The sequence below is a fragment of the Antechinus flavipes genome, chromosome 4, assembly GCF_016432865.1.
Source record: "Antechinus flavipes isolate AdamAnt ecotype Samford, QLD, Australia chromosome 4, AdamAnt_v2, whole genome shotgun sequence".
Classification (NCBI taxonomy): Eukaryota; Metazoa; Chordata; class Mammalia; order Dasyuromorphia; family Dasyuridae; genus Antechinus; species Antechinus flavipes.
In genome coordinates, this window is record NC_067401.1 from 333,333,813 (window position 1) to 333,405,901 (window position 72,089).

At 33.3% G+C, this 72,089-nt stretch overlaps 1 protein-coding gene across 1 annotated transcript; it reads right to left on the minus strand.

The window, feature by feature from the left end:
- Positions 1-6,309: 6,309 nt before the first annotated feature.
- On the minus strand, positions 6,310-26,777 carry FBXO30 (F-box protein 30). The gene is made up of 3 exons (XM_051997906.1): positions 26,585-26,777; positions 10,714-12,772; positions 6,310-8,583 (listed from the first exon to the last, which is right to left on the minus strand). Exons 2-3 carry the CDS (start codon positions 12,757-12,759, stop codon positions 8,380-8,382), a joined length of 2,250 nt encoding a protein of 749 aa, XP_051853866.1. The 5' UTR covers positions 12,760-12,772; positions 26,585-26,777; the 3' UTR covers positions 6,310-8,379.
- Positions 26,778-72,089: the final 45,312 nt, after the last annotated feature.

A 72,089-nucleotide genomic window follows, 5' to 3' on the forward strand; every position in this document is an offset into this window, starting at 1 on the left:
TCTGTGGTCTTTTCTTATAACCACTAATAGATTTTGTGTAATTCTAACTCCAACACATCTAAATTGTATTTGCTGCTGTTGTTGCTTGTCAACATTTTCTCTTTGATCTGGGGGTTTTGAAATTTACTAATGATGTTCCTGTATGTTTTTTCTTCCAGGATTGTTATGACATGATTATCAGTGAGGTTTTTTTTTTTTTTGTTTGTTTTTTTTTTTAATTTCTACTTTTCCTCCTTATTCTATCATGTCAGGACAATTTTCTTTAGTTCTTGTATTATTGTGTCAAGGTTCTTTTTTTTTTTTTTTGATCATAGCTTTCAAGTAGACCAATTATTCTTATGTTTTCTTTTGAGTGTTCTTTTTCCTATGAGTTGTCTCACTAGAATTCTATTTTTTCATTTTTTAAAATTTTGTTTTATTACTTCTTGGTCTCTTTTAGCTTCACAGGCTTTCTCTTATCCAATTCTGATTTTCAAAGAGTCACTTTCTTTAAGACTCTGGGTCTTTTCTAATTGGCTGCCTTTCTTGCCAGCAGCATCTCTGACCTACTACTTCTGTACTCACCTGATGTGTGTAGGTTAGGTTCCTTGTTGTCCAGGGCTGTTGTGTCTCAGCAGCACAGCTGAGCCTGATGTTTCTTCTCAGCAGAGATTTCCTCAATCTTCCTGGACTCAAATTCCAGGCTCTCAGTATTCAGGAAATGAAAGTTCAGGTGGCTAGGGAATGAGGCTGAACCCAGCCAGCCTCCAGGGCTCCCTGCTTGCTATTTCCAGAGGCAGCCTGGACCTGTTTACAATTCATAGGGGGCAAATCTAGCTTTTGATCTTCTTCAGTGGACCAGGAGGACCTCTGCCCCAATTCTTATTTTTCTTTGATCTGTTCCCCTTGGGGAAAACTTTGTTTTGTTTGTTGGGGAGTGGGAATCTGGAGATCCTGGAATTCTTACCTATTTCACTCTCTTCCCAGATTCTTCCAGAACCTGCCTTTTCAATCTACATTGGCTGAAGTATTTCTCAAGGAACATTTATTTGTAAGCTCTCTTTTCTCTCTACATTCTTCCTTGATAACTAAAATCAAAAGACTCATAAGATCATCTCTATTTCCATGACTCCTAGATCTGCATATACATTCCTAATCTCTTCCCTGAGCTCTAGTTACAAATCAAATTGCCTGTTGGTTATCTCCAACTGGATATCCCATAGGCCTTTGTCTCAAACATAACTTCTTTCAAAGAGAACCCACAATCTCTAGTCCCTCACCCTTAGCCAATTATACTTCTCAAACCCTTTTCCCATACGTCAAGGACATCATCCTTCTAATTACCTAGAATCAGATCATGTCATCATTATAACATCATAATCATGCTTATCATTCCTCTCACCCAATCATACCCAATTTTTTGTGTCTTAGAAATTTTTTTATCTTTAATATCCACCTCCTTTTCTCTATTCATATGGCCACCAATCTAGTTCAGGCCCTCCCTCCTCATCTGTCTTGGATTACAATATTCTCCTAATTAGACACCTGCCTGTTAATTTCCTCTTTTCTCTTTTATGTAGTTGCCAAAATAATCTCCCTAAAGCTCTAGTCAGAACACATCACTTGCCTATTCAGTAACCATCAATTGTTCCTTATTGCCTTTAAAATAAAATCTTCACTCACCTTGGATTTTAAAATCTTATACAATATGGCTCTGCATCATCTTGGTAAGGGCTAAATTGATCTATTTTCTATATCTCCCTAATGTTATTTCAACCCCAAATCTTAACAAATATATGATTATAATTTATTTTGTATTCTCAGGGCATGATGATTGTTCTTTGGAGTTTTCTACTTTTGTTGGACACAAATAGTTCACACAGATCGCAGTATATTAAGAAAATACAAAAGAATAAAAAGGTATACATTAAATTCAATTTATTAAACCGATCCTACCCTATAACATTTGAATTTGCTACTTTAAAAAGAACACAAAAGTACAAAACTGTAAAACTCTGAAAATTACATTTTTTAAAAAAGCATTTTAAAAAATCAGTTTTTTAAGTTTGATCGAGAGATGTAGCATAAGAAAAATTAACATGCAAAAAAAGGTGGAAAATGAGCATTGATAAAAACAAGCTATTAACTACCAGCTACATGAAATGTAGAGAAACTGAATTATCTCATCTAATGCTGTCCATAGCAATATTTTTGTGGAGTAGTAGAACTAAAAGAAAAAATATATAACATATATAAATCAAGTTGTCAAGTTACTATCTAAACAAATTCTAAACTTTGACTTGAATAATGTTGTAAGCTTCAATTTAAATTTTTAAAAAATAACTAGGAATATTGCACCTTTGTCATACTACCTTTTCATATCAAGAAATAAAAAGATGAATAAATAAGCTGAATAGAGTAATGCAGTGCATTGTTTTTTGTAACTCAATTCAAACACTCAAATACTCATTAGATTCCTAACCATCATGTAATGTAACTTCCACAAATTTTGAAAACTGCATTTAATAAAGCCATGAGCGAATTTTCAAGTTCTTAACCATTTAAGTATACATCATATGTGAATATGCCATTACAATCATAACAAAACCATAGGCATGTTCTAAGAAAATAAGATTCTTTCATTAGTTTCCCCTTTAACTCTTTTCTTCTATATAGCAAAACTAACAAAATAATTATAAATTAGCACCTCATTTGGCAAATGTCAAAAGAAATCTGCTTAAGCTTAGTGTCTAATGTGGTTTACATAATAAAACGTGACTTTTCAACAGTAGGCAAATGTTTTTTCAAATTGTTTTGCTATATCAGCTTTCTAAATTTACTGTTTTCTTTTTTAATGGATCTGGGCATGAATTCTGATTTAAGAGGACATAAAGATAACTTAAGCAAAACTAAAACTGAATCAGTGCCAGATATGCCTATGTATTCCTTATAAAGTTTGAAAAGTCCTATTAAACTCCAGAGAGAAATTTTAGTCAGGCCAGCACTAGAAAATCAGGACTGAGAGTTTAATTGCCAAAGGTCCCTGCTGCTATCATGTAGAGTTTTTGATCATATTATCAAGTAGTTGATAGGCAAAAATGATGTAAAGACCTCAGTTCCATAAGGTAACCTTTAGACAAATGGAGATTAGAAGAGGGGTAACACAGAAAAGAGGGGGAGGGGCGCAGAAAAAAACTATTCTAGTAGTTACTACTTTGAGAAAAGTTAGTAAAAAGTGACTGCTAATAGTTTTAAGTTGACACCTCTGTAAATAAGAAATTATACTTCATTTATACTATCCTAATTGTTTGCTAAAAAAAAAAAAAAAGGTAGGTGAATTCTAAATCCATCTTATTAGTCCTCTGTGGTCTTAAGACCAACTTCCTCTTCTCCTCCTTTCCCCCTTCTTCCCCCCACCTTTCCCTAATTACTCTGTTTTAAAGGATTTCTTGAAAAGACTCCAGGTATTTATGCATACAGTAAAACCTTACAGTATGTTGCCTTCAGTGGGGCTGGCTTGGATCAACACTATTAAAAGGTTGAGTTATGGAACTTAAATCATAAAATGACATTTTTCTTAAAATATATGGAGAACTGCAACCCTGTTTTAGATAATTTTTGGTATATATAGGTGAGAATAATTTGCATTCATTCTTTACAAACACATATGATGAAAGTAGTTTATGAACAGGTTCTACATTTTTCCTCCTTTACATCCATATCAACTTTTGTAGAAAACACCTAATTAGCAAAAAAACAAAATAAAAACACCTCCACCTAGCATGTAGAAAACGTAACAAATTCCAATTTAATGAGGGTTTTACACATAAAACAGATATTTACTAGCTTTCCCTAATAACCTATTCCTTGGTTCATTACTCTATTAATAAAAAATCATCTTCCATAGCAAACATATAAAGCTATACAAATGCTTATTCACTTTGAAACATCTCAGTAACTAATGATGTAGAGTTTTTCTGAAAACTTATTTATATTAAAAAAAGGATTGGGGGGAAGAAGGGATAAAAAGCATAATTTTACACTTTCTTTTGTGTACCTGAAAGGTAAATGAATATAAAAACAAAGGAAGAAACTAATAACAGGAATAAACAAATTAAGATTTGTGAGGCAGTCTTGGCCCATACAACATGAGGTCATATATAGCAGTTTATAAAGTTTTTCACGACTACATTTAGGATATGTAATAAAGTGGCTGAAAAAAACCTGTCAAATGACCAAAAGCTTATAATGAATACATAAGGATTTCAGTAACCAGCATGTCACACTTACCATAAACCACCTTTTTTTCCAATAGCAAGAAAGCAATCTGCTTTCTTAACTTTTCTTCTCTATCTATTGGTTCTTGAGACCAAATTAAAGCAAAAAACATACCATTGCCAACAATTTCCCCACACCTGTAACTAATTCTCCCGGGTCTAACTGTACCATAAAACAGAAATGAGCCACTTGTCAGGTTGCATATTACTTTCTAATCTGTTTACTCAAATTCCAACCATCTTTGGGAACTATTTTCACATCTATAAAAACTGCAATATTTATAAAGAATCTATAAACTATTTGGAGTTTCTAAATACCTGAATATCACTACAATCAACTGAATGGTGACTCAAAAAGGAAAATTATCATTATGTAAATTGCTCATATTTTAAACGAATCAATGATTTTGTCTTTACAAAGACAGCTTGCATTCACATTTAAATCAAGCTGTAAATGTATAACATTCTAAGAAGTAACCATAACTATTACTAATTTTGCACACAATTTTTCTAATATGCTAGAACATGTTCAAAACTAATTAATATTCCATTATGTTCTAGGTCTAGATAACAAGTGGTGAAAATCAGGTTTTATTGTCAGAGATCAGCATCCAAATACAAAGGTAGTCAATCACAGCTATACTTGAGTTTGGTATCATGGCATTAGAATTTTCATTCACTTAATTTTAGCTATTTTAATTTAATTTAATTTTAATATTAATTTAATTAAATTTAATTCAATTTGTTTACAAATTGTTTTGTGTACTCATATGTCTTATTCATTTTGTATTGTATTTCAAAGGAACAGAAAACTTCATATAAGTCTTTGATATTTGAAAATTAGTGATCCCTTCTAGTTTCAAATTTAATTAAAACAGAAAAAAAGAACCAGTTGTGCAAAAGGCCCAAGATATATAAAAAGTCTATCTTACTAAAAATGTCAATAAAGTCTCAATTTTTATAAAGTCCCTCACATTAAGTCTCTAGGTTAGTAAAATACTAAGAATCTTTTTCTTTAATTCACATGGTCATTTTTGCTCTTTTTTAAGGACTATTAATCCAATCTCTTGGTAATTTTTGGTAATTCTGATTTATGCTAAAATTTTGAGAGGTGGAATCTCCATACTAGAAACAAATAGCAAGTAAAATTTTAGGTGATACAACATTCACAGAGCATCAACAAATTAGAAAAATTACACAGCAATTTATTTCCTCCAAAGGAGAAATTAATAAGTGAAATATACACTAAAGTCAAAATACATTTTAATTTGTGTCATGGAAATAATTTCATTTTAATTAAATAGGGTTATTAGCTACAAAAATGCACAGGAATATAATTCACTGTCACATGGGCTTAAACTGCTGAGGCAATTACATGAGGCTGTCCTGCACTATACTGTTTTTTGACTTTCTTATTTTAGTCTAACAAAGCCCTAACATATTAACTTGCAATTACCTATGCTAGTAGGAAAAAAGTATTACCAGTAGTATTTATTGCAAAATAGTGGATAGTCAGACCCAAGTTTTCACAGTATCTCTGGTAGGTAGTAGGATAAATAGTAAGATAGGACAAAAGGAAGCAGCCTTTAAAAAGAACACAAGCAGATAATGAATTTTGAATTTAAAAGACTTTTGATAAGCCTCCTTTTAAAAGATACTTTTCAAATCAACAAAATTAAAAAAAAAAAAAAAAAGGTATTAGGTCAAACAACAGTTACAAAAAGGTTTTGCATAGAATAAGGCTAGGTCCCTTATTATCATCAGAATTGGGGAAAATAATCTTGCCACTAGCTCTCTACCCTCTGCATACCCAAATCTAGAAATGTGGGGGGGAGGGGGGGAGGGGAAAGAGGAGGGAGCCGGAGGGAGGGAAAGAAATACAAAAAAGGCTTTTGCATAGACCAATCCAGGAAGCCTAGGAAAAGTGAAATAAGTTGGACAGCATGTAGATGATGTACAGCACAGTACATGATGCTTAATTATGATAAATTCCAAATTGCCTCAAATAAAAATTTATATTGTTCTGATTTCTGAAAAGTTATTGAGCCACATAAAGGGGAAACAAACATTAATTTTATTAGAATTTCAACAATATAACAAAACCAAATTATATAACATGGAAATACGATGTATCACACAAACAAACAAAAAAGCTACTAGAGATATGTGACAATGGAGATGTTATGATAGAAAACGTACCTTGGGAATCTACATCAATTCGTACCATGACAAAATCAAAGGAAAATGAATGCTTCTGTTATCCTAATTACATACACACTTTTCCACATCTACAATATTTTACATGGCAGAATTTTATTATCTGTTATTTTCATTTCTGATTTCCCATGAAAACTTAATATTTGTTTATGCAACTTAACATCTCACATATGACAAATCAGGTATAGGCAATGAGAAATGAATGTACTACTTTAAAATTACTGGCAAAGAAAGAGTTGATTGTTCTTCAGTTCTATGATATTATCAACTGCAATAAGGGCCTGATTCAGTAAAAACAATTCTTAACTGTTACAGAACTCCTTTCCAGTGGCCAAGGAATGCTTCTACCCAGCCTGATTGCCATACATGGAAACAAAGAAAGAACTTAGTAATAATATAGCTCACCCAGGATCTGACATAGGAAAGGAGACGAAAAAGGACCCGTGTTTCAGAATTTATAGGTGTAAAGATGGCAAATTACCACTATTAATAAAATGCCAGAAATTTGTGTCCTCCCATCTCCTCTTCCCCCCAAATTTAAGAGTAAATGTGTCACCTTCTTTCCTGTTTAATGCTCTCAAATGCTTATTCACTCATTCTCATTCTAAATAGTGGCATTAGTCATCAACCACAATCCACAGAAAGCTGATATAATGAAATACTCCAAGTGTGATGTTCATGGGATATATTACTTAACACTACTTGATTTGTATCCAAAAATATCATTCTCATTTCCCGTTATGGAAGACTGTATGGAAATTGTCTGGTAGTGTTTTTAAAGGTGGGTGAGAATGGCTTAAGATGAATTTATGTAGTTAATGGGCTGTCATCTTATGAAGACAATATACCATTTATTGATAGTTCAAGATGCCCCTTAGAACATACAGTGGCATTTTTTGACCAAAGTAAAAAACAGAATGCTTTTTAAGGCCCATAAAAATGTATAAGTTAAGCCCTTTGAATATTTAAAATTTGTGCATTTGATAGTTCTAGTTCACACCTAAAATGAGGTATATATTTCCCCACCTCTCTTCACTTGATCTTAGCCCAAAAAGGCTGAGAAGCAATATACCCACCTCTCTTAAAACTATATCAATATCTAGCAAAATAAGTAACATCACAAACAGATCTGAGTTAAAGTAAATGCATATGCAAAGATTTTTAAGCATTCATCTTTTATGATTTTACTTTAACTTGTTACTATTACATATTTCCATGAAGTTTGGTGTTAGCTATAACAAAAATAGGTAAAAATAGTTTTGCTTTCTGTGCAACTCTCAAAAATACACAAAAGTAATTAACCTTTGAGTATTTTAAAGAAACAATAAATGTTTCAATCACACTGCTTAACACACACTGCTTTTTAAACTATACATTCTAGGTCACCTATATGTCAACAATTTGTAAAAGGAAAGTACTTAGAACAAGAATGCCGCAGTTTTTAATGGCAGTACTAAAATAGCTTAGTTATTTTAAAATCTAAAATATATATTGCAAACTTAATTGTTTCAGTTTTTGAATGCAAAGAGTCACACCTTGCAGAAAACAAGTACAAAATCATTTGGTCAGGATCCTGTTAGTATATCAAACTCAAAAAATTTGTGATCGAAATATGCACACATTAAAAATACTAATTCTAAATATCAATTCAACAAAAATATGACCAACATAAGTTAGAAAAAACTATCCTGTCCAGCAAGTTTCAAAAGTTTTAAACATTAAGGCAAATTGTTTCAACTAAATTGTACTTAGATTTTATAAAAAATAAATGTCACTTCAAAACATTATATACATAGTGACAGAAGATTTTGCTAGACATTATCTTTAGTACATTAATAAAGTGTCACATATTACACAGAGGTGATAATGGGTGTGATTGTATGTGCGCAAAAGGAGTAACTATCATTTAAAGTACAGGTTTCAAGACTGAGCGTAGTGATCGTCCTTCTTTAGTGAGTTCCCGTGTTACACACATACATGGTAATGGAATAGCTTCTTCCCTTCTCTCTACAATATTATAACTGCATTTCTTCAAGTGGTCGGCCATGCTAAGGATGTCAGCAAATTTCCACTCATTCACAGAACAAAATGCAGTACTGAATCGCCATACCTGAAAGAAAACTGGACTTCAGATTCAATTTGATTATAAGGATTCATAATACATATATTACCCTAAATATACACATTTCTACTTTGATGGGAGACTTTGCAATTAATGACTCCCCCCCCCTCCAAAAAAAAATTTATTTTTTGAATTTAATTCACAACTAATTTATAGTCGCTGCTTTGACTCTACTGGAATGCAAACTTTATGACTGTAGTGGTTATGTCCCCAAGCAATTAAAAGAACTATTAATACTAATAAAACTAGGTACAATCTAATTACTTTAATAAACATTTATGATATTAGATAATTTAGTAAGCCATATCACTTCTTGGCTTGGAATTAAGACCAGATAGCTCATTTAAAAATTGAACCACTCCAATATGATTTCTGACCTGGGTCTGAATTCTCAGTAACTATGTAACCCTGGATGGCACATAACCACCTAAGCCTATTTTCACCATCTGTAAAAAAGGGGATATTTTCATCATCTATAAAAAAAAAAAAAAAACTATATAATTTACCTCCTATGGTATTATAATGATCAAATGAGAATATATATGAAGGGTTTTAAAAACCTCAAAAAAATGTTGTATTATCTCATTAAGTTGATTTTTCTTGTTAGCTATTTATTATACTATTATTTTCTTTCCCACTAGCATTCTTCTTTAAATATTAAATATGGATTTTTCCAGGATTTTCTCCTAACTCTCATTATTTTATTAGGCACAAATTCATTCATGTTACACGGATATCTCATTAGAGCTGGCAAGTGGGCCTAAACACTCACATTATGGTAGCAAAGCTCTGGCATGTTCAGAACTAAAATCTTCCAATTCTGATATCATTACTTCTAACTCCCCAAACCAGTGAGAGGTATTCCATATTATCAATTACTTCAGCTATGATCTCTTACATAACTATGTATCAACAAACTGCTGATTCTATAATGGCAAGCTTTTCCAATTTAGCCTGGCCAAATCATGAAAAAATATTAGACTGCTACTAAGCAATGACAGAACTAGGAAGACCCAAGCAGAGAATAAAGGTAAGAGAAGGATCTAGACACAGGGGTCCTGTCCTTCAGACTGTTGGAGGGCTGAACTATAGTAAAAACAAAAACTTTGTTTTGTGGGCCTTTAAATAAAGAAACTTCATAGCCTGGTTGAGGGGGGATAAACGTCCTCAGCTGCAGCATCTGGCCCTCAGGCTGTAGTTTGAGGATAGGTGAAGCAATCAAAAATGGAAACATAAGCAAGGGAACTTCTAAAGTACTTAAAAGTTCACTTTCTATTATGATCTCTTATTTATGATAAACAAGGTAAAAGCAGACATGTCTCTTGCATGTTCCTTTCTTTTTTACATGCAATCAGGCACCTCAATCTCTATATTGTATGAAAATGTTTTTTAAAATATTAAATTGGACTATGACTTTCTATAAAAAGTAGCAAATGGTGCCATTCTGATAATTAGCAGAAATTAAGAGTAACAGAATTTATTAAAATTCCAAATGAAATCTCACCAACCTTTCAAGATATAACCTTAACCCACTCTTATCTTTTATACAAAATTTAAATTCTTAGGTGTCACATACTTACAATGCAATAATCTAAGAGAATGCCCTATATACCTTTCCTTTACTCCATTCCAAAATATACATTCTTATGAAAATATGATTAGCAGAGATATCTATAAAACTGTGAAAAGCTCCATCTTTGTATAACTTCCTTCTATCCAGGTTACAGCTTAATTAACTCCTTGAGATTAACATGGAAACCTATTTTAAGTGTAAGATAATTTTCACCTAGTCTTCTAAAAGATAGCAAATCATAACTGCATTTATTTAAATGGAACCAAGGCTAGAGAGCAAGTGAAAAAGTGATATGGTCACAATAAGTAGTTGTGGCAAACTAATGAAGAAGGATGGAAGTGCTTACAGCACAGCAATTCTAAGAAATCTGATATAAATCCATGATTGTGGAAAATAACCACCTCAATAAATTCATCTCTTCTAATTGTCTCATTTGTCACTTCAAAGAAATTCTGAGTGAACAGTCATCCTGAATGAAAGCCATTAATTTTATTAATGGTGGTGGTGAGGAAAAGAGTCAAACTTAAGCAAAGAATAAAACTAACCTTTTCTCGTATCTGCCATGATGAATGTCCATTAGGATATTTCCTTTTTTCCCAGAGAAGTATGACCATTCCACGGGACTGAAGCAGACTGCCACACACATCCCTCATTAGCCGTGATACACATGAAAACTGGCATAAACTAAAACCATCTAAAAATCCAGCAATATGTTGTAGGACCTCAAAAGGAAGACTACTTAGATGGTCACTATGTAAACCAAGTAAGCAGTTTCTAGCAGGCTCTACTAATACTGTAGAAACACATGGCTGAACCCCAAATGATCTCAAATGACGATCATGTATAATCTTTGCCCCTTGTGTTGAAGGACAAAACCTACGCTGAGAATATGTACACCCATAATAAGCTAAAGGACATCTCTGTTCCATCCAGCCATTGAGTCCAGCATGAATGTCACCATGAACATTCTTAAAATGAGAAGAAAATTCTTTTCTTCTAAATAATTGTCCACAAACAAATGTAAACATTGAACGTTGCTTGATTTGGTATCTTGCCACACATTCCAATACTAAATCCAGTCCAAGTGTTTGAAAAGGACTTGGATTTGACAGCTGTGGGTTGGCATGATCACAAGCTGAAGCTGAAGCTATTTCCCCAACCATTGTATTTGTGGCTAAAATTGCAGAAGGAAGTGAAAAAGTTTGAGTCCCAAAGTCAACATGACAGACATCAACAAAACGACTATCAGATATACCTCTTCCACCAGGAGAATCTCCTAGACAAAACAGCAAAGCAGCTGTGATTAAATCTATTCCTTGAAGGCCCATTGGGTCCTCAGTAACTTCCAAGTCTGCGGTATCTACTGCTTTATCTTCCTTTGCTTTGAACCAACAGGAACCAGAAAAAAATTTAAATGACTGGGGCCGAATTAAAGAAAGGACATCCACATTCCTCAATCCTTCTTGTTCTGCTTTATTTTCTAGTACTTCCCCTCCACTGGAGTCATCTGGTAAGAGGATATGCTGAACTGTTCCATTCGGCAAAGTACTGGATTGCATTCCTTCTTCAAATTGTGCTGCTACTGAAAGTGAGTTGGTTGGCAAAGCTTCCTCAGAAGGTGCACATTCACCATTTGTTAAATTACAAAGATCTGATTCACTAGTAAAATCCTCATTATGGTCCATCACCTCTGTATTCATATTATCCAAATGAAAGCCATTACAGAAAGCAGAAGTGCTATCAAAACTATCATTCAAGTCACAACAGAAATCATTTGAGCCATTTTGTTCAGACTGAGAATTCTGACCAGACACATTTTGGTCAAATCCACCAACTGCTCCCATCTCATCTTCATTTGGATATTCAGAGTCTTTTGAAGTCTTAATCTTCAAGCTTTCTGCAGAATTTTGTTCTTCTTCCATTTCACTTGGAGAAGCACACAGCCTCGTATTTAACATACTAATGTCTCGTGTAGCGGTATTTAGGATATCTAATGCAGCAGCCAAACTTCTAGTTGTTTCTACTGTAGCTTGGTAGAGTGCACCGTAAGACTCTCCATCAACAGACACCAAACCATTAGTGTGTGGTACATCAGGGACACTTGATTTAACTGGAATTTGTTCTCTGGATTCTGATATTTTATCAGTTGCTTTTGACATCATAGTGGCAACTTTGAGAGATTCCAAGAGCATCCTTTGGTCCTGAAGGGCCAATGCCATGTCTAATTGTTCCACTTCATCTACATCTCTGCTTAGATTTTCATAAGATTTTCGGTCTGCATAACTAACCGGCCATCTATTCCATTCCATGGTACAGCATACCACACTTGCAGGACATATTTCTAGATGTTCAGCAATTTTACTTCGGGTAACTGTAAAAGGACACCCAAAGCCACTATTTAAACAAGGCACTCGTTCAAGTGGACACAATACTCGATGTTCATCAGCTTTGCATGAGTGGAAAACTGCTCCACAAACCAATGGACAGCCAATCAAATCACAGGAAATTCCAGTTTCTGGTCGAGCCATGCATCGTCTACTGATACAATTCACACAGTGTGAATGTTGCTTCTGCTGCTCCTCTTCCATCATGGCAAATCGGGCTCTATTTGTAGAAATGAATCAAGAAGATAAAAAATAAAGTAACTGGTCAGTTTATGAATATTTTAAAGGTTTTGTGAAATAGTTTATTATTCAAATTATGAACTTTTTTGGAGCTGAAATACACTGGCATATATAAAAATAAAATATTGTAATGAAACATATGCTAGAAACAAATAATCAACACATCCAGACCCTGATTAGTTCAATAATGAATAGAGTGAACAACGAATCCCTGAAATGGTTGCACTATTTTAATGCTTATTTCCATTGGGCTGGAACTAATTAACATATTTTACAAAATTATAGCATCAAATAGTACAAATCCAAATATAGGCAATCACTTTGGGGGTTTCATTAATCACAGTGACTAGAACCTCCTTGTATTTTTTTAAAAAGCATTTGAGATTCTCATTCATAGTCTCAAAGAATATTAGAGCTGGCAAGGGATCTTAAAGAGCATTTATATTTCAATTAGCTCAAAAATAATTGATACTCTCATGCTGTCTTTTTGGATTTCTAAGTTATCCCACTCCAAGTCAACATTTCTTCTTCCAACTCATCAGTTAGAACTCCATTACTTTGAGTACTGATATTAGTTAAAGAGTTAGAACTAAATTAACTCTAAGGCCCAGTTTCTTCAACTGTGGTGCGTGACCCCACATATCGTTTTCTATTTGAACGTGAATGTTGTAAAATTATGATTTATCATCATCAAATGTTTGATTTATATGTATATACATAAATACCCAGAATCATGTAAAAATTTCTTGAGTAAAAAAGAGCTGCAAGTAGAAAAAAGTTTTAAGAACCCCTGCTCTAAGGTATGAATGATATTGTAACAATTCACTTGCAGTTTAAGAGTTGGGTAATCCAAATTATAAAATATTTTTAAAGAAAGGGGCCTTCTTATGATGCTTCCCTATTCCCAATTACCATTTTCCTTATGCAGTATTTCCAATTCCTTCTACCTAATCTAAAAGAAAGTACAATGGCATGTTCTGCATTGTAGTCTCAAACATAGAGCTGGAATTCTTAACTTGAAGTCCATAAACTTAAAAAAATCTTGATAAATTCTATTTTAATTTGACTCCTTTGTTATCCTATGTATCTTACTGCATTGTGACATTATTTTGAGATGGGTCTCTTAGGCTTCACCAGACTGCCACAAAATGTTAAACCCTTGTCCTAGATATTAGATTCTCTCTGGTTCTCCCACCCAATATATAATCACCTCTACAATGAGTCTGATTAAAACAAAGAGTTATAGTTTAGGGGTTACAACAGTGCCTGGAAAAAATATGTGATTAAAAAGTGCTTGCCAGACAGAACAGTACTGATATTTCAGAAACAAAGAGTTCTGACCCCTCAAATGAAGTTGGTTTCCTCTAAACATAAAACTAAATCTAATCTACAGCAGAAACATGGAATGAATAAATACAGAACACCAAAAATGATTACTGAAAGAATACTCTTTGTGAACAAAATATAAATGCAACCTAATTTGCCAAAGTTATCCCTATCAGTCTATATAATTTAGTGCTTACAACTTAGGCAATTTAATACTTGCATGTAACGAAATACTTTCTATCTACTGTCTTCAACATCTTTCTATCATCATTCTACCATATAAAAATAAAGTTTAGTCAAAAATAAAAATAGGACAATTTTATAACAATGCCAACAGCTTTTAGAGGAACCATATATTAATTGAGACTATGTTAAGGCCACATAGTTCAATAGATACTTAAAAGACCTGCTAGTGGATCATTTGGACTTCCCTTAAATGTTATATCCTTTAAAGAGCTTCAATACAACATAATTAGGATTGTCTAGGTCAGGGCGCAACACTGTACATACAAATCTATACTTAAAAATGTAAAAACTATTCTTAGCTCTCAGTTGTACAAAAATAACCAGTTTAGTATTAAATAGTTTGCCAACTCCTGATTTAGGCTTTTGAAAACATTTCAGAAATTTCCATTCTAGAACGTTCAAAGACTAATATGATTCTTCATTTAATACTTATGCCCTACTTAGTGATGTTCATAAAAACATTTATTTTATATATATATATATATATATATATATATATATATATATACATACACACACACATACACACACACACACACACACACACCTTAAAAATTATATTAAAGCATTTTATATGTACTGAATGTGAAATCCATACCCTCTCCTCACAAGTAACTTAACATGTTTGTGACCTATATTCAAAGAATTTCTTATAAAATGATATATTTTTCTTTGGTTATTTTGCAATGAAAAATCACTCGGGGATAGAATAAATGTTTGTTCATTCAGACATTGATCCACCCCACTCTACTTGAACACTAAACAGATCAAGAATTTTAAAATAAACAAGTTTTGTATCATAAATAAATGACAGAAAAAGGTAAGAGTTAAATCAAGACAGCCTTATCTTAAAAAGGTTCTGATATAGTAGATACAATATTGAATTGAGAGTCAGATGACTTGGGTTCTAATTTCCTTTCCAACTAACTTACTATACGAACCTTGGAACATTATTTTCTTCTCCAGTTCTCAGTTTACTCTTTAAATGAGATGACTAGAGCCTCTAATGCTGAGCATAATTATAAAGATTAACTATTTCAAACATTTAATTTTACAAAGAGACTGAGACCAAGTGAAATGACAAAGAACAAAGCAAAGTCAAAATCTGAGGTTTGATTCTCTCATCTCAGATTCAGTGCCCTAATATATCAAAATATTTCTCTAAATCACATCAAAGTCCTCCCTAGCTCCAAAATTCAAAGTAAATAAAGTTGAACAAGAAAAAATGAGATTAGAATAGGAACTTAAAGATTAACTATTTTATAATTAGCAAAATATCAATGTGCTAATACTTATTCATTCACCATATATCTATTCAATACCTAGAGAACAAATAAGAATACACTATTATTTTATTCATGTCCAACTCTTTGTGACCCAACACGGACTTTTCTCAGCAAAAAATCTAGAATGGTTTGTTCTTTCCTTCTCCAGCTCATTTTACAAATAGGGAAACAGAGGCAAACAGGATTAAGTGATTTGTCCAGAGTCACATAGCTAGTAGTCTGAGGCTAGATTTGAATTCTGGAAGATGAGTCTTTTTGACCTTAAACCCAGAGTTCTATCCACTGAATCACCTAAGAGTAAACACAAAAATGCTTTATAAAACTTCATCACAATACAAAAACATAAGTTATTAATTTTACTCTGTGCTTCTTCAGGTCTGGGATCACAAATGTATTACTTTCCAGAATCTTGTACATCAGCAGTGTGTGATTTTTTCATAAATAGTAGTGATAAATTATAACAAATCACAACTAAAAAATAAATTGTACATCAACAGCAAATGTTAGCACTCAAACTTCTGGGCAAAAAATTGTTTCTCTCTTTTAGGTGCTTCAGTATATAGAGCACTGAGCCTAGAATCAGGAAGACTTAACAACACAATGTCCGGAACATAGAAAATACCATACTTGTTTGCGGTTTTCAGACAAAGAAATTAAAGCCATTCATAGTCATATGAAAAAAAAAGTGCTCTAAATCATTATTGATGAGAGAAATACATATTAAAACAACTCTGATCTATTACCTCGTATCTAAAAGACTGGCTAAAATGATAGGAACAGAAAACAATAAATATTGGCAAGGATATGGAAAAACTTGAGACATCAATGCACTATTGGTAGAGTTGTGAACCCATCCAACCATTCTGGAGAGCAATTTTGAACGCTGCCCAAAGCATAAGCATTACCATTACCATTACAAGGACTGCATCCCAAAGAGATCATAAGAAAGGGGGAAAGGATCCACATGTGGAAAAACATTTATGACAACTCTTTTTGTAGTGGGAAAGAACTGGAAATTGAGGGGATGTCCATCAATTGTGCAATATGAATGCAATGGAATACTATTGTTTTATAAAGAAATGATTATCAAACACGATTTCAAAAACGCCTAGAAAGACTTACATGAACTAATGCAAAGTGAAGTCAGCAGAACAGGAACACTCTACATAGTAACAGTAACACTGTGTGATAACTAATTATGACCAAATTAAATCTTCTCAGTAATACAGCAATCTAAGACAATTCCAAAACATTTGAGATGGAAAAAGCCATTCATATCTAGACAGAAATATGGAGTTTGAATGCAGATCAAAGCATACTATTTTCATCTATTAAAAAATTATTGTGATTTTTCCCTTTCTCATGGTTTTCCCTTTTGTTTTGATCCTTCTTTCACAGTATGACTAACATGGAAATGCCTAAAATGATTGTATATGTATAGCCTGTATCAGACTGCCTGCTGTCTTGGGAAGGGGAGAAGGAAGGAAGAGGAAGAAAAATTTGGAACTCAAAATCTTAAAAAAGTAAATGTTGAAAACTTTCTTTACATGTAATTGGGGAAAAAAAGAAGATGTTTAAAAAACAAAACAAAACATGAAACACGCACACAAAAAAATCCTTGTTTACTTCTCCTTGCTTCCTCTCTCGGACTTTTAGATCTTAGTGAACATAAAACATCCAATTCTTCCAAGCCTCTATTCTCAAAGAACATTTTAGTTCTGGGAAACCAACTAAAACTACTGAGATCAATCCATTTTTGCAAAAACTCTCAATGATATTAATTATTATATTTGTTTACAAAGCATTTTACATATCTCCTTTGAGTAACAACCCAATGATAGGACAAGTATAACTATTCCTTTTCATTTCTGAAGAAACTTAAGGCTCATAGAGATAGAGCCTAAAGTCCTCAGAAGTAAAAAGGAATAGTGAATAGGAATATCCCATAGAGATAAGAATTTGCCTTAGGTTATAATAGTAAAATGTCAGAAAAGGATCTGAACTCAGGTATTGCTGAAAGTATTTCTTTATACTACCTTCCTTGTAGTTCCTTCAAAAGTTATTAATCGATACAGATTTTTCTCACGCAAAAATTTTCATCCAAAATATAACTGGCACAGCTTTGCTTGATTCAGTAGTACAGTTTCCAGATGATATATATGGTATGCAATAGTGCCAAGGGAATGACAGAGCTTAAGTTTCACATTAAAGTAATATTAAAGAACTGAATAAGTAAACTGCTATAGGCAGAATATGTAAACACAACTTAGTTAATAAGCATAATATAAATAATAGCTAAATATATTTTGAAAATTTTCAAGGATAAAAAAAACACATATAATTATGAGATTGCTGAGTTAAAGATTATAAAACAGTTAACAGATTAATAACTATCTTAAGTTTAGTTAGGTATTTAAAACTTTAGTAAAAAAGAAAAAAAGAAACTACATGATGACACCAGGAAAACAGCTGTAAGTGTTCTTGTTTTAAAATGTCAACAAGGCTGAGTTCATTTGACAAGCTGAAGTTTTATAAGCTTGACTGTTACTAAGAGAGAAACCTAAAAATACATTCAGTTCCAAAGAAGTGACCATAGCTCCTAGAATTTGTAGGGATATTTGATGTCATTATACACACTTGTCAGCTGACCAAACTTGTCAGAACACAACATAAAGACTAACTAAATTCAAAAGGTTTAAAATTAGTGGCTAAACAGCCCTATACCTTACAACTGTTACAAAAAAGTTTGTTTTCAAAAATAATGGGCAAGTGAACAGAATTCAAACTTTGACACATCAAAAATTCTTGTAATTTAATTTCTACTTTGAAAAATACTAAAGACACGAGGAAATAATTATTGGGCACACACACAGTAAATAATTGACAATATTAATCATTTATTTTAGTACAAAAGTTTACTTATAAATAACTTCAATAAGTTAAGCAGTGATATATTAACTAATTGTCCAATTTTAAGATTGCTAGAAAACTACACAACCTTCCTTGGGAGTCTGCTCCAATGATTAATCACCCTACTGAGGCTTTAAAAACTTTCATAAATTTCAATATATTTTAACAAAAAACCCTGCAAATTAATGCTGTGTCTGAAAATCACTATAGAAAACAGTTTTAAGATGATCTGAGAATCCTACAAACTTCTCATTTTTATTCCTTTAACACTGGCACTATTATAACTATTATATCACCAAGGTCAATCCAAAACTTAAGAAGACATCACTAATAAACCAACCTATTTTAAAAGTATAAAAAAAGAGAAAAATCAGTAATAAGTGACATTAACAACAAAAATCTGTCCTGTACACGTGCCACGTTCAAGTCATTTCAGTTGTGTCCAACTCTTTATGACCCTAATTTCAAGGTCTCCTTGGCAGAAATACTAGAGAGGTTTGGCATGTCCTTCTCTAGCTCATTTTACAGATGAAGAACTGAGGCAAAAAGGATTAAGTGACTTGCACAGGATCACACAGCAAGTGAATGTCTCAGGCCACATTTGAGTCTTCCTGACTCCAGTCATGGCACTCTATTCATTGTGCTACCGCCTGCCCAAAATTTAGCCATATATTTTACCAAAAGTTATTTTGAAAATTTAACGAGGAAAAGGTATATGCATCAAGACAGAAATCATGTACTACCAAATATGCAATCAGGCATAATTGTTTTTCTTTTTCCAGTGTCAGAAAAACAATATGCTTTGGAAAAACCAATGCTATTTGAAATTATTCTCCTTACACTACCCTAAACAGAATAAATGATATAGTAACATATTTCTTTTGCCCACTTGAGTAAAAAAAAAAAAATGAATCTAAAAAAAGGGGAAAAGAGATTTCCAATTCCAACTTTTCACTACAGCCAAATCTCTCACAGGCAGTACACATCAAACTATAAATGTACAATTATACTATGTGCTAACTTAAAATTTCAGATGTTTTCAGATGGTCAACCACTTCTTTGAAAGTTAGATGCAAATTTTGTTAAAGATTTCACTTACTAATTAATATAACACATTTCTATCTAAGGAATCATTAAGGGAAATCTGGCATACATTCTTAGTTCCTGTCATTTTTAAAAAGAGAAATCCACAACCTATTCAAAGTCTATCTTGGCAGTAAATTAGGAGCTGCTACATATGGCAAATTTGTCTAATCTGTTCAACCACAGAAACACATTAAGTAGTGTCACTGAAATCAAGTAAACTATGGTGAAATCTCAGTGAAACAATCTCTACTACTTTTTGCCTTGTAAAAGAGCCAATGAAATTAGGAAATTCAAGTTCAAACAAACCTTCAGCATTCCTATCTAGGTCCCCCAACCAGGCTAACTGCACAAAATTTTTATTAACAGAAATTCCAACAATCTATTAATTACTTTTAAATAAATTAGTCATCTATAAGTAACATTAATTTCTAGTAAGCATGTTCTTTTAAAAGAAATTCTAAGAAAGACAAACAAAATCAAATTTTAAAAATACTACCATATTTTTAAGCTAAATTAAAGAGTTACTACAAAACATTTATTTAGAAAACAAGATTCAAAGGTTATATAAATTCCTTACCAAAGTCTCCTGAACTTTCCAAAACACCATTATTTCAGTGTCACTAAGTGAAAGTAATATGAGATTTAAAAATTATACTATGAAAAATGAGAATTTTGATAGTTTAGAGCGTTGGGATGGAAGATAAGATTGGCAAAAGAATTTAGGAAGAGAAGCAATTTTATGTATTGGAAAGACCATTCAAATTGGAATTCTGAAATCCCAAGCCAAAGACTAGAGCTGGAAAAGGAATTGAGATTATTTAGTCCATGAAAGTTCTTAACCTTGAATATAATTATTTCTTTAAAAAATCTTAATAAGTATGTTCCAAGAAAATTAAGTACTTTATAATAATATATATTTTATGCATCTAAAAACATTATTTTGATAAGGCTTTCACCATACTATCTTCACTCTGATATTAAAAAAAAAAAAATCAAGAGCCCCAATCAAGTCTAACTCCCTCATTTTAGAGATGAGTAAACTGAGGTCCAAAGGGGTGAAGTGACTCAAGTCCAAGTTACAAAGCCGGTTACAGGTAAAACCCAAACTAGGATTCCAGTCTCCTAACTATTTGTACAATAATGTTTTCAAAATATCAACTATCAAAACTGCAAAATCTAAATAACAACCCCTTTCCCACAAAAATAACCTGCCATAAATTTCTCTAAGAATTTCAATGTTTTACTTTTAAAAGACACTGAGAACAATATTTAAAATTCCTTATTAATGCTGAGTTTGAGAATCCTATGAAAGTGTGTGTGTGTGTGTGTGTGTGTGTGTGTATATATATATACGTATATATATATTATATATATAAAACATTCACAATCTCTTTAAAAAGATTTCATAGTCTAATGAAATTAAATTAGATATTTTACATTTTTAAACTTTAATTTTTTTCATGTGATGATCACTATCTCCCTTTGACAGCCTGGTCAAGCCTAAGGAACTCTTCTAAGAATATTTTTAAACTCATAAAATACATAGGATTTGAAAAGAAACCAATTATATTTCAATAGTTATCAAAATACTAAATTCTAAATTCAGAGACATCCTCCCAAATCCTTCCCAAAGCATGGACTCCATCCAGCTATTTTAATAACTCCTGCCTGCAGAACAAACTATTAAGTTCCCTTGAGTGCAAAGATTTTCATTTTTGCCTGCATCTGATGCCTGGCATTCAATGGATGCCTGTTGATTAATATTCATATACAGTCATATACTAAAGAAATAAAAACAAGGTGATTACAAGGAGTGAAAAAGCACTAAAAATTAAAGGAGGAGATAGAAGTGCATAAAAGTGCAGGAGTTTTTGAACATAAAAAAATATGAGATCTTGGGGCCAGATGGTTTGAAATGTCTACCAGGCAGCTGTAGATGAGGGAAACTGGGGCTAGATATATAAATATTTGAGCCATCTATACAGAGAAAATTAAACTTACTGGAACTGATGAGGGCAGCATGAAAGAGTATAGAAGACATTTCAGAACCAAGCACTGGGATGTACATCCACAGTTAGAAATTTAAATATGAATGATGTTAAGTTTTAGATAATAATGATAACGATTATAGGTAACATCAAAAGTTGTGTTTAACATGTTCTCAGGCACTGTGTTAAGTGCTTCATAATTATTATTTCATTTGATCTTCATAACAACCATGAAAGGTAGGTGCTATTATTATCCCCATTTTACACATGAGGAAATTGAGGCAAAGAGATTAAGTCCAGGGTTACAAAGCTTATCAACTATCAGAGACCAGATTTAAATTCAGGTTTTCCTGATTACAGGACTCTATTCACGATAACCATAGAACATATAATTCAAAATGATGTGAGAATAAATCTCAGGAAAGAGTCAAGAGCTGGATATATATTTAACCAAGAGCAGCAAGGAATTAAGAAATTTAATGGAGTGGAAAGTACCTCTTTTTGTAGGTATCAAGTTCCTCATGTAATTTAAGGATTAGAAGGTTAAAAAAAGCAAGAAGTGTTAGATTCAAGATAAAAAGATATATGTGTTTAGAGAAAAGTGAGTATATAGGAAGGGGAAAAATGAATAAAGACAAGACAATCACTTCTCCAAATGCATCCAATTTATAAACGCCAACTTACTTGTTATAATAAGAGGTGGGATGAGAGCTTTCTTTGCAATTTTTTTTTCATTTATTTCGATCTCCCATTCAACATTGCATGAGGAAGACTGAAGAAGAAGCACTTAATATAATGTTCATAAGATTAACAGATTTAGAAGTTGAAATTCTCCATTCAACAGCCAAAATAATTGAAGGAAAAAGTATTTCTACAATGATAGTTTGATTATAATTTTGCAGACTCATCTGATCCCAAGGACAAGTTTACAATTGTGAACCCTATAGTGAAAACTGTTTGGAAAGTCTTAAAGTCACACTCATTTTCTTTGTATGTAGACTTTAAGGTATGATACAGTATATGATAGCTGTTGAAGAAACAGTTAATTGAACTTAATTCTAAAAAAACCCATTCGGTACCTTAATAGTTGAAAATGTGTAATTTTGGTCACAAATGGAAATGGACATACTTATATTAAGAACTTTTAAAATAACATTAAAAACCTAAAAGCATATTATTAGTAGAAAAGTTTAAGATGCAGCAAATCATGACTTTATAAATTGCAACAGAATAGCCTAATTATTACACAAAAGAAATTCAAAAGGTTATTCTTTTCTCCCTTCCCCTCTTACACTTATGATATATTCCTTATATGTATAGCTTCCTTAATCAATTATGGTGATCAGTAATTTATTCTATACTTGCAAAACCCCAAAGTTATAACTACTTGTAATTTTCACAAGGAGCAAGTATATTATTGTAAATTCATTAGGATTGTAGATTTAGAGCTGGAATGAACCTTAGAGGCCATCAAAAGTTCAATCCCCTCCTCCTTTTTAGAAATGAAGAAACTGAGGCTCACAGAAGTTAAGCAACTTGCCCAAAGTCAGAGAGATATAAGCAGCAAAATCAGGATTTGAACCAGTCCCTCCACGCCCCACTCCAAATCTAGCACTACATCATTTCCTAAGAGAAGGATTAAAAAGTAGTAGATATAAATGAAGCCTCAGGTTTACAAGGCTTAAAAACCCAGCTCATACACAAACTAGCTAGACTTCAAGTAAACAAATCACTTAATCTCTTAGTATCTCTAATCAACTTTCAAACCATAAATTGCTGCAGATTTTAATTAGTAGACAGTATCCCTTAATAGGAGTTACCTACACCAACTAAAACACAAATCTGGGCCAAAAACAATTTCTATTAAGAAAAAGAAGAAAACTTCAAATCAGATGTTAAAACAGAAACATACTGAATAACAAAAAATTAGGTCTTTAAATTGTCAGAATATGGGGAAGTGCTATTCAAAGAATATAATGAGGGGTAGCCAGATGGTGCAATGGATAGAGTAGAAGCTGTGTGACCCTGAGCAAGTCACTTAATTCCAATTGCCTTGAAAAAAAAAAGAAAAAAAGAATTATAAAGAAGTCTTCATTTCACAAAAATCAAGTTTTTATATTATATTCTAATTAATCTAATAACTTCATCTAATTTTGTTCAAGCTTATTTCAAAACTAGATAACACTCTGCATAATATGCTTAAAATAAAAGTTCTACTTTTAAGGAAGCTAACACAAAGTAGTAATAGTATTGTCTAGTTGGGAAATTGAAGGTTCAGCCACATAGGCTTAAAGCAACTTAAGAAACATTAACCCCAAAGCTATTCCATACTGCCCTCAGGTAGTTCTCAACCATGCTGCCTCCAGGCAACTCTTAAACCCACCAAACCTCCCAGACAATACTTTAGACCACAAATTGCAGAGGAGTTAAAAACTGCCCAACAGCAATAGAGGTAAAGGGAGCAGTCACTCTAGGACATACTAAAAGTCAAAAAAAATACAGGTTTGGAAAAGAAAAAATACCCATCATAAAAGTTGCTAAGAGAATCAACTGAAGTAACACAACTTCAAACACCTTGCAAATTTTAAAACTTTATATTATTAGCCATTAGTATTTGTCAAATATTGCCTAATATTTAATTCACTCAATAAATGCAAGGGGTGAAAAAAGAAATTGGAATTGGGATACAAAGAAAGTCACTGAACTTCTGTGGGGCAATACAAGTACCTACAAGTCAATAAAAACATATGCAAAATAAATATATAGTAAATTGGGGGGACCAGGAGATTTCTGATCCCCAAACATTGAGAAATCAGGAAAGATTTCTTTCAGAACGGAACCTTGAAAAAAGCTAAGAAGTTATAGGAGTTTGCAGGTAAGAAAGCAAAGAAGACAAAATACATGCATCAAGTTTAAGAAGAATTAAAGTGAGGTAAACTAAAGAGTCAGAAAAAGCATTATAAAAAAATAAGCACTTCTAGAAAAAACAAAGCAGCTAAAGAAAATCATCATCTCCAGAAAATAGAAGCTTCCAAACAAAACACTCCCAAATCAGTAAATCAGGTAGGGGTAAAAAAAAAAACCCAAACCCTGATGCACAAAGAATAAATTTTCCTGGTTTCAAGCACCGGATTATAACCAAAATCATGAAGGAGAGGTGGGGAGAAACTAATAAAATATTCAGAGTTACCAATTTCAGTTCTAAGCATTAAGAAACAGTGACTAAGCTTAAAGTGACTCAGCTAAAATAAAGTTGAAAATTCACCACCCTCTTTTGCAAATCCAAATTTTTACAACTTAACCACTAACTTGTTGATTTTCATTTTTGCAGTGTCATTAACCATGCAGTCATTAATTAATATCTTTAAAAAATTACAAGCAAGAAAAGATCAGTGTTCATTTCTAGATAGGTCCCTAGCCTGTATTTCTGAAAGTTGATTGCATCTTTAAATAGGGAGGGAGAGGGGGAAAGGGGGGGAAGGGAGGAGGAGAATAAGGTTGAAAAAACTTTTGGTTCTAATCCATGCATTTATAAAGATAGTATAGTAGCCAGAGGTACTCCTATATATAAAAGCCCCTAAACAACTTCATTTTCAATACATTGAATTGTATTGGCATAAGAAAGATAAATTCTATTCTAAGTAGGACTTTGGGGACTTTTAAAATAGAACATACTAAATTGGTAAAAAGCTCATGCAAAAAGTTTCAATACAAAGCCATTTAAACATCCAGGATTAGAACCATGATAAGAAAAAATATTCTAGCTGGGATACTCTCTGTTCTATGCGTGTATATTCATACACACAAAGAAGGATGGATGCCTTTAACTCCACCCATGTAGTAGGCTCTCAAAGTAATAATGTGAAAAACAAGAACAAGAGAAGAGAAAAAAGAGGAAAGGGAAGGAAAGGGAAAAAAAGAAAAGAAGAGAAAAGAAAAGAGAAAGAAAAGACATGCCCTTTTCTGGGTCAGGAGAATCTCTCGTTATCAGACTGAACCAAAGAACCAGAATCCTTCACAACCACCGGTAGAAACAAAGTTACTAATTTGTTTCCTAGACCAGAGCAGCAGGTTAAGTGATGCCCTACGACCCTGAACTTCTCCTTCACCCGACTATCTTGAAAGGAAAGAATAGCCTTATCCTAGAGCTTGTTACAATATATTTGACCCTCCCCCACAACAAAAATTTGGGCGGGGGGGAGTGATGTGAGCAAGGCAGAGGTGATGAGAAAGAAGGGAAGAGTTAAGTCTCTGGGGTCCCGGGCGCCATTTGGTGCCTGAGTCAGCGTCCAGAACAGCTGGTGCAGCGAGTGGCGATCAGTTCAAACCGTGAAAGATGAAAAAGACAGCTTTTCTCGGGGAGAATACGGAGGCAGGGGATACCCGAAGCGCGACTCGCGGATGCCACCTTCACCCATACAAATACACATATACATACATACACACACGTTCGTTGGAGAGCCCCCCAGAGGAAGGTTTCGGCCCTAGGGAAGCGGGGCAGTCGGTGTTTACATCCTCGATTTGGGCTGGGGCCGAGCGAGCGCCCGGGGAGGCGGCACTCACACACACGAAGCTCAACCCAAACATTGCTGGAGTCCCGGCAAGCCGGGGTGGTGACATACACGCACCTCGCGTCCAGGGGTGGGATACCCACAGCTCGACCCAAACATCCCAGGAGTCCTGGCAGCCCGGGTGGGTGACACAGACACACACACAGGCCCCGGAACGGAGGGGACCAAAGACTGGGTTCTCCATTGTCCGGCGGGCACACAGAGCCCGGCTCCCTTCCGGACCTTGACCGGCACTGACCTCGGTCACTACCAGTCCCCGGCACCCTCCCCCAGCCCGGCCGACCTTGCGATTCCCTTCTCCCCGGGGGCCTCTGGTGGCCTCCCCGGCTCCCGCCCAACACGGGCCGGCTCTCTCCTCACGCCCCCCTTGGTAACTCACCGTCGGGCGCTGCCTCGGCTGTGGGCCCCGTGCCCCTCGGCCTCGGCCCACTCGCCCCTGCCTGCCCCAGCCGAGGTGCCCTGACTTCGCCGGCTTCTGCACACACCCCTCCTTCTTTTCCTTCCCTCACTCAGTCCCTCAGAAACCACTGCCGCCACCGCCTCCGCCTCCTTTTCTCTCCGCCTCCTCCTCCGCCTCCTTCCCCTCCCCTTATCTCTCCTCCCACTGGCCGCTAGGGAGGCGGTGGCGGCGCCAAACTCAGACGGAGACGCGCACGCACGTACGCATTCACGCACGCTGGCCCTCTGACTCCATCTACGTAAGGAGGCGGGGGGAGGGGTCAGGGAAAGGAGCCCGTTCTCGCGCTTACGCCCCCTGGGGCTGTTGTTTTGGCTTTTACATCTTGCCCTGTTTGCTAAGCCTGAAAGTAGTCAAACATACATTTATTTATTAAGTGCAATACTTAGTTACCTTGCTGTGTTCTTTCCTCTCTTATTTCTAAAGTCATAGTCATTAAATAGTTGTGGCAGAAGCATGAGATCTGGATTCAGAAGTCCTGAGTTCTAATCCATAAAAACCCCATTTCCCTTTATGGTAGCTTCTAAGCCACTGCAAGATGATAATTTGTGTGACTTTAGGCAAGTCCCTTTTTGCCATTAACTATTTAGGCGAAACGGTGACCGTTTGGAGTTTGTAGCCTTATTTATAAAATAAAAAGCTTAGATTTTATAATTCCCCACTGCTATAACTAGCAATTCTGGCTTCTGGAGGTAAATTCAAGGTTCCTTCGAATCAACTTTAAACTCTGATGCTAATTCCAACTGCTGAAGGAGTCCAAGCGTTTTTTGGTTTTTTTTTTCTGTATCCTAGCTCAAAAGACTATTGTTCTACTCCAGTGAAGAGTCTCATCATCTCATTCCTTCCAGCTTTAAATGCTAAATCACTCGGTCATTCATCAAAAATTAATATTTTACGATGTCTCACACAGGAGTTGATAGCTGAAGATAGGAAGTCTCTCTTAAATTGAAGATGTGAAGGTATAGGAAGATTAAATACTTCAACCAAGGTTCCTTAGGTAGTATTAGAGGTAGAATTCAAATCCAGGCCCTTTGACTTCAGAGTCAGGGATCTTTGCATTGTGCCATATTTTAGATTTTAAACTCCTTGAGGGCAGGAACTATATCAGTTGTATCCCCAGTACCTAGCAACGAGCTTTATAATTGTGTGTGTGTGTGTGTGTGTGTGTGTGTGTGTGTACATATATATGGAATATGGAGAAAGAAACAGAGTAAGATATGTAGGTATGTGGATATATATATATATATATATATGGAGAGAGAGAAAGAGAGGGGGGAAAAGTGGGGGGAGAGAGAAGGAAAGTGGAGGCTAAAGAAGTTTTGAGTGTTGAAGTGGTGTGGGAATAAGGCACAGGATCCGGAGTCAAGAAAATTCCTTTTCCTGAATTCAAATGTTAATATCAAACATTTACTAGCTCTATGACCCTGGGCAAGTCTTTGTTTGCCTCAGTTTCCTCATATACTTATAGTTTACTGTCAGAGTTATGCATTTTGGCATAACTTTTAATAGCAGAAGGAAATCTCTCTTTGAATCCAAAGATCTATCTAAACCCCAGTTTTAATTCTACTTGCATAACTTTGAGCAAATGATGTAGATTCAACTTTAATGGTCATCAAGTCTTTAATTCAACTCAATTCAGCAAAAGTCTCCTAAATCCTAGGATCACTCAATTATATATTTCTGTGCCTCAGTTTCCTCCTCAGCAAAAAAAAAAAAGGGCTAAGTAAAATTATCTCTTTTAAAGCTCTATCTACAAATACTATGTCCTCTACTTTTTTTTTTTTTTTGCATTCCCTTTTCCACTCTTTATGGTACTGCATACAAGGATTCAAATGAGATAACTTGTAAATGCGCATTATCACTATACTATATACTTAACATGGGAAGTGTTTTGCAAGCTTTAAAGAGTTATATAAATGTCAGTTCTGATGATGATGATAATGATTTATGTTCTATTATTTGCTAAATGGACATTCTGATCTTTTCTCTCTTTGATCCATCTTTTCAAGCTCACCTTTTAAGGTGTCCCATCCTCTGAGGTCCCCTGTTCTCTATTTATAAGATTGTGGAGAAGAGTAAATCCAAAGAAAGTTCAGTCTCATGATTCTCCTCTCACTTGTGAAAATAATCCAAATATTGAATGCAACTTATCAATAAAACAGACAGGAGCATCCTCAAAGATAAGAAACCTAATATTAATAATGGTCATTTATAAAAGCCTAATTAATGTCTTGCATGAAAACAGCTTGTGATAATTTTTTATAATTTCAATAATATTTTATTTTTCCAAATAAGTACATGTAAAAATAGTTTTCAATATTGATTTTTGTAAAGACTGTATTTCAAATTTTTTTCCCTTTTTTACCTTCTCTCCACTTTCTCCTATATCAGATAGCAAGCAATCTGATATAGGTTAAATATGTGCAACTATCTTTGCATGTATTTCAGAAAATAATTTTTTTCAGAGAAGGAAGAGTTTTATTTATATGGCTTATAAGGGTGAGAAGCTAGGATTCAAACTCAGCTCTTAGATAATTCTTATCAATTTAAATGTAAATAGTTTTTAGTTTAACTACCAAAAACCAAATTCAGAAAAGATCAGAGACCATCTACATGTAGGTAACTGTATTCTCCTAACTTTAATAAATCAATAATGAATCTCCTTATATAAGCATGCTATTTTCCAAAACAGACTGACCTATTGTTTCAGAAGCAATACATGGGTCAGAACCAAGATTTTTCAGGTATGCTGAGAAATATTGTTGACCAGAAACTAAGGTGACTGGATAAAAGCTAATAAACAGCTATGAGGTACAGAATAATTAGAGAATTAGCTAAATAGGTCTGCAGTAGAAAGTCCTATTCCTTTTTCTGATATGCTTCTAAGGAATGGTAAGATAATATGGGAAGGAAAATCATGAATTAAAGAATTGGCAGAGTCTAAAGTTCTGTAGCTCTAAATTTTCTATAAGGTGTAATTGCATTACAACTGCCTTATGAAAGGAGCAAGAAGATGAAAATGAAATTACAACACAAACAAAAAATGGAAATTAACTTGAGAATGGAGATTGATAATGGTTACAAAGTCAAGCCAATTTTTCAAGTGCATACAAAAAGTTAAAAGCTCCACCACAGGAGCCCCCAGGTAATAGTGGAAAGAAGACCCATCCAGGAGCTCACGTTCAGTCCCAGTCTATCAGTGCTAGAAATTGATGTTTGTGTTTCAGTTAAATCATAAATTCAGGTTTTATTTAAGTTTCTAGTAAGGTTTGGGATTGTGAGGCAGCTTGATGCAATGGAAAAAAAGCTGGATCAGTAAAACTGAGACCAGTATTCTAGTCCTATCTCTGTCATTAACAAGGAACATGACCCTTCTCTCTGTACCTCAGTTTCCTGACCTGTACAATGAAAGAGTAATCTCTAAGGTGCATTGTAACTCTAAACACTATAAATTCAAATATATCTATGAACTTACCAGTTAGTCAAAAAAACTTTATTAAATATCTATTATGTGCCAAGACCTGTGCTATGGCAGCATAATCACTTAGACTAGAATGCTCGTCTCTCTGTATCTGTCCAATCTTCAGTGATTTTTATCCATATTCTCAAATAAATTTATTTTTTGAGCACACAGCAAGAGGGACCCACCCAATATATTAGGGACTTTCCTTTAATTATCCTGACATCCTAGGGTGTCAGTGGAGCATATATACAACTAGTTAGGACTAGGCCATCCTTTGGGGGGATAATATGAGGTCCACCTCCATAGAGGTCATGGGTGGCTCCCCTTTGCTGTGTCCAGTTCGAAATCCAAGTTATGTCAAACCCTGAGGTTAAATTCCCCCTATAAATCTGTCCAAGGCCTCCACCATCTTTACTGAAGGTTTTCTGCCTCATGATGTTTTTCTCCTTTTTATAGCTAAATTTTTTAGGTTGCTAAACTTCCCTGTGGAAGGAGTACTACTTCATGATGTATTCCCTTTCTCCTGTTTAATTGTGAGTTCCACTAGGAACCTTGGCTTTTCCATTGTTAATTGTTAAAAACCACTTTCCTTTCTAACTACATGCTCTCCCAAATCTATTTCACATTTACCATTCCTGGTATCTATTGTATCTGTTCATTTTGTCTGTAACTTCATCAATCTTTTATACTACTTTTCCTTTATTTAAAATGGGTTACAACCTCCCCATATCTATCATTCACCTCTCAGTGGCCCTTTGGGAGATCCTCAACTTTAGTTTTTTGAAGACATCATGTTCTGTGATATGCAAAAATAATAAGGAATCTTGTTATTAAAAAGGAGGGCCTTTGTATCAAGGAAAACCATGGAGTCAATTAAAACACTACACCTTTGTAATTTCCTCAAGGAAATCCACCTTGTTTTCCTCTTCTAGTTCAAGGAAAATATTTTCCATTTGTGACCCCTTTTTGTCAGAAAAATCTTTACAAGACACCTGATATATTGAAATATAAAATAGATATAAAAATCAGTAACTAATATTAAATCATAAATTTATTTTAAAACAATTATTTGGTATATATAATTTTTATCATTTATTAAAGATGAAAGCAAATTTGCATACTAATAAGATGGATTTGCTTGTTTATTTTTTACATAAAGAATTAAATCTTGGCAGAATATGTGATACTGCAGGATATAGAGCATTCAGAAACCTTTTAATGTCAAATTTTTCACAACGTCCACATTCATTTATGCAGTTCCATCCCACAGTTCAAGAAGCTTTGTTTTAGATCAATTCTTAGTCCTCTAATTTTCTGTTTGCTGTGTCTTCCTAAGATGAGGGAAAAGGAAGGAATTTATATAACTCTGTTTATGTATATTTATATAAATTTACATAGACTTTTTTTTTACGTAGATAAGTGTGATTTTTGGTTGTCCAAACAACTACATATCATAATCTAGATATTAATTGTTAAACTCAAATAGAAAGTGATAAATTCCTCAGTTCCACATGACCACTGCTGGATCAAAAGGTATTTTTAAATTTATTTTATATAATATATATTTTTATATTTGAATATATAGTATTACATAATATAAAATATTATATATTTTAAATATAAATTATAATATTTAAAATATTAAATTAATATTATCTATGTTTTATTATGTGAAGGGCAGCTAGATAATAAAGTGGATAGAATTCCAGGATTGGAATCAGAAAGTCTCACCTTGAGTTCAAATCTAACCTTAGATACTCACTAGCTGTGTGACCCTGAGCAAGTCATTTAACCCTGTTTGCCTCAGATTCTTTATCTATATATAAAAAGAACTGAAGAAGGAAATATCGAATTGAGGTCACAAAGAAGATACAATGATTGAATGTTTTATTGTATTTTTAAAATTTATTTAATTAAATATTTCTTAATTATATATGTATAATTAAGTGTCTGAGTTTTGAACTTAGGTTCTCCTGGCTTTAGGTCTGGTATTCATTCCAGTGAATCACTTAGCACCCCTCCCAATTATGGTTTAATTTAGTTCCCCAACCTCTTTTAAGAGTTTGGCAGTTTGTGACGATCAATTGTGATAGACTTGGCTCTTTTCAACAGTGATTCAGGCCAATTGCAATAGATTTGTGATGGACAGAGCCATATGCATCCAGAGAGAATTCTATGGGGACTGCATGTGGATCATAGCATAGTATTTTCACCTTTTTGTGTGGTTGTTGTTTGCTTGCTTGTGCTTTTCTTTCTCATTTTTTTCTTTTTGATCTGATTTTTCTTGTGCAGCATGATACATGTGGAAATTTGTTTATAAGAATTGCAAAGAAAAAAAAAGTTTGGCAGCTGACTAGCAGATGTGTTTGACCCCTTTGTCAAACTCAAATAGAAAAGAAGATACATAAGGATTCATGTTGGAACATGTTGACTTAGATAACCACATATTGATATTTTGGTTAATTATAATTTTATTTATATTGTTAACTATTCCTCAATTACCTTTTAATCTGATTCAGCTAGTTAAGTATTGCTAGAGATGCATTTAGCATCTCTGGTTCAGACCAAAGGCATTCTTCATTCATCTGGGTTTATTTCCTTAAACAAACAAACAAAAAAAATCCTAAAAACCTTTTTCAAATTCTTTAAAATTTAAGGATTTGTTTTCTGCTCCTTTTAATCCTCCCTCCATGACGGGTGGAAAGAAAAACAAAATCCTTGTAACAAATATGCATAATGAAGCAAAAAAAATTCCTTCATTGGATATGTCCAAAATATTTTTCTCAAGTCTCTCTTCTCTTTATCAGAAGGTGAATAGTATATTCCCTAATTGATCCTCTGGAATCAAGCACGATAATTGTATTGATCAGAGTTCATGTAGCTTGAGTTGTTTTTCCAAGGTGGTGGTTATTGTACAAATTTTTCTGGTTCTACTCATTTTCATTTTCATCATTTCATATAATTTTCTCCGAGGCTCTTGGAAATCATCCCATTGCCCTCTTCTTCTAATATGTCTAAAAAAATTCTTTTCTTTAATATCCAGATTCTTTTTTGGTCATGGATTTCAGTTATTTATATGAGACATCTTACATTTTTCTTTATTTGCTCAATCTTTTGACTTTGTTCTAATTTTTTTTTTGTCTTTAGGAGTCACTAACTTCTATTTGGTCTATTTCATTTTTAGGTAGCTTTTTACTAGAATAAGGTTTATCTTATATTAAGCTGTTGAATTTTTATTGTTCTTTGAGTTTCTCCTCCTTAGGATTCATTTATTTTATATTATATTTTCCCTTTCCTTTGAATTCTTGTGTCATTTCTCTAGGAATTCTAATTATTCTTGGGCGCACACGCTGTTTCCTCTTTTGGTGTATTGATTATAGATGTTTTTGAATGATTCTTTTCTTTTGAATTTGTGTTTTGTTCTTGGTTTTTCTATGTGATTGATTAGGCCAAACTTTTAAGTGATTTTTTATTTCATTTAGAAGGTTCTGCAGAGCTTCTAGGTTTGATTCAAACAGCATAATGTCATTTGCACACAAAAGCATCTGTGTCATGGGATTTTTCTTGAACTTGTATACTCTTCATAACCTATACATGCTGCTTAGACCTACTAGGGTGCTGTGCTTTTCCTCTAGTACTATCAGTTTTATATATTTAGGTTCATACAGGCTTTATAGGGAAGTAACATGATGTAACAGATAGAATGTTGGACTTGGAGTTATAAGTATTTGGGTCTGAATCCTCCATCAGGCAATTACAAGATTTGTAAATCACTTAACTTCAATTTGCCTCAGTTTCTTCACCTATAAAATTGGAATAAAATGCACACAGCTTACAAAGTAAGAGGTGAGAATCAAATAATATTTATAAAGTAGCTATCACAATGCCTGGCATATAGTAAGTGCTTTATACATGTTTATGCCTGCTAAGACTCCATTTCCTAATCTGTAAAAGGAGATAATAATAATAATAATAATAATAATAATAATAGCATTTACCTCACAGGTTTATTGTAAGACTCAAATAAGAAAATATTTGTGAAGTGATTTGCAAAATCTAAAAGTACTATGTAAATGTTAGCTTTAATGTGTTAGATGGTAATGATATTTCAGAGGTATTTCAGAGTTAGTTAGATGATGCAATGGATTAGGAAGATTCATTTCTGTGAGTTCAAATCTGGCCTTATACATTTTGTAGCAGTGTGATTGCAGGGAAATTACTTAACCCTGTTACGCTCAATTCCTCATCTATAAAATGAGCTGGAGAAGGAAATGACAATTCCGCTATTTTTGCCAAGAAAGGCCCAAATGGGATCACAAAGAATCAGACCTGACTGAAAAATGACTGAACAACCACCATGATGTTTCATATTAGTACTTTCTTCAGACAATACTGGGAGATAAAGTGATTAATGTTATTTTACATATAAGGATAATGGAGTTAAAACAGTCTAAATAACCTTTTCAAGGTCACATCTTATAAATAGCAGCAGTGGATTCACTCTGCATCTTGGAATCCCTGTAATTCCTTCAGGTATTGGCTCAGGTACCACCTCCCATGGGAAGCCTTCCTCAGTCTTAACCTTGATTACAATTTTCTTCTTTCTCAAAGCATCTTGTTGTCCTTACTTATTTGTGTACGTGGGTATCTGTAGTCTGATTTATCCATCTTGGTTTTTCAGTCTGACAAACATTTATCGTTTACCTTTTGCAGACTTTTTTCCTCCTACACCAGGCTCCTTCTAGGAGAGAGCAGAACACACACACAAAAAAGTAATTCAAATTATTGTACTTTTAGATCTAACTTTTGCCTAAATATATCCACATTGTCAGTTATAAAAAAGGTCAGACTTTTAACATCACAACAGTGAGATTATTACTGTGAATTTTACAACATGGACAATAAATACAGCTCAGCAACAATTCAATAATCTATGCAGAAAGGTCAAATAGAAGTTTGTGAATATTGTCTCTCTAGGAACAATTAAAGACAGAGTTAAGATTTCCCAGGGGAAGATGCCCTTGCTTCCTTTTTGTTTTTTAGTGCCAGAGGACACAGAATTGACTCTACTTGACCTGCTTTTTAGATGTTCAGCATCCCTGAAGTATAACTTGAATGGATCTTATGACACTCTTTTGAAGTTGAAAGCAAGTGCAGCAATCCCCATTTTCTTCCACAAAGCTAGAGAATTTGCCTGTTAATTTTGTTGTTGAGTTGTTTTACAGATATGTCTGATTCTTTTTCACCCCACTTTGAGTTTTCTGGCAAAGATACTGAAATTGTTCTCCATTTCCTTCTCCAGACTATTTTACAGATAAGAAAATTGAGGCAAATAAGGTTAAGTGGTCTGCCTAGGGTTGGTTACACAGCTAGTAAGTGTTTGAGGCCAGATTTGAACTCAGGAAGATGGGTCTTCCTGATTCTAAGTGTGGCATTCTATCCACTGGGCTCCATAGTTACATAAGTTAATAAAAAAGGCTAGATACTCTCAGTGATGGACAGAATCTAGATTGTCTATTCTTTAAAAATGCATTTTAACATGCAATAATGTACAAAAAATGTAATGAAAGACAACATAATATAATGGATATATGGTCAGGTTTGAAATCCTAGGAAAATTTGGATTTAAACTCTTACTCTGATACAAACCAGCTTCATGACCATAAAGACTATAAATGAAAAATTAGCTGGCCAGCTCATTAAAAGAAGGTGTTTTCATTCTGGAAGCTCCCCACACCAAAGAAATCCTAAATCTGGACCAATATGTTTCTTTCCCATTCCCACCCTGAAATTTTTTTTCTGGACAAAAAATTATTTTTTCCATACACAGCTTTCAAGTATTCTATAGAATTAAGGGATTTGTTTATTGATTGCTATTAATTTTGTCAGCATGATCTGGCTCACCTTTCTCACAACCATTCAGTGCCTAGGCAATTTGCTGCTTTCCCCAAAATATATCCTGAAAAATTTGTCATTTTTTCCAGTATAGAATCAAAGATCAAAAGCAAGGCCACAGAAGTTATTTTTTAAAACTTATGACATCAAAATCATATTGTTCTTAGAGTTCTTGATCTGTTATATCTTTCTCTATATTTTATTATTGTTCTATGCAGGTAACATCCCCTCTGTATCTGCTTTCCCACTTCTCAGCATATTTTATGAAAAAACTGGCTATCAACATCTTGGGCTTCAAATTTTATTCCTCCTTTGTGAAGGAATATGGAATATTTCTCTTGGATATAGGCAAATAAATAGCACAATATAACTTTGAGTTATTTTCCACATTTGTTTAGATGAAACAAATATTTATGAAACTGAAGGGAGAAGTTGTAAAAAGAATCAGCCATCAAATATCATCTTATTGAACAAGACTTTCGGTAAAGTGAGTTGAAGCAAATGACCTAGACCATTTGCTAGACTATGTGGTAAAATACAAATCATCAGCATTTCTGCATATTGCCAACAAAATCTAGCAAGAAGAGATGTGAAAAGAAATTCCATTTAAAATTACTACAAATAGTATCAACAGCTTGGGATTCTATCTGCCAAGACATACACAGGAACTATATGAACATAATTATAAAATATTCTATACAAAGATATCTATGATTGGAGAAATTTTAATTGCTGACGAGTAAGTTTAGCCAATATAATAAAAATGACCATGTTACCTAAATTAATTTATTTTTTCAATGACAAACCAAACTACTAAAGAATTATTTTAGAGTCAGAAAAAAAGTAATAAAATTCATCTGAAGGAAGAAAATGTGAAAGACATCAAGAGAATTAATGGGGAAAAAAAGAGAAAGGACTAGAGGACTTAGCAGTAATAGATGTCAAATTAAGTTGCAAAGCTGTAATCATTAAAACAATTTGCTTCAGAGTAATAGAGAGCTTTATCAGTGAAACAGATATAAATATAACAGCTATATAGATATATCTATATGAATAATTATGAATAACATATGATTATAATATAAATCATATATAAATATATACTAATATTAATTATCATACATAACATGTGTTCTATATATACATAATATATATAACATATACACATATATATAACATATGTCTATATCTATATATAAAACATGTGTACACTGAAGTCAATGAACACAATAGCTTAGTGTTTGAAGAGCCCCAAAATCCCAGCAATTGAGGTAAGATTTTATTATCTGACAAAAGCTGTTGGCACAATTGAAAAACAGTCAGGCAGAAAATAGATATAAATCAACATCTCACATTATATACCAAAACAAACTCCAAGGAGTACTTAATTTAGATATAAATACAGATACAAAGGCATTTATAAATTACCTGTCAGATAGGAGAATTCATGACAAAACAAGAAATAGAGAGGTTTACAAGAGTTAAAATTTAAAAAAAATGATTATTTGAAATTTTAAAAAATTATATATAAGCAAAACCAATTTAACTAAAGTTAGAAAATTGGGAAAAATCTTTGCAGCAAGCTTTTCTCATAAAGATTTCAATTCCAAGATATATAGGAACTTCAAGGAAAATTTATAGGAATAAAAACCATTTTATAACTGATAAATAATAAAGGGATAGAAAGAAACATTTTCAGAGGAAGATATTTAGACCACCACTAGCCATTTTAAAAAATGTTCTAAATCACTAACAATTGGAGAATTTAAAATTACAATAATTTTGAGATCCCATTCACATTCATGAGATTGACAAAGATGATCAAAAAAGGAAAATGACAAATACCGAAGGGACTCTAGGAAAACATACATTAATGACCAGTTGATGGAATTGTGAATTAGTCTAGCCATTCTGCAAAGTAATTTGGAACTATGCCCAAAAAGCTATTAAATTGTAGATTCCCTTTGCCCCAGTGATACTAGTAGGTCTTTACTCTAAAGAGATCAATAAAATAAAGGACTCACATGTACAAAAATATTTAGAGTAGCTCTTTTTGTGGTGAAAAAGAAATGGAAACTGAAGGGGGTTCGTCAACTGAGGAATAGCTGAACAAGTTATACAAATGTGATGGAATATTAATGTTCTATAAGGTATGATGAAGGTGATAGTTTCAGAGAAGTAAACAGAACCAGAAGTACAATTTATTTAATAATAATATTATAAAGACAACTTTGAAAGACTTAGAATCACTGATGAACACAGTGACACAATTCCAGAAAATTCATGAGAAAATATGCTATTTACTTCTAGATGAAAAGATAATGAATTCAGAGTGTAGATTGAGATTCATGGTTATTTATTTGTTTACTGGATATGACAATGCAAGAATTTACTTTGCATGACTATACATGTTTATGCCAGATTTTTGTTTTTCTTGCTTTTTCGCTATGGGACAGGGGTAGAGAGGGAGAGCCAGGAGGGAGGGAATGTGGACCTGAAACTAAAAGTAAATTTTAAAGAAAGAATATATAGTTAAGATAATTTAAATACATAGCAGAAGATAATTCAGCATTTCCTATTTTATTTGTTGATTGAAAATCATGACAATGCCACAATTTGACCTATGATGGTAAAGGGGATCTGGTTAATCAAGGGCTGAATTTATGATCTAGGAATCATCTGCATGGAGATGACAATCAAAATCCATGGGAGTTGATGAAATCACCAAATGTGATAGTATAGAAAGAGAAGGGAGTCCAGGAAGACTCTTGGAAAATATGCATGCTTTGTGTATAACACCTTAGTGGTCAGACAAGGTTTTTCCTGGAGAATAACAAGGAGAAAATAGAATTTCAAAATACAGAGGAGAGTTATTTGCCAATTTTTATTAATAGCTTTTTTGTAATTTATAGTGTTAAGTATTGCTTCATTTTGGGGAGACCCACATGGGTCCTAAGTTCTAGAATAAAAGCAATGACTCATTTGTGCCATCACAGTTAAAAGGGATACTGAATGGAGTTCTCCCAGAGAAGTAGAAACTGTGAGTCCAAGGGATTAAAAAAATAGATTCATTGATTCATTAAAAAAAAATTATCATCTTCCACTCTCTTATTCTCATCTTCTGCCCAGAAATCTGTGGTTCTGGAAATCTCATGCTGATCCTGGTAGTACCCTTACTCCTGAAGATCAATTCTATAACATGTAAATCAGTTTGACAAAAATGTAGTCTTATCAAACAAACACTTTAAAATAAAAATTTGTGTAAAACTCATAATTAGAAAAAATACTTTCAATCTAATTACCTCATTTTACCCTTACAACAACCCAATAAAGTAGGTCTGTCAAGTATTATTATCCCTGAGGAGGAAACAAAAAGAGAGACCTGCCTGTGGTCACATAATTAGTTAATGGCTGAGCTGGAAATAGCAGTAAGTTCTCCTGACCCTCCACCCTGCAGTTTCTTGATAAGCTGATAGCAGCCAGGAGAGGAACAAATTAACTAGCAGAAATCATCCAATACAGTCTTCAGTTTATAAAAGAAACTGAGGGTTAAAGAGATGAAAGGCAAGTACATAGTTGATGTAGTGGATAGAACAATGGCCCTGGAGTTAGGAGGATCTGAATTCAAATTCAGCCTCACACTGGCTGTGTGACAAGTCACTTCACCCTGTTTGCCTGAGAGAGACAGAAAGTCAGAGAGAAATGAAATGATGTAGCTGAAGTAGCAAGTATCAGAGGTAGAATTGAAACAGACATCCTCTGACTCTAGAGACAAGTGTTTTTCCGTGAGTTCTATATGTCAATTAAAGGAATTGGAAGAGATGATTTCTAATGTATTTTTATTATTTAAAAATTTGAGATTCTAAGTCAATAATATGCTTCCTTTGGAATAGATTAGGTTCATTTGACTTCCATGTGGAAATGAGATGATTTTTTTTTAAGTGTAAACCCCTATTTATATAGCAACCACCACTTTTTAAAATAACCATTAGTAGACAAAAGATCTGGGGATCTTACACAGAAGAATTTTCTAAGGATTTGTGGAAGATAGAAAAATCCCCGAAGCATCTTTTCTATTAAAGGAACAGGGGACTAATAGAGTTAGTCTATAATAGTGAACTACAACTATATATGTGTGTGTGTGTGTGTGTGTGTGTGTGTGTGTGTGTGTGTACTATAACTATATGTTCTTTGATTTATATTTTCTGTCATATGATCTATTTATATTATACTATTGCTATCATTTAATATCATGCTATGTTATATTACATCATATTATATTATTGTAATTTTTTTCGGTAATAAATAAGGTAACATAATTGTTAGACAGTGGATCTAACAAGACCCAACTTCACATCCTACTTCAGACAACTTCATATGTGACCATGGACAAATTATAAGCTCCCACTGCCAAGGCAGTTTTTTTAGTTATTATTTTTATTTTCCAATTAACAAATATTTTAAAAATTAATTTGTCCTTCCTACTTCCTATGTCCCCACCCTCAAAAAATAAAGTGCTCAGCATATAACTACAAAGACTGGAAAGTCAAATTTTCACATTAATCATTCCTGAAAATGTCTATTTATTTGCATTTTAAATTCACTAACTCTTTTTCAGAAGTTGAGTGGTTATTTCATATTTATTCTTTATTCTTTTACTTAAGGTTTATCATTTTATTGATCAGAGCTTTAAGTTTTTTCAAAATTGTATTTCTCTTAAAGAGAATTATTTCTCTTTATTATTATTTTTATTATTTTATTTTATTATAGTTATTCATTATTATATATTATTATATAGTTAATCATAGTATTAATTGTTCGCTTCTTATTTTGTTCTGCATCAGTATGTAAAAGTCTTCTCAGTTTCCTGTGAAATTGTCATTTCATCATTTCTTATGGTATAAAAACATTCTGTTACATTCATACATCATAATTTGTTTAGCTATTTCCCCAAGAGAGAAAGTTTTCCTTAGTTTTCAATGTTTGTCTATTACAAAAAGATCAGCTATAAATACTTTTTAATATAAAAATCCCTTTCTTATTTTTTATTTTATTTTATTGGGATATAGATCTAGTAATGATATACCTGAGACAAAGTGTTTGTACAGTAAGGTGATTTTCTGGGCATTATCTGAATTGCTTTTCACAAGGACTGAATCAATTTAAATCTCCACCAACCTTACAAGTATTATCATTTTTCTCTTTTGTCATTTTTACTAGTCTCATTGGTGTGAGGTGGAGCCTCAAGTTTGCTTTTATTTGCATTTATTTAATTATAAGTGTTTAAGATAATTTTTTCCCAAAATGATTATTAATGGCTTGTATTTCTTCCTTTGAAAACTGCCTGCTTTTGCACTTTTTCTTTTGGAGAATAGCTCTCCCAAACAATTCTTTGAGATTGTAAATTGCCAAGAAATTGCTAATCTCCATCAGTGTAGGAATATCTACATTAGGTATTCTCCACAATGATATAATGATAGGTTAAAAAAAAGTAAATAGGCTGTCAATATTACTATTATTATATTACAATAATATTATTGCTGATACTAATATTATATATGTATAAGGTTATATATTCATGTATACATGTTATAATATACATATATACATATATATGTATAAGGTTATACATATGAATAAATATAGATATAGATATACACTTAACAGCATATAGTACTATGGGTTATCTAGCTAACTATATAGCACAGTTTGGACAGTAGACATTCTTTATCCATTTGGGGTATTTTTAGATCTGATAGACCGTGCTCTTCAGCAATTATGCATCTCATTAAGAAGCCTTTACAGTGTTATGGGACTTGATGCAATTAGCTGAGATTAGTCAAAATCTGATGCTATTGGGGAGTATTTGAAACATCTTTTCATCTAAAGGGACTCTTCCTTTTGGACAATGTGTCAGGCCCAGAAGTTAAAAATATGAAGAAAGCAGATTAGATTGCTATTGGAAAATCATGCAGTTTGCTCCTAAAAAAAAAAAAAAAAGCCCATCCATTTAATGACAATATTCTTCCAGTGATGCTATAACTCTAAGTGATGGGTCACCATAGGCTTCAAAGAAGTCTCCAGGGCAGTTAGTTGATCAATGCAAAGGCACATAGTAAAGCAAAAGGAAGTAGTACTTATTCACCCTTCTTCTAACTGCAGCCATCACTACTCTGTTTAAGTATGTCTATAACTGATGGTTCTCAATGTAAATAACAATTTGACTGAAGCTTTGAAGAGGGCATTTTTATTTGAGGTAAATTTTATTTTAATCAGATAACATAAGAGAAGTAGCACAATGTAATAGAGCAAGCACTAGATCTGGAGTCCGAGCACCTGAACTGGAATCCTAATTTTTTTATTTATTACTTATCTGAGCTTGAGAAAGTTAAGCCTTCTGAGGCTGGAGCTTTTTCATTGGTAAAATGTTAATTGGACTAAATGATCTGAAAGATTTTATTCAATTCTTAGACCTATGAAACAAAGGTATTATGAAAGGTACAAGCAATCAGAATAATAAACTGTACTGTTGCCTGATAAACTGAGCTCAGAGAGATAGATTTAGCCACCAAGTGGCACTGCTAACCACTATCCTGCTTCTACTCAATTACTAGGCTTCAGTCCTGGGCATTCCCAGGCCCAATCATACATTTATCCATATTTCCCCTGGACAGAAGTCCTAAACTTAAGGTTTTCAGTTTGGGCTAGTGCTGACTGGCGGAAGCATGTATTGTTGTTTGGCTGTTTCTGGCTCTTTGTGACCCCACACGAGGTTTTCTTGGCAACATATTGGAGAGGTTTGCCATTTTTTTCTCTAGCCCATTCTACAGATCAGAAAACTGAGGCAGATAGTATAACTTTCTCAGGGTCACACAGTTAGTAAGGGTCTGAGGTAGATTTAAATTCGGAAAGATGAGAGACTCCCTCTATCAAGGCAGAATAGGGACTGCTCTGTACTTTTCTTAGAGAATTTCTTGGGGGACTGAGGAGGGAACTGCTTATTGTCACAAAGCCAATGTGCTTCCTGGCAGGACTGGAACCCCGCTCTCCTTCATTGGGAGATCAGTTCTCTATCCACTATGTCAGGAAAAAGTTAGGCTAACCAATGAGGCTTTGTTATAGACCATCTTTTAGAGACTTCTATTGTAAGTGGTTATTTGATCCACGGTGTAGTCAATTTAGAATACACCGTGTCATATTGTTCCACTAAAAATCATATGATAGTTCAATAAGATTATTTATCAAACACTATTTAACACTTTGGCTCTTCAGAAGGATTAATGATCATATCAACGTGGATCTTCTCTCCAAAAATATAAGTAATAGTTGTCAATGGCTGCCCATCCTGCTTGATTTGTACATGTGTTCCCATAAATCCACCATAAAATTCCATTCAACCTGTGAAAGAATTATTGAATAAGGAATTAAAATCATTTTATGTATTGCAAGTCTTTTAGGGATATACATTTGGAAATAAGGCATCTTAAAATAATTTACACAATGATAACATTATAGAAGAAGAAAATTTTGAAAGACTAGTAAACTCTTATCAATGCAATGAGAAACCACAAATCCAAAAGAATGAAGATGAAACACTCCATTCACCTACTGTCAGAAAGGTGGTAGATTGAAAATGCATAAAAAGACATACATTTTTTATAGGGCCAATATGGAAGTTGAAGGCTTTATTTTTCAAGCTTCTTTTTAATTTGCTCAATGGGAATAAATGGAGATGGGGCAGTATGATTGGTAAAAAAAAAAAAACATTAACAAGCTTCAAAGAATATTTATATTGTGCTATATCACATTTATTTTAATATAATTTATTGCTATGCTTTGCTGCTGCTCTTAATTAAAATTCAGGCACTAAAATATACTTCTAAAAATGAATAATGAAAATGCATTGAATTATCTTGCTACTAAAAACCCAGTATTTCAAGGCCCAACTTTACTGGGGTAGGGGGAAAAACAGGGAGAATTTATGAGAAAATATATTAATTATACACTATTTAAAGAGAACACCATTTTTTGTTTTAAAATAATGATTTAAATCATTGTTAAGGCAATATGCTGTATAGTAACATAAAATAAAGTAAATAAGACAATTTGCTTTAACATCTCTGTATCTATGTCCTTATTTCTCACTGCATAGTTCTGTAACTTGCCTAGTTCAATATTTCTAGGACATAATTAATACTTATATTTTGAGCTAAGTCCTCAGCACTGTTGAATGAAAGCCAGAACTGTAGAATTTACAATCATTTTAAAATGCCACAAAGAGGAAGAATGACTGAGAAGCTCTAGAAAGTCAAAAAAACTTTTTTTTTTAAATTAAGATTGTACTTGATTATAGTAGATCTTTGTAAAGAATAAATAAAGTATCAGGTATTTGGTCATGAAGAGTCATAATATGGTTACTATCTCTTTTATATGTCCAAGATTTGAGAAAGAAGATTGTTTGGAGTAAAATGATGTAACTGGTACAACCTTACTTAAAAGTAGAAAACGAAGCCTTTTACTAGAAAGCAATGAACAAGGTCCCTCATTAGAAGGCTGTATAAATAGTAGGACAAATAAACAACATTCTCCTCAGGCTCATGACCTAGCATGGAAGAGACTGGCCATTTAGCTTCATATATGTGGCTATTACTAGACTTCCATCTGTAGTTAGCTCATTACATCAGTAATGAATTAATTGACATTGTACATCACAAGAACTCATTAAATCAGGAATAATGATTATTCACATTTATGTTTGGGACTGATGTTACATGTAGATTTAAGAAAATAATGAAGAAAATGTTAATAATGCAAATTTAACATGAAAATCTGTTGCTTTCACTTTGTTTACAAAGAGCCAACCAAATTAAATTTTTATCAGTATAACCCTGCATTTAAGAAGAAATCTTCCCTTATGTACTTGATAACACAAAAAGAAACAGAGGCACAACTACATGAATGAACCAAGCAAAAATAGAGTCAGGGATGGAAAGTAGAGACAAGTTTCCTGGAGGAGGGATCAGATCCTTTTGCAGAATCCATGGAGGGCAGAGAGAAATAAATGATATCTGAGTTCCTGAATCATTTCTGCAGAGGGAACACTGACCTTCTAGGCTAGGAAGAAATACAAAGATCTGGAGTTTGAGACTTGATAAAAGGAGATTGAACTTCTTTATGAATAGAATCACTAGCTGTGACATGTGATATATTAATGTATTTACTTAGATTTATTGATATTACGATCAAAGAGAAGTATAAAGTTATGCCTTTGTTAATGACTTTGAGGTTTCCTGGAAGAGTATGGAGATTAAGTTGGGATCTGATTGAATACACACCAAATATAGGTTAATGAGACAAGTATCCCACACAGTGAGGAAAGAATAATGGAAGAAAGGCAACCATCTCTTTGAGAGTCAGAGAGAGTTAGACAATTCTCCAGAACATTTGGCATTAGTCGGTGTCCTTAATTGTTAGGGATGAACACTGAGTTGACATTACTTGATGTCTATTACTGAGCAGGATCAGATGACTGATCTCAGCCCCTCTAGCATCAAAATAGTACCAAAAGGAGCATAGATATGCTATGCTAAGGGTCTGAAAATGCTGCCTTTGGAAATGACAGCAAGCATCCTCATTCATGTCCGTGATATTAATTTCTGAGAGAACTCACTGACGTTTTTCAATTTCCCTGTTTTCCTCTAATTTCCCTGAAACCTCATATGTGTTTTTATAAAGAAAGATTTTTGTGATGTTTTACTGAGTAAAATTAACTAGATCAAAACTTCATCTTGTCAGTGATTTGTATCAGATAGCACCATCTATAATTGAATATCACACATGTTCTGTAGCTTTATCCTAGAACTTTCTCTAATATTATTACTATAAATCTTTATCTGCTTTGTTCCTCCTCTCCACTTCCCTCACATCAATATTCTGTGAATAGCTCTCCAATATCAAACCCAATATCGAACTAATATCTCTTCAATATGAATTAATCAATGAACATCAGTTAGTTTTATAGGGGAATAATTATTAAGAAAGTGTAAAAAGAACTGAATTACCAAAAAACATATACCTCCAAACTAGAATACACATTCTGCTCTAAGCCAAGAACAAAGTAGGGTAGAGATTGATTTAACAATAATCCTTTCTCCAAAGCTAGTTCATGTTAAGTTTACTGGGTTATTTTACTTCCAAGATTTGAGCCTGTATCTTAAATATAAAATAAGGGCTGAAGTTCTTTATGACTTTAAATCTTTGATTGTATGAAATAGTATTGTCAGGGTCCCTTGATTCCCACAGTCATTAGAGTGTTCAGGAAAAGTCCAGCTTTCAACTGGGGAGGATTTATCATAAATTACCTTCCTCTCAGTACCCAATAGAAGTGATAATGTTTGTACTAAGCATGAACTTTCATTTATCTATCTCACTTGGCAGCAGGAGTCAACAAGGATGAAGCATTATTATGGAAAAGATGGAGAAGAACTGAAAAGTTTTCAACTTATAAAATTTAGGTTCTGTTGCTTTATATTTTATTACTCTTTTACCTAATCAAATTAAAGTGTTCATTAAATAAATTATTTATCTGAGGGGTTGTGGCTAGGCTAGAGAGCTGACCTGAGAGTTAGGAAGGTCTTCCCAGAAGGAAAGAAAGCAGCATGGGATCAAGCTAAATATATGAGTCAAAGATCAAAAAACCATACTCATAGAGATGATCAGTAGAGGGCTAAAGACTTGAATAACAAGTATATGCCCAGGGTCCTGACTGCTGATAAAAGACCAGGCATTGGTCACAATGTCCCTTAATTGTTACACAAGAATATCAATTTGGTAACTATGGATGATAAATGTATTGGAGATGGAGGGGGACTATAAGAAGACCAGGTAGAAAATTATTTTAATAGTTTAATGAATAGTAATGAATACTTAAATCAGAGTGGGAGTTTTGTAAAGGGTTTAAGAAATGGATGGGTGACAGAGACAGAATTGACAAGGTTTGGCAATGATCAGATAAAAGGAAGGGTGTCAGGGGATAGAAAAGGTAGGGGGAAGGGAGGGGAGGAAAGAGCACTTGACTGGGAATCAAGAGACTGAAATTTAAGACAGAGGAGACAACTAGGACTGTGTCCAGGACAAGATTCTCCTCCCTTGCCTGATCCAGTGCTACAATCTCAAGGGTCCTATTAATCATGATGCCTTTTTTTCTGGGCCTGTCCTTCTATTAATGTGATATGGGAAATGGGCCATTTTCTCTCTTAATATCACTATTGTATTTATACTCCTACCTCACTCCCTAAACTAGTGCTGTTATTTTAAAAATGTTTTTGTTTCAGATTTTTAAAATTACTAATAACAGTTTTCTTCCCCTCACATACTTGTCTTTCATTGCATTTAGGTGCCAATTTCTCCTATTCTAGTTACTTTTAGAGAGTAAGACAGACTACTCCTTGTCTTCTTAAATAGAATTTAGGATTTGAAGCTAGAAAACTATCTAGTTCAAAGGTGTCAAGCACCTACATGACATAACATGTACCTGCAGGACTCTTGAAAGCTCCTTCCCCTAGTCAGATTAAAGAGTAAATTGGAAAATATTGGGCAAAATAAATAAAAATACAATAAAACATAGATAATTTCAATATATGGTTTTCTAAGGCAATATGTATCTAGAGGGATCCTTACATATTGTTTAGTTACCCCATTTCCATTTGAATTTGATGCTCCTGCTCTAGTCCAACCTTTTATAGATGGGGACATTGAGGTTTAATGAGGGGAAGTAATTTGTCTAAGTTCAAATAGAGATTAATTTGCAAAGCCAAACATTTAATTCTCCTCTACTCTCCTTGCCCCTTCAATCTCCTCTCCTTTCCTATTTTCAAATGAAAATAATACCTTCTGACAAAGGACAAAAGCACAGTTATATCTGGGAAGGAAAGTGATTTGAAAAATAAAATACATTTAAAAATTGAAGGAAAAAAAGGAATACCAAGAAGTTCACTTCCTTCAAAATGTTTTCCATTGCCTTGGAGTCAGCATCCAGCATCAGATAGTCATTTTTTTCTGTCTTAAAGATCTTTCAAACTTTAAATCCCTCGATTAAAATAATATCTTAAATTTAAAGTTAAAAAGAAATAGATTATTTAATCTAGTATCTCATTTTACAGTGTAGAAAATGTATACTTGGAGATTTTAAGTGAGCCACTTAGAAAGGAAGGTGGCATATGTAAGTGAGAGAAACAGGTTTCAATCTTAGGTTCTTTACCAAAGATCTACTTGTAAATCTTTAAAAACCATTTCTGGGGTTAGGGAAAATGTACACATGTATACTTTCCAGTTTAATCTGCATTTTAGTATTTTCTATATTTCTTTCTTAAATAATAATCAAAACAATAAATCAAGCCCTTATTTGTAACATTTGATAACTTAAAGGTGTAAATTCCCATCCTAGAATTTTAACAACCAGCTTTCCTGGGCTTGTTCAACCTGAGTCTATTACAATTTAGGGAAGAAGCACCTCTAGCAAAGTCCTGTCAATGCTCTCTAAACCTATCTCTGGAGAGTAAAGCCCTAGTTACAGTTCTGACCACACCATAGCTATCTTTCAACAAATATTTGTTTAATGAAATTGAAGCTTTACCTATTAAGGAAAATAAATCACTTGAAAAATCCAAAGAAGAATATCAGTAAGACAACTATGAATAAAACCATTCCTCAGAGTTGGAGCAAAAATGGAATTCATTTAGTTTAGCTTGATGACTTATCAGTCTTGCAAGCAAACATAACATCTAACATTTATCATGTATTTAAAACTTTTGCTGTTCGCAGCAAATTATTCTGTCATGAGTAATGCTGAAAGTAATGTAATCTTTTTAATAATAAAGTTTGCAAAGTACCTTATAGAATTTTTTAAATTTGATCCTTATTAGTAAGATAGATAAGATTCTGTTTTGCATAGGAAAAAAGAGGCTGAGGAAGGTTGTCTATGATCATTTCACAGACAAAACTTAAATATAGGTAGGTCTTCTTGATCTCAAATCCAATGATTTATTAATTTACCATGCCATATCAGACTTCCGTTTTGTAAAAAAAAAAAAAAAAAAGTTAAATACATTTGGAAAGAAAGGTTTGATTGAGAAAGGCCATCAAGATTCAAATATATTTAATGTAAAATAATTTGAGAGTATTTGAGCAGGAGTAGGAGAGTCATGAAGCCTCTTCAAGAGCTTTGGAAATTGGGTAATTATTTGAGCTGGTTGGCTGGTTGGTGGTCCTTTGTTCTTGAAGAGGACCCAAATTTAATGATGTTAGAGTTCTGACTGTGGTCATTAAGCTCAGAATGCTGTACCTTAGGCCTGGCACAAATCACCTATGTGAACATTTGGGGTGGATTCTCTCAATTTGCACATCTTACATTTCTTTTGAGCCACTTCAATTCTGTTTTTCCCAAAGAGCACAGCACCTTCTTTTAATGAGGGCACATCATGCTTGATGGTCTTATGCTAGTGTCTCCCAATTAATGCATTTCATTCCAATTGAGCTGATAGAACCATGTAGGTTCCACATGTAGGTTCATAGAAACTGTTCAAAACCTCTAGGTATTAGAAAAAATATCCATTAAAACTCTTCCAAGGATGAGATTTTCCATAGATGATATTTATTTAAAAATATAACACAGTAGAGTTAAGAAACATCCCTGGGCTGACAACTCCTAGAAATAGTCATCAGGAATTATGGGTGACTTGGTGGCTCCAGTGGGCCTGGAATCAGGGAGGCTTGAGATTAAATAGGACCTACAGATACAGATAGCTGTGTGATCCTGGACAAGTCACTTAATATTGGATAATAATAACATCTGCTCCCTGGGTTGTGGTGAGGAATAAAATGAGATAATGATTTTTATTTAAAAATATAACACAGTAGAGTTAAGAAACATCCCTGGGCTGACAACTCCTAGAAATAGTCATCAAGAATTATGGGTGACTTGGTGGCTCCAGTGGGCCTGGAATCAGGAAGGCTTGAGATTAAATAGGACCTACAGATACAGATAGCTGTGTGATCCTGGACAAGTCATTTAATATTGGATAATAATAACATCTGCTCCCTGGGTTGTGGTGAGGAATAAAATGAGATAATATTTATAAAGCATTTAGCACAATATCTGGCATGGAGAAAGCCCTAAATAAATTTAATTATTAGTAGTAAAACTTCCAAGTGAACACATGCTTAGCTATTTCATAATTTTTAAACAAGGGCAGGGAAAATAGATAATATAATTTAGAAAAAATGTATTTATATATACATATATAAAAATTTCTGCTTCATGATTAAAGGAGGTTGTTTACTGGTTTAAGGTTTTATTATCTGAAAAAAAATCAGTGACGTGAGAGTCCTCATTTCCCAGCGATGGCAGATGAGTGAGAGACTCAATCCATCAAGTCCATTTTGCCTCTGTATCCTTGAATTATTCAGGTGTTAAAAAATATGTTCACTTCTAGTAGTTAGGCATTTTGTCAGATTTTTCAAGATAGGACTTAAGGAAAAAATGTTTCAGATCTTTAGGTTCAGTGGTTACTAAGCCTTGACATTATTCTGCATTAAATAAAATGTATCTCACCCTATAAGGGTTAGGTCTAAAGCAATAAAGATCCACAGAAGAAAGTGTGCCTTCATTTTTTATTGATTTACATTTGAGTGCCCATTAAAATAATAAGTGCTCTGGTTAAACTAGATGAATGGTTATGGCATTTTCCTCCTAAAGGTAAGAGCAAAAGAATGCTCTGAAGATGAATGAAGTAAAAACAGAGTGAAATACTAAAAGAATAATACAGACCATCATTTGAATGACTGCATAAATGACATTCTTAATCAAATTTTATTGGCACAAAACTTGGTGGGATAAGTCATATTTAAAAATGACTAGATAACAAAGTCAGGAATTGAAAAGATGTCAACAGATAAGAAGTTTGCTAATGTTCTAATAGGATTAAATTTAAGAGGATTAAAGGAGAAGGCCTATATTTAGGTTCATAATTTCAATGGCATAAGTACAGGATGAGCAGGTGAAAAATATCTGGGGGGTTTTTAGGGCATTGCAAGAATTGTATGAGTCAACATAATGATGTGGCAGCTAAAAACTAACATGGTATTAAATGTCATTGAAAGAGAAACAAGACAGAAAACAAGGAAGGTGAAAGTATTGCTATATTGATCACTGATCATACCACATCTGGAGTGTAATGTTTGATTTTAGGGACTACATTTCAGGAAGGATGTAGATTATCTGGAATGTGTTCAGAAGAAGGGAAACCAAGATGGTCAAAGGATCACAGAACGTGTTATGCAAGAATCATTTGAAGTAGCTGGAGATATTTAGGTTCAAGAAAAAAAATTCATGAAAGGATATATTATCCTTCAAATAATTAAAGACAATTTTCAGGTTGAAGAAGGACGAATTTTGCATGATCTGAGGAATCCAAACCAGGAATGATAGTTGGAAATTGTAGTGGGTGGATTGAGATTCCCTTCTTTTCTGATCACTCCCAATTCCCTCATTTGTATATATCTTGGCCTTATTCCTTCTATATTCCTATTCAACTCCAAGTAATTTCTTGGGAGTTTGATTGCTATGGCAGTGAATAAGTAGATTAATTTAGGTAGTATTGTCATTTTTATTATATTAGCTCAGACTGCCCATGAGCACTTGATATTTTTCCAACAGATTAGACATGACTTTATTTGTGTGGAAAGTGTTTTGTAATTGCATTCATATAGTTCCTGACTTTGCCTTGGCAGGTAGACTCCCAAGAGTTAATTAAGTAATAACAAAATAATAACAAATTATTAACAAAAAATAATAACAAAATTCATCTGGAAGAACAAAAGATCAAGGATTTCAAGGGAATTAATGGAAAAATGCAAATGAAGATGGTCTAGCTGTATCAGCCCTAAAACTATATTATAAAGCAGTGGTCATCAAAATCATTTGGTACTGGTTAAGAGTCAGTTGATCTGAGGAATAGGTTAGGTTCACAGGACAAAATAGTTAATGATATAACAGTCTAGTGTTTGACAAACCCAAAGACCCCAGCTTTTGGGATAAGAACTCACTATTTGACAAAAACTGCTGGGACAATTGGAAACTAATATGGCAGAAACTAGGCAGTGACCCATGTTTAACACCCTATACCAAGATAAGATCGAAATGGATTCATGATTTAGACATAAAGAATAATATTATAAGCAAATTAGAAGCATAAAAGATAATCTGCTTCTCATATCTGTAGAGAAGGAAGGAATTTGTGGCCAAAGAAGAATTCTAATACATTATTGAATGCAAAATGGATAATTTTGTTTATATTAGGTTAAAAAGGTTTTGTACAAACAAAATCAATGCAGATAAGATTAGAAGGGAAGCAATAAAACTGGGAAAAAATTTTACACTCAAGGGTTCTGATAAAGGCCTCATTTCTAAAATTTATAGAGAATTGACTCAAATTTATAAAAATTCAAGTCATTCTCCAATTGATAAATGATCAAAGGATATGAACAGACAATTTTCAGATGAAGAAATTAAAACCATTTCTAGTCATATAAAAAGGTGCTCTAAATCCCTATTGATCAGAGAATTGTAAATTAAGACAACTCTGAGATACCACTATATACCTGTCAGATTGGCTAAGATGACAGGAAAAAATAATGATGAATATTGGAGGGGATGTGGGACACTAATACATTGTTGGTGGAGTTGTGAACTGATCCAACCATTCTGGAGAACAATTTGCAACTGTGATCAAAGGGCTATCAAAATATGCATACCATTTAAGCCCATTTTCTACTGGATTTGTATCCTAAAGTGATCAAAGGAGGAAAAGGGATACACATGTGCAATATTGTGATAGTCCTTTTTGTAGTTTTTTCCTGTGCAGTATGATATTTGTGGAAATATGTGTAGAAGAATTGCTCATGTTTAACATATATTGGATCACTTGCCAACTGGGGAAGGAATTGGGAGGAAGGGAGGGAAAAATTAGAATACAAGGTTTTGTAAGGGTGAATGTTGAAAATTATCCATGTATATATTTTAAAAATAAAAACCTTTAATTAAAAATAGCTTATTATTATGTTTACCTCTTTCATTTTTTTCTTGACTCCTGTGTTTGTACCTCAGAGTTTCTATGCCCTATTTTCATTATCTTATATTTCATTATTCTTTTTTTCACTAGATATGTCTATAAGTCTTCTATATTAAAGAGTCACATTTTTTTTTTTTTTTTTTTGCCAGCAGGATTATATTGAGTTTTACTTGAGTTGGTTGTAAGCCTATGTCTTTTGCCTGTTGGAATATGATATTTTAAATCATTTGATTTTTTAATAATGGTGGCTGCTAAATCTTGTGTGATTTAAAAAAAAAACCTTTCATTTTTTAAATCTGGCTACTTAAAAGTATTTTTTTTTCTCTGACCTGGAACCTTTGGATTATGACTATGATGTTCCTGGAATTTTTCATTTTAGGGATTTCTTTTAATGAATTCTTTCTATTTCCATTTTGTATTTGATTATAAGAGATTTGAGGAATTTTCTTTTATGATTTCTTAAAATATGATGTCAAAGATGTTTTTTTCTTTCAATATAACTTTCTTATTGTTAATCATTTTGAAATTATCTTTAATTTATTTTCCAGGCCAATTGCTTTTGAAGTGAAATACCTTAGGTATCTTCTACTTTTTCTGTCTTTTGACTTTGTTTTAATATTTCTTGTCTCATAGAATCATTGTCTTCTGTTTTACTCATACAAATTTTCAGGGAATTTGTTGCTTTTTAGTAAGGTTTTACAACTCTTTGTTCCAGGCGGTTAATTTTTTTCCAATTCTTTCTTCTACAATTCTTATTTTTTTTTTCCATTTTTCCCCCTAGTGCTTCCATTTATTTATAAAAAAATTAACTCTTTTAATAACTCTTGCTTCATCTTTTCCAGGAACTCTAATTAAACTTATGCTCAAGCTATATTTTTCTTTAAGACACAGAAGTCATTCATTTCTGTTGGGTTTGTTTCTTGAGGATGGCTGTCACCACAACAGCTTACTCTTCTTTTGTTTGCTCATTCTTTTAGTTTAATTCTTGATTTCAGGCAGTTTAGGTTGGGGACTTACATGCTATAAGAACTCCCCAAATGACCTGATCTGGGCAAAGACTAATTTCTGCTCTCCTGGTCTGAGCCTTTCCATTTTCTGACCTGGGTCTGCATCTGAGCAGTGGATTGCTGCTGAACTCAGCCAGCTGGAGAACTTTGCTAGTTCAGAATGATAGAATTGTAAGCTCCCCTTTTGTCCGGGATTTCTACCATAATTATTCCACTTGAGACTTTAGCTTGGACTGGAAGCTAGAATCAAGATCCCTGGAATTAGTCATGGACCTGCTACCTGCTCTAGCTCAGCAAACACCTTAGAGCCCTTGATGGCTTCTTACCTTGGTATGCCATTCTTCATTACAGGTCCCCTCTTTGGTCTGCCCTAGATCTGTTACTCTAAACTGGATAGTGAGTGACAGAGCTATCACTGGGTACCATTCCTACATGTGATTAGGTCCTTCTGTGCTAGATTTGGTATCTCTTCTTACATGTGTGCAGTCTCTCACCATGATAGATTTCTCTGCAGAACATTTCTAACTATCTTCCAAGAATATTTTTGAATGTATAAAATAAATATATAGGATTGTAAAGGAAACCTGAAATAGTTATATTAAAAAATCTCAAGTTCACTTTTTCTTTTTTTTCTTTATTAAAGCTTTTTATTTTCAAAACATATGTGTGGACAATTCTTCAACATCTTGTATTCTAATTTTCTCCCACTTCTCCTTTGCCTTCTTCTAGATGGCAATATATGTTAAACATGATAGAAATACATACAATACAATATATGCATACATATTTATACAGTTATCATGCTACACAGGAAAAATTGAATCAAACCAGTTTTTTAAAAAAAGAGAAGCAAAATAAAATGCAAGCAAACAACAACAAAAAGAGTGAAAATGCTATGTTGTGAACCAAGCTCAGTTCCCACAGTCCTCTCTCTGGGTATAGATGGCTCTCTTTATGGCTGAATAATTGGAAATATTTTGAATCATCTCATTGTTGAAGAGGGCCACTTCTATTAAAATTGATCATTGCATAGTCTTGTTGTTGCCATGTATGATGATCTCCTGATTCTGCTCATTTCACTTAGAATCAGTTCATGTAAGTTACTCCAGGCCTCTCTGAAATCATCCTGCTGGTCATTTCTTACAGAACAATAATATTCCATAATATTCATATACCATAATTTACTCAACCATTGTCCAGTTTCTAGCCACTACAAAAAGGGCTGCCACAAACATTTTTGCACAAACAGGTCCCTTTCTTTTCTTTAAAATCTCTTTGGGATATAAGCCCAGTAGAAACACTGCTGGATCAAAGGGTATGCACAATTGATAACTTTTTGAGCACAGTTCCAAAGTGCTCTCCAGAATGGTTTGATCTGTTCATAAGTCCACCTTCACCAACAATGTATTAGTGTCCCAGTCTTCCCTCATACCCTCTAACATTGGTCATTATCGTTTCCTGTCATTTTAGCCAATCTGAGAGGTGTGTAGTGGTACCTCAGAGTTGTCTTAATTTGCATTTATCAGATCAATGGTGATCTAGAATACATTGTCACATGACGAGAAATAGTTTCAATTTCTTTATCTGAAAATTATCTGTTCATATTCTTTGACCATTTATCAATTGGAGAATGGTTTGAATTCTTATAAATTTGAGTCAATTCTCTATATATTTTAGAAATGAAGACTTTATCAGAACCTTTAAAAATGTTTTTTCCCAGTTTATTCCTTCTCTTCTAATTTTGTCTGCATTAATTTTGTTTGTACAAAAATGTGTTAATATAATAAAAAATTATCCATTTTGTGATCAATAATGATCTCTAGTTGTTCTTTGGTCACAGATTCCTTCCTCCTCCACAGATCTGAGAGGTAAACTATCCTATGTTCTTCTAGTTTGTTTATCTCATTCTTTATGTCTAGATCATGAACCCATTTCAACGTTATCTTGGTATACAGTGTTAGGTGTGAATCAATGCCTAGTTTCTGCCATACTAGTTTCCAATTCCCCCAGCAGTTTTTGTCAAATAGTGAATTCTTATCCCAAAAGCTGGGGTCCTTGGGTTCATCAAACACTAGATTTCTATAGTGACTGACTATTTTGTCCTTTGTACCTAACCTATTCCACTGATCAGCTTACTCTATTCAAGTTCACTTTTTCATAAAGAACTCCTATATAAAGTGTCAGACCTGCATCAGGGAGACTTATTTTTTCTGAATTCAAATTTTGCCTCAAACACTTACTAGTTTTGTGACCCTGTGTGGGCAAGTCACTTACCCTGTTTGACTTAGTTTCTGTTTGCCTCAGTTTCCTCATCTGTAAAATGGGCTGGAAAAGGAAATGACAAACCACTCTAGTATCTATCTAGTATCATGATTAAATAGAGTCATGAAAAATTGAACACAACTGAAAAAATGACTGAATAACAAACAATATAAGTTTATACTGTCTTCCACACTTGAATCACTTGCCTGATTGTCCTTTGTTATCTTGTTAATGTCTTTCTAAGATTATTTCTACTACCACTCTGCTCTGTTTGTTTGTTAGCTATTAAATATTTCTAAAATGGATATGCTACAAATTTAGGCTGTTGAACTTTAGCCGAGTTCTTACTGTTCCACAGCAATCCTTTTACTCCTCTCTGATCACACCATTGCTCTAATACAATCCCAAGATTATCTATCCTCTTCTATCCTCTAGCCACCAAGTCATCCCCTCATTTCTTTCTCTAAATGAAGGACTTTGCCTTTTACTTAAATGGCAAAATTTGAGACCTAAGGAGAATCCTTTTTTCCCCCAGCTATACTTCTCAAATCATATCTATATGATCCTGAACTATGTCTCCTTTGTTCTAGTCTTAGAAGATATGATCGTTTTCTTTATGAAGGTCGATTCCTTTACCTGTGTCCTTGATCCTTTCCTTTCCCATCACTCTTCTTCTTAAAAAAACTTTTATTTGGCTCCAAAGTCCAGGAAAATTGGGTTTTTCTATCTTCTGAATATTCCATTCATTTTCCTGCCTTTGTGAGTTTGCTTATATTGGTCCCTGTGCCTGTATGATCCCTCTACATTATTTGCCTATGGAAATCTTTTGTACCCTCAATGATCAATTCAAGTCACCTCCTTCCCTACTCTTCCCCCAAATCACCTCATGCAAAGACAAGGACTTCCTTTCCATCCCATTTTCACAAATCACTTTGTTTTATACATTATGCCCTTATCATGAATTTTAGTTATTGAATGGATGTTATATCTGGACAATTGGCTGTAAGATCCATCAATGCAGGGTCTGTATCTTATCTAAACTTTGTCTATCTCCCAGATCCTAGGACAAATGCTTTATACACCTTGCATACTTAATAAGGGTTTGTTTCATTGAATACGATTAAAGAGAGACATATGTTGATGAATTTTCTTCATTTTGATATTTATGTATGGAATACTATTTCTCATAAATGTTTGCTTTTGATGCTAATTTAAAGTGTGACTAATTTTGAAAATCCTAACAATCTCATCCTAAAAAGTGACATTTCAGACATTTGGGCAGAACTTTGTAGGTAATATGTTGGGGTAAGTTGACTCTTTGATCTTAATATTAATAATAGCTAACATTTATATTTAACTTTAAGATTTGCAAACATTTCACAAATATTACATCACTTTATCCTCACATTTCTATTATTCTATTATTATTTAATAGTTTTATTATTCTTTAATAAAATAAAAAATTCTTTAATAGTTCTATTATTTGTCCTGTTTTACAGATGAGGAAAATGAGGTTAAAGGGCTTCCACAAGCTAGTAAGTGTCTAATGCTTGATTTGAACTTGTGAAGTGTTCTTGAATCCATCACTCAATTGGCTGCATCTGAGGTTGGATTTGAATTCAGATCTTATTGATTCAAGGATCAGTGTTCTATCCACTGTGCTACCTAGGAACTTATAGTATCCCTTACTCAGATTGTTGTTAGGAGTAATCCTGGGCATCAGAGTCCTAGATTTCTCCTCCTTAATGAACCTAAAACAATAATAGTAAAAGTAATATTTCATATAATCCATCATCCATTATGAATGACCTAAATGAATGGTCAAGTGGGTTTATGCAAAGCTAATAGCTACAATAAGAAATATTATAGCTTAATACTTATTTCAAATTCATTCTACTGGAATTTAATTCTAATTAAAATTTCTGTCTATCTTATACTATCATAGGGCTTTTGTGTATATAAGAAGATATAACTATGTCCAAGTACTGTAACATTATCATTAAAAATGTAACTTATTAGTCACTTATGCAACTGACTGCTTCTATTGTCTTCCAATTTTTGCTTAATAGGTCCACATGAAAGTTGGAAAGGAGGAAGAAGTGTTGTCTGTCATTTGTCAGAATTGGTAAATTTCTATTCAAATCAACACCAGAAGGCAATTAACCAAGCCTACATGCAGAACATTCTCCAAAGGAAACTAAAGAATTCATACTCCACATTTTTTGACCCAGAAACCAATTTAATTAGAGAAGCTCAGACAGAAGAAAACAACAATTAAATATAATTAGGACCATCTTACATCAGGAGGTAGGAGGTAAATAGGGATGATTTCTGTCTAAGTTGTCCTTCAGGGAATCAACTCTTTGTGTGATTCTCATCCCTCCTTTTGTGACAGCTCAGGATGTCACCAATCATCTCAAGGAATGTCATGAAATTCTCAATGTATATGAACACCTTCATTTTAATATAAAAATGTACCAGATTGTAGTGCTTGAAGGAGTAAAATACATACCATAAAATAAAATAAAGAATGATAGAATGATGTTTTTCAAAAATTTGGGAATCACCCCATGCATTCATAGTGAATGAAATGATACCATTTTTCTTTTTTTAGACTTGCTGAACTTAATAAGTACATTTTGAGAAATCTGTTCCTAGATGGCACTTTATTTTTTGTCCCAATCAGAACTGAGCTAAGTCTCATTATTCCTTCTCTGCCTCCCCAACCTCTCCCCACCCCCTGCCATTTTCTCCACTCAAGTGGTACCCATTTGGTTCAGATCATTATAACCACTGTCCCAAATTAATGCAATGGCCTTCTTCTTGGATTTTTCTGACTTCCATCTTCCTCGTTGCTGCCTCTGATTTTCCTTAAATATTTCTCTGACTAGGTCACTCTCCTACTCAATAAACTACAATGGCTTCTTCTTACTTCCAGAAAATATAAACTTAGTTTAGCTTTTAAAGATAGAGCATTAATTAAACACTGATACAAATACAGTAAAATAAGATGATCCCTACTATATAGTAATTTATATTCTTATGTCATTGTTGTTTGGTTATTTCACTTGCATCCAATTCTTTACACCCCCATTTGGGGTTTTCTTGGTAAAGATACTAGAGAGGTTTGTCATTTCCTTCTCCAGTTCTTTTTACAGAGAAAGAATCTGAGATAAACACAGGTGAGTGACTTTCACATAGGAAAATAAAAATTTAAAAGTAGTGAGAAGGGGGATGGGGCAGCAATCTGGAGAAAATAATCTAGGAGCGAAGTAAACATGGCTGGGGGGCTTCAAGAAATAGTCATTCTATGCAGGCCCTGAAAGAGTCATCCTGAGGAGAACAACCTCTCAATTATAATCTTCCCTCAACTTATTCAGCTTTACTACATACATCAGTTCCCTCCTACACTCTATGAACCACCTAGTATGGCCTTTATCTATTTACCTATCCAGAGGCTTTACACTGACTACTCCAGTGTCTGAAGTTCATTCCCTCCTTACTGCTTCAGAGGATCCTTCAAATCCTTAAATATGCAGTTCAAGTATCACCTTCTTCATGAAGCCTTCCCAACTACTATTTCCTTTTCCCTCCAAATTCCTATTTTTTCTATTTTCTTGATATTTATGATTTATCTACTCATTTTCTCCTGTTAGGTGATAAACTCCTTGGAAGCAGGAGCTGCTTCATTTTTTGTACTTGGGTCCAAGTACAAGTATCCACTTAGCAAAGTTTGGCACATAGTAGGCTCTTAATAAATGGTTGCTGATTGATTCAGCTACCCTCTAGTCCTTTTCCTTCCTAATCTACTTTAATAGATAATTAATAGGCAAATAGATAATAACGATGATAATGGTGGTGATTTGGTCATTTAAGTCATGTCTGACTTGGAAAAGTTACTGAAGTGATTAGCCATTTTGTTCTTCAGCAAATTTTACAGATGAGGAAACTGAGGCAGACAGGGTGACTTGCCCAAAATTGCACAAGCTAATAAGTGCCTGAGGCCAGATTTGAATTCATAAAGATGAATCTTCATAATTAGGACCATCTTACACCAAGAGGTAGGAAGTAAATGGGGAATATCTTTGTTTAAGTTGTCCCAGCACTCTATCCCACTGTGTCCATCTAATTGATAATTTATACAGTATCTTTACCAAGAAAACCCCAAATGGGGTATAAAGAATTGAATGCAAGTGAAGTAACCAAACAACAATGACATAAGAATATAAATTACTATATAGTAGGGATCATCTTATTTTATTGTATTTGTATCAGTGTTTAATAAATGCTCCATCTTTAAAAGGTAAACTAAGTTTATATTTTTTGGAGGTAAGAAGAAGCCATTGTAGTTTATTGAGTAGGAGAGTGACTTAGTCAGAGAAACATTTAAGGAAAGTCACAAATAGACAGAGTCCCATCCTGAAGTCAGGAGGACCTGAGTTCAAATGTGGCCTCAGATGCTTAACACTTCCTAACTGTGTGACCCTGGGAAAGTCACTTAACCCCAATTGCCTCAGCAAAGGAAAAAAAATATATATATATATATATAGTATTTCCTCTGTGCCAAGGACTTTGCTAAAAGTTTTACAAATACTATCTTACTTGATCCTTATAACATCATTAGATATGTACTACTATTATCTACATGACATGCTATTAAATCCGAAGTTGAATCTGAACTCAGTTCTTCCTAACTTTGGATCCAGAGCTCTATCCACTAAGAACAATTAATATATTTGGAGGAAAGATATGCTTATTTAATGATAATATTTTCTCTGGCCTTGAGGATTAGGATTAAGTTTTGCTAGCATTTTATCAAAGCTATATGATTTAATAAAGTTTAGAATAATCTCAGCTATTTAAAAATAATAATACAGGGGCATCTAGATGGCACAATGGATAGAGTACCAATCCTGAAGTCAGGAGGACCTGAGTTCAAATCTGACCTCAGACATTTAACATTTCCTTGGCTGTGTGACCCTGGGCAAGTCAGTTGACCCCAATTGATTCTGATAATAATAATAATAATAATAATACAATAACATATGTCAAAGTATCATATTGCATACTTTTCAGGGACATTGATTTTAATACAATCCATTTCTAAAATGTCATCCTATCTCTTGATTTTCCTTGTCTGATATTTCTAATTTATTTTATACAGAAAAACATAAGTGCAAAGCAAAGTGCAAAAAAGTAAGTATAAATACAGACTAGATATTAATTCATACTTATCTGAATTTAAAATCCCTAAAAACAAGCATGAAACTCTATCTTAATATTTCTACTGTGCTAGCAACATATAATAGTTTATTTGAAAATGCTTTTTTTTCAGTATGAAAAGAAAAAGTCTTTCCCTACTAACAGTGTAATAATATAGGTTTGAAATACGTAAGTAGTACTGAGGAAAATAATTTCAGGAAGAAGGCATATAATTTCTTCAACTAAAAGAATTTCCTCTATTTCATTTGTCCATCACTCTTTAACCATAATGTTATATCTCACATAATTATAGTTTCTTTGAGGCTGAATATTATTTCCTTTCCCTCTTTTTGTTAAATCATCAAATGAACACATTTTGAAAAGATTATAAAAACAACCCAATTCTCCCACAGTAAACTCTCATTAAAAGAGCTAGTAGTTTTGTTGTTGTTCAGTCATGTCAACCATGTCTGTTTCTTGGCAGAGATACTGGAATGATTTTCCATTTCCTTCTCCAACTCATTTTACGGATGAGGAAACTGAGGCAAACAGGGTTAAGAGATGAGATTCGAACTCAGGAAGATAAATCTTTATGACTCCAGACCTAGCACTCTATTCACTGCATTACATAATAGTTTAGCAGCTTCTAAATAGATGCTATGATCCAATATATATTTGAATGTTACAGGAAAAATAAATAATTATAGGAAATACTAACAAATTTGAACATCTGATTACTAAATATTGCTCCTTTGGTGGTCTCCTCATAATTGTTGTTAGTGTATTATTTTCCTTAACTTAGAATCAACTATGACAAATATGAAAGGCACAAAATAACTGAAGTATCTACCAAGTCCTGACTTTTCTTACATTGCTCACATACTGACTCACCACGTTTTCAGCTAAGTCTGAACAAGGACCAGTGTGCAGATGGGCAAAGCCAAACAAAAAGCTAGGAGGGCCAAGCAACTGGTTGAAGCTTAGTCTCACAAAAATTCTTTGATCCATCATCTTCTCAGGACATAAGTCAATCCCTATTAGCTATTTAAATACATGGGGGAAGCACATCCATTCATCTGGCCATTGTACTAGACAGTCATTTTGTATATTTAGTCTCTGACTAAATAGTGGTTGATGACTATGTAACTTACACCGTGGACAGACTTTGGTTTGTTTAATTCATCCATTTGTTTTGCCATGAAGAATTTGAATTATCTAGGTCTAATATTCCAATAATTCTCAAAAATAGAAACCAGAATTCCAAGATCTTAATTCAGAAGAATGAGTCACAACTCTTTTTGTTCCCCCTTCAACCAAGGGTGGCTTAGGAATCTGTCCACAGCTTAAATTCTCATGAAATTCTGTGAGATTTTTTAAAACTAAGAATGATGCAGAAGGGTGTGGAAGTTTGTGGCTTGGGAGAGAATACTACAGGAAAATGAAAGATAAAATATGCTATACAAATGACTTTCTGAAACATATAAAGTTATTGAATCTAAAGAACTTTTCCATAAACAAACAAAAAAGATTCATCCATTAAAAAATTGTTAGAACTTTAGAAATTGCACAATTTCAAATTGGTCAGTTAAAAATGCTTAATTTGATTGTTTTCCAAATTTTAATATCGGAACTTTTCATGTATTTTCTACAGGGAAATGGGAAACTATCTTTGAGGATAGTTGGGAATTTGCCCAGTGCCCTGTGGTGGATAATTTGCACCTTTTAAACTTTTAGACTGTATATGGAAAACACCATTGATCTATTACTTCAAAAAACTTCCAGTGGTCTGGAATCATAGAAATTTGCTTGGCTTGCTTAATGGAGAAAAGTTAACATTGTTTTCTCACAGCAACAGCAGACAGGAGATTGAGTAAAGAGAACCTTCTATCTTTGAGACTCACAAGAAGGTTAAAAAAACTCCACATAAGCCACAGGGGTAAAGCAGGTAACTGGAAAGCTTATTTTGTTGTTTAATTTTCATAGAAGCCCTTTAATTATAGAACTGAATCTTTAACAATTTGCCAGCCAATTGAATTATCCAATATAATATCCAATAAAACTATCTTTTATAGGTGGAATAACATCTAATACATATTATATGAATTACTATTTTTTCAAATGCATGTCATTGTTATAAGAAGCTGAGTTCAAAAATTTTCTGACACTTGTTAGCTATATGACTCAGGGCAAATTATGACTGATATATTCCTCAGTGAACTCCCTTTGACTTATTTGCTAAGTCATAGATGGGGGCAACCTGCATTAGGACTTCTCTTAAATCCTCAAATATTGAAATGAATTTGTGACCTAAATAATATGAGTATTCCTTTCAGAGTTAAAGATTACAGTCCATCCATGTCTATCTATCTGGACTATGATTTTTATCCATATCCTCTCATAAATTCAGCACAGTAAATTGATCTGCCTTCTTCAGATTCTCTAGATATCTTGAAGGTATCAATAGATCACATGGGCTATCAACTGGTTGTGTCTTGCTTATGTTATGTGATCAATTCATTTTTCTTTTTTTCACTAGTATTTCTCTTTTAAAATTTCTTATGTGTTGTATGCCGTAGGCCATTTATCCACCGTGCGTTATGTTATGTTGTTGTATCCTCATTACACTTTGGATAATACTCAGTTTTACTTCTTTAGAGAGTGTAGTGTCTGTCCTCTGACCCAAAGCCATACACCAATAATAGTAGAACATTGATATTTAAAAAGATGAATTTTGTTTTTAGGAAGAAATTGCGATAAATAAACATACCTTACAATTTTTCTAAAGACAATCTAATTTGTTTTCTTCTTGTTCAACTCTAGATTCAATTCATTGTCCATTTGTTGGGATTCAAGAAAAAACTCTATAGGTTGTCTATTCAAGTGCATGTCAGTTTGAGCAAAAAACATTCTTTATGCAGTTGATTTTTCCTGTCTGAATAGTTAGAATAAACTCTTCAGAGCAAATTTGAATCTCAGTTAGAAGGTTCTGACACATTCTCAAGATTTATACAATCAATACAATCTCATATACAAACAGGAGCATCTGAAGAATATCCTTTAGATTTATCCATTATAGGAAATCACCTTGTATCTTGGACAATATTTTAGCTTTCTGTACTTATAATGGTGAATATTTTTTTTAAGCTTAAAAGTCTCCTCATTTTTTGCCTTGCTTGAAGTTGTTGAATAAAATCTGTTATATCTTTCAAACAATTTTGTACAATATTTACAAATTCATGGAGTACACTGGTTGGAAGAGATCCTTTGAGGCAGTGTCTTGCTCTACCGATTCACATGCTTTTAAAAATACATAGTAAAAAAAGTCAATGAGTACAACAGGATCTTATATCGTGTACATCTTTCAATCAATTGTGTGATGATAAAAATGTCCACTGTGAAATTTCAATAGCAAAAGCTTTACTGTTCCCCTTTTAATATCATTATCAAAAATATTTCGAACAAATATGTAGAGAATTCTCAAATAAGTTTTATGTAGATGAATAATTAGGCATATAAGTTCATAATTTGGAAACAGTGTGGAGTGATAGATATAGTCCTGGATCTGGAAGCAAAAAGTCATAGATACAAATCCCATCTCAGATATTTGTTGTTGATGTGACCCTGGTCAAGCCACTTAACTTCTGAATGACTTAGTTTCTTCATTTTTAAGATGAAAAAGCTGGACTTGATGGACTCTTAAGATTCTTTGAACTTCTAGATGGATGATTCTATGAGTTAATTTGGTGTTATCTGGGTCACCTTTTAAAATATATATTTTTTCTTTTTTGCCTGTCATGTTTTTTACATTTTAAATTTTTACTCATATCCATAGTACCTTTTAGACATGAAGAAATGCCTGAAAGGAAATAAGAATATTTTGTTATAAGTATCAAAGTGGAGGAAAATATGATTTCAGATTCTTTGATGCTTATTAGCTGTGTGATCCTGGGAAAAATCACTTAATTTCTCTCTACTTCAGTTTCCTTATCTATGAAATGGTGATAATAGCACCTACTTCCTACGGTTACCATGAGAAAAAAATAAAACCTATTTGTAATATGCTTAGCACAGTGCCCAGCACATAGTAGGTGCTATTATTATTTATCATTATTATTATTATTACTTGGAACAGAGTTGACCAATAAAAGCCAGTGTGAGGAATGTGGCCCTATAATAGATCTTTCTGTTAGTACATTATATTTTACATCAAGGGAGCAATTCATTCATTGCTTATGCTATCCTTGGAAATTAATTGTGTGGGAAAAATATAATTATCACTTTAAATTTGAGCCTATTCCTCCTAGGGATCAAGTTACGGAGAGGGGTATGTTCCAGTTTGGAAGAATTTCCTGTCTTTTGGGTAAAGCAATAGCTTTTCAGTTGATATTATCTTTTTTAATTGGCATGAATGATTTAGTTTATATTGAGAAAGTCAGTGATCAAATTGATTTGGGAGAGAACACATTGACATGGCTGCTCAAGACAAAATCATTAGAAAAACATCCTCCTCTCTTATTCCCTTTGGGTACTTCTAGATCTGAGAGAGAGATGTAGCCAGCTGAGCTTTGGGGTCCTGATCTGAAAATGAGCATAGGGGTTGGAAGAATAAATCCAGTCTATATGCACATGTTTGGATCTGTGATTTCAGTTGTAGGTAAACTCTTTTCACAATACATATAGACAATTTGTCCATAATTTATAATTTAGCAATGTTACCTTGAGAAAACTGAGAAACTAAGTAGCTTGCTGAGTATCAAGAACTAATTAATGTCAAAAGTATGATTTGAACTTTAGGGCTCCAAGGCCAGTCCTCTCTATATAACTTATTTTTTTTAAAGCTTTTTATTTTCAAAACATATGCATAGATAGTTTTCAGCATTCACCCTTGTAAATCCTTGTGTTCCAAATTTTTTCCCTTCCTTAGACAGCAAGTAATTTAGTATATATTGAATATGTGCATTTCTTCAATGCATATTTCCACGATTATCTTGCTACACAAGAAAAATCAGATCAAAAAGGGAAAAAATGAAAAAGAAAACAAAATGCAAGCAAACAACAAAAATGAAAATACTATGTTGTGATCCACCCTCAGTCCCCACAGTCCTCTCTCTGGGTGCAGATGGCTCCATCACAAGATCATTGGAACTGGCTGAATCATCTTGAAAAGAGCCACATCCATCAGAACTGGTCATCATATAATCTTGCTGTTGCTGTGGACAATGATCTCCTGGTTCTGCTCATTTCACTCAGCATCAGTTCATGTAAGTCTCTCCAGGCTTTTCTAAAATCATCCTGCTGAGTGTTTCTTACAAAACAATAATATTCCATAACAATATACCATAAATTATTCAGCCATTCTCCAATTGATGGGCATCTGCTCAGTTTCCAGTTTCTTGCCATTATGAAAAGAGCTGCCACAAACATTTTTTCAGATGTGGGTCCCTTTCCTTTCTTTATGATCTCTTTGTGATATAGATTCAGTAGAGGCACTGCTGGATCAAAAGGTATGCACATTTTGTAGCCTTTTGGCGTCATATTGCTCTATGCAGAATACCATATTATATTGTATTATGCTATATTATCACAGCATAATTTCATATTATTTATTATTGTTATGTCATTTCATGTCACACCATATTATAAATCTTGCTACATTATACCATTCAATGCAATATTATATTAAAGAATGTTATTCTATGTTGTATTACTATGTAATATATCACATTATCATTATAAATCACATCACATTATACACTATATTATACTATGCTCCAGTATATTTTAATTTTACCATATAATTTTGTATTCTTTTCATTTCACATGAATCAATACTAATAATGAATTATAATAACAATATGACACACAACAGAATATAATATAACATGATATGATATACTATAATATGTGATTGAATATGATACAAGTAATAGAAGGGCACCATATTTAGCAAAGATTATAAGTCACTGTAAGTCAGTATGATGTAAAATGAATCTTACTTTTCCTTAGATAAATGATATACTATAACATTTATCTTCTATGCAGTATAATAATTGGAAAGCAGAAGCTAAAAGCAATATCTACATTCTAAGAGCAAATGCACTGCTTTTTTTGCTTTTATATTAAAAGATTTATAACTTAAAGAAGTGAAAATTGCACAATAATGGCCATAGCAAGATCAAAGCAGAATTCAAAATGAAGTTAAGCACATAGAAAGGCTGTTTCTGGCTAGAAATGGAATGCTGATCAGTCTTTATGTGTTGTTCCGAGGGCATGGATGGAGACAGCATAATTTCACTGACTCAGATGCCTCAGTGATATTAACTGCTTCCACAAACATTTATTAAGCATCTGCTATATGCAAGATATTGTGCCAAAGGCTAAATAATTCCAAAGGTAGACATGACCCACACTCAGTTCTCAAATAGATAATAGTTCAATGCAGGGAAATGCTATGTAGACAAAATATTATGCTATGATAATGAAAATGTGAAAAAGTGCAGAATAGACCCATAGTTGTGAATATTTTAATAATTACTTCCAAGTGTTTAGGGTTAGGGACATTTCTTCATATATCTGGACAGGACTTTGAAAGGAAGGGGGGAAAAAGCTTCACATTTGGAGAAGTGTTAAAGGAATCTATTGCAGGCATACAATATACATGAACAAAGGCAGAGAGAAAATAAAGAACAACACCCATAGTAATGTTTGGCTCAAATCTATAATAGGTCATAATGCATGGCCCCAAATCCCAAATTATGGATTTACATGAACTGGATTCAATCTGTTACAGCTTGTTCCCAAATTTTATCTCACTGACTTATTTACTCCCACATTGATTTTTTCTTTTTAATCATAAAAAGTAATTCATTAGTCTAAAGCCTAAAAAACGATGTTGATAAAAGGACTTCTAGTTTTCTAGTTAAAAGCAACTGGTTCATAACATTGGATGCTGGAGGGCCTTTATTTCACCTCCACAGAAAGTGTAGAATTCTAAAAACAATCAAGACACATCGGTAACTCCAACTTGCTACTTGAGGGACCTCTAGTCTTCTAGACTAGGTTTCTAATCTTACTGTACTAACTCTATAGGTTCGGAGTTCCACAAGATAAATAAATTTGGGCTTACCAAAGGGTCAGTCCCTCACATTCCATTCTATATTATACATTCTACCTCAGATACCTACTTCAGAGAACAGCTTCATATTAGAACCTAAAGAATTTGAACTGTCACTTGAAAAGAATTCAACTTGGGATTGCTATAGGGATGACATCTTTCTCATTGGACTTGATTCTTGGGATTAGAAATGGACAAATACTTCTATTTTCTTTTTCTTTATAAATTTATTTTTAACATTCTTTTTGAAAAAATTTTTTGTGTTCCAAATTCTTCCTCAATCTAGCCCCTTTTCTATCCATTGAGAAGGCAAGCAATATGTCAGTTATGCAAGGGAAATCATGCAAAACATATTTAAATATGATCCATCTTTCAAAACAAAAAGCAAGAAAAATAAAATGAAAAAATTATATTTCAATTTTCCTTTCTAGAGATGGATAAATGCTTCTATTTTGAAAAAAGAAGAAAGATATTAATATTTCAAACTATATCAGTTGGGCAACTTGATGTCTATTCTTAATATAATTTTAGAATGGACTGGTAAAGGGACAATTTGGGAGGATTTAGGGCAGAAGCCAGTGAGAGTTTTTGTTGTTGTTGTTGTTTTGTTTTTTTGAAAAAAATTATTCCAGGCTAATCTCATTTTCTTTTTTATTTTTATAGATAGGCACTTCCAGGATATTTTTTTCTTTTAAATTTTCATTTTTGTTACTATCAACTTGGCAAACATCAATAAAGATAAATATTTCCTGATACAAACTATAAAAAAAAATTGCATGCCATGCTTATGTGAAAGCTATATTTCATACACTTTTTAAAATAAGCAGCATGTATTTTAGATTAAACTCAATAGTTCCAACACTGCCTTTCTTGTCTCTTTTCCTTTCTGAACACTCTTCTGTTCTTTTGTGTGTCTGAAACACTTTTCTCGATAGCCTACCTCCTTAAACTATGGTTTGTGATTCCAAATGGGACCTTGTAACTGAATGCAGGGCTTGCAAATTTATTAGTAGTAAAATTTTGATTTGTATTATACCTATATTCCTTTAGTCACATAAAAATTTCTTGGATGAAAAGGGGTCACAAGTAGAAAAAGTTTAAGAAGCCCGGCCTATAGCATATCATTTCAGTTTTATTTATTCTTAATACCAGTTAATTATTACTGGTTATTATTAATATATTCATTTGATAGCAACAGAGTCTAGGAACCAGAGAGTGAGAAATGAGGTTTTTAAAAAGAAGTAGTACAATACACATTCAAATAATGAGGCAGTCATATAGCTGCCTAGCCTAAGAAATTAAAATGGCCAATTTTTGTTTAAAGTCAGTTGATGAAAAACAGTTGTAATTAAATAAAAATCCCAAAGGCTTAGGGAGGGGGAAAAAAGGAGGATCAAAAAGGCCCTGTGTTCATTATATGCTAAGAGAACAAAGATACCTATGCTTGTTAGTGGCTTAGATTTCAGGAGAACTTTCTCATGGGAGATTCTCCATACTGAATTCTTTATTTATTTTTCTTTTCTTTTAAAATTGCAAAACTTTTCTGGTTATAAGATTCAAGTAAACTTGCTAAGAGCACTAGTCCTGCTTTTCTGAGTTCACTAATTGTGAGGCATCCAGGAAGCAGCAACAAAAACTGTGAATAGGGTGCCTTTCTGTTTCACTCAATAGAAATATGTCCAGAATTGCAAGTGACACATTGTTCCAAATTACTTAATTCAGATGCTTAAATGAACCTGTGATTGCCTTGATTCAGAAGTTCCCTCCAGTGATGGACACTTGCATCATCCATCTATCCATCCATCATATCCATCCTGTATGATGTCTTGTTCATGTCCTTCTGTATGTGTACACAAAGAGTCAATCCAACATGCTCAGGACCTTCCTTGCTTTCTCCTGACATTGAGAGGTTACTCATGGAACATTCTACCCATCATCCATCTGTCATCTCTTCATCTTACCTTCCTATAATACAATTCCTTAATGACATCTTTCACTCTCGTTTTCCTTTGGAGTTCTTTAATATGCATTTCCCCATTGACCTCTAAGTAATATTAATTTTAATTCCCCAGAGACAGTATATTTCATGTCATACTGTCACATAACTCCTAGAGGCAGTTAGTTGGAACAGTAGAATCAGGAAGACCCAAATTCAAATAGGACCTTAGACACTTCATAGTTGTTGCTACTCTAGGCAGTAGCCTCAGTTTATTCTTCTGTAAAAATGAGGATAATAATAGCATCTGCCTCCCACAACATTGTTATGAGGATAAAATGAGATGATATTTTTAAAGTTCTTTGCAAATCTTAAAGTATTATGTAAGTGCTATCTATAATAATAATAGTTGTCATTATTATAATTACTATTTCAAAGCAATATTGACATTATATGGGCATTAAAAAGATGAGATTTTACTTTCTTAGGAGGCTTTGGGTCAACTTTGTAATTCCCCTAAAGCAAGTCAACTTTCTCTTACTCTTTTATTCAACTCAGGCAACTCATTGTCCATTTCTAATGTTTGTTCCCAGATATACAGACATATTGCTCAACTTTAGGAAAGAATCTTTTTGATGAGTGCTATGCTTCCTTTCTCAAAATAAGGATTTTAAATAAATAAAAATGCATAGAATTATAAAGTAAGTCAATTATGATCAAATAAAAATGTAATTTTTGCCCATTCAAGTTTGTAGTTTCCTTGAAATCTTAACCTTTGGTTAAGAACTCTGTAGTGATTATACAAATGTATGCTGAAATTTAGGCAATAGATAGTCATCTTTTTTGTTTTTCTATCTATGTGTGGTAAAGCCAAATTTCTTTGATTAATTTCTTTGGCAGATCTCTTCTAGGAGACATTATAATATTTTGAGGCTTGATGAAATTAGAGCAATGTTATCTATAAAGCATTTGGAACACCTCACCATCCTCAAGGGATCCTTCTTTGATCTGAATTCTGTGATCCCTGAACCATAGTGATGAACAACTTTGGTCATCCTGATTTTTTGCCTAATCTTAATTACCATAGATGTAGAAAACAAAAGCTATTTCTAAAGTTATATTCCAAGAAATATTGTATGATCTTGATGCATGAGAGATAACTTATTGTAAAAAACCTTTTAAATCAGCATTTTCCCCATTTCAAATGATTTTTCATAATCAATAAAAATAAATACAATTAAATGTTGTATTGTCTATATTTTTTATTTCATAAACTCAGAAATTAATTTATCTGCTTATAATATCATTGTCATTTAACCTTTCCCTCTCCTTTTTGTGACCTACATTCCCTTGACTCCTCAATTCTTTCTCAGGTCCTCACTTCTGTACTAGCCATACTTTCTTCCCTTTTCTTCTTGA

Coding starts and splice junctions, on each gene's coding strand:
- FBXO30 (XM_051997906.1), bottom strand. CDS start 12,759: ATGATGGAAGAGGAGCAGCAGAAGCAACATTCACACTGTGTGAATTGT. Junction 8,584..10,713: donor CATGGCAGATACGAGAAAAG/GTTAGTTTTATT, acceptor GTTTTCTTTCAG/GTATGGCGATTCAGTACTGC.